Here is a 68,483-nt window from a genome sequence, read left to right on the forward strand (position 1 = left end):
ACCTTCTGGTTGGAAGATTACCATCTTCCTCTTACAGTCAATACTGGCTGAATATTTGGACAAGAAATCCATTCCCAATATGATATCAAAATCTGCTAAGCTCATTTCTATTAGGTCAGCACTTAACTCCCTATCGTCAGTCCTGATCGGCATAGTCCTAATCCACCTTCTAGAGATAACTAACTCTCCGCCAAGTAATAGGGTTCCAAACCCTGATTCATAACTATCATGCGGTCTATCCAATTTACTAAAGATTCTGGCTGCCACATAAGAATGTGTGGCCCCTGAGTCAAACAGTACAGAGAAGTAAAAATTATTGATCGAGAGCTGACCTGTCACCACTGAAGGGCTGGCCTCTGCTTCAGCCTGAGCTATGGCGAACACCCTTGCTGGAGTGGGTTTCGCTGGAGCCTTCGGTGCTTCGGTTCTAAGTTGAGGGCAATCCCTCTTGTAATGCCCTAGCATGCCACACTGAAAGCACCCTTGCCCTCTACACTCCCCCAGATGATGCCTTTTACAACTTGGGCACTCTGGGTAAGTGTATCGGGTTTCAGAACTACCCTGGCGACTACCTCGACCCTAGTTCCCCCAGAACCTTTTGTTTTGACCTGAGCCACCGGTTGCAGTGGATGCTTTCCTATTCTGATCCATGGTCGAACCACTACCTCCCCTGCTAAAACCTGATGCAGGAGGGGTAGGAGTCCCGCCAACCACTGGAGTCCCAACAGACTCTGCCATGCATCCAACTGCGCCCTCAGCTCGCAGTGCCTTATCCACCATTTCAGCATAGGTGGTTTTGTCGTCTGTAGTAATCATTAGATCATGTCTAATCTTTACATTTAATCCATCCAGATATTTCTCCTTTTTACTGAAATCGGTTGGCACTATACCCGAGGCCAACCTCGCCAAGCGATCAAACTGGGTTGTATACTCTGTAACGCTCATGTTTTCCTTCTGGGTCAAGTGAGTGAACTCCTTTCTCTTGGCACTTCTGACTGCCTCATTATAATACTTCGCATTGAAAAGTTCCTGGAACTTTTCCCAGGTCATTGTAGTAACGTCATGTATCGTGGACACCATGTCCCACCAAACTAAGGCATCTTCTTGGAATTGAAAAGTGGCACAAACCACTTTATCGTTCCCCGTGATGCCCATGAAATTCAAAATTCTAGTGATCACTGTTAGCCATTGCTCGGCTTTCATAACATTCGGACCTCCCAGAAAAACTGGAGGTGCCTGCTTACGGAACCTTTCATACAGAGGTTCCATCCAATTCATTGCAACCACTGGTTCGGCTTGGACAGCAGGGGCAGGTGCCACTGGAATTTCTAGAGCAGGCACTGCAGGAGCACCCTGTTGTCTTAACTGTCTAATCACTTATTCTTGTTCGTTGATTTTAGTTTGCATTTCTGCAAACCTGTTTTCCCTATTTTGAGCTTCCTGAGTGCCTTGGGTAGCCTGTGGTGGGTTAACATCACCTTGACCACGTGCCCTGCCCCTGGGACCTCTACCTCGGCCCCGAGCATTTGGGGGAAACTGAGCTCCCTGACCTTCATTTGATCCGACCAAGTTGCCCTGACTCCTGGTATTTCGCCTAGCGTCCATCTAGTGTGAACAGCCTGCGTAACCAAGAGCTAGCATGGTCAGATCATGATCAACGAGAACTTACTAATGCTGCTTATTTGGAAATTAAAAACATTCGCCTATTCTACTCAGGCTACTAACATGCTTCCTAACAGGCTTTTCTTAAATCATACTATTAAAATAAACTACTAAAGCAATAAAAGCTTACTGAACCGTGGAACGAGCTAACTGATGATGATGATTTTACATGTCGTGACGATCTTCGGAAGATAACCTGGCGGCTCTGATACCAAATTGTAACACCCTAACTAGCATAGGCGTGTTAACGTGATTTTAAACATACTGTGCAGCTCGTTGCTAATCAATGAGGTTAATGAGAATCGTGATTAATTAAAATTTGCTTATTTAATTAAATACTTATAGTATTACATACAAAATATTTCGGGATCCCGTTTAGAAAACAATTTACAAAAGTTTGCTAATCATTTACAAAATATTTGTCGCCCAGCGGCTAACAGCAATAGCCCTGATGTCCTGAGGATCGTACGCTCCAGGCCTAACCGCCCCGACATGTACAATCTTCATCTGCTCGTCCTCACGATTCCTCAACTTTAGCCTTGCCCTTACCTACACATAAACATAGCACTGTGAGTCGACAGACTCAGTAAGAAAAGCATAAATCATATAACATACATAAATGCCAAATTATGATCAGACGCCCATACCCCTGACCATAACCTTAATCCCCATGTCCCACACGGTACTGAGTCTAGAACGTTCGTACGACGGTACTATTGACCATAATATCAGCCTATACTCGGTACGCTAGTCATACTCTAGCCGTACCGATGTGATACTGTATCAGCCTATACTCGGTACGCTAGTCATACTCTAGCCGTACCGATGTGATACTGTCAAATAGTACGATACTATCGACCATAATATCAGCCTATACTCAGTACGCTAGTCATACTCTATTCGTACCGATGTGATACTGTCGGATAGTACGAAAGCCAACATACATATCTAATGTAATCTAACAGGCTTACTAACATGCACGCTAAACATGTAAATACATATGCATACTGTTATACTAATCTTACCTCGATTCCGAATTCAGGTGTGCCGGTCAACCTGAGTGGAACAATCTGCTTGGCGAATTACAGGCTCCTAAATCACATCAATCACAACACTGATAAGCGACACGCTAAATCACTTCCCGGGGACTTAAACTTGAAACTAAAAGTTTCCCTATTGATGAATAACATGGCAATACCCTAAATAACACAAAAATGGGAAAAACTAGGGTTCCCAAAATTGCCCCAACCGGAATTCCGATTTTGGAAAAAATTCCTGGAAGCCAACTGGAATTCCGGTTCCTACAGGCCTCTTTGAACCGGAATTCTAGTTCAATGCAGGAATTACTAAAAATTTCATATCTCGACCAAAACAACCCCAAACCAAGCCAAACTTTCCAAACCTATTCTATACACCCTAGAGAACATTTTCAAGGCAATAAAACATTCACCCAAACACAGAATCAAAACTTGCCATTAATGAGCCAAGCTTGAGTTCAAAACTCCAAAGCTTGCTCAAACAACATAAAAGCCTCTAATTCAAGCATAAATCAACATAATAACCCATAGTAAAACCTCTGAACGCAACAACAATCAACTACAGCAACTACAACAAGTAAAACCTCAAAGCATGCAAAATCTCATTTCCTTAAAACCCAAGAAACTAAAGAGAAGGATACAAGAACTTACCTAGAGCTTAAGATCTCCTAACCCCTGTTGAAACAAGCTTGAAATGCAGAAAAACAATCCAAACCCTAGCTGATTCGAGAGAGAGAGAGAGAGAGAGAGAGAGAGAGAGAGAGAGAGAGAGAGAGAGAGAGAGAGAGAGAGAATGAGAGAGAGAATGTGTAACTTTGACGATTTCTTATTTTCTTGAATAAAATGGAATAATGACTTAATTTTACCAAATAACTTAGCCAATAATCATAAAAATCAGCTTAACTTATCCCACAAATGACAAAACACAACTTGGTACAAAAGACCATTTTGCCCCTTAAACACTAAAAATTACTAACAATCACTAAGGGTATTTTGGGAAAACTCTAAAGTCCCGACCATTCCCGACATTCCCAATATCTAAATAAACTGCCCTGCTATACTAAAATACTAAAATGTGATTCTACTGAGCCATACACCGCGTTCCAATGTCTCCGGACACTGAACATGCAAAAATATGAAATTTCTATATATGACATATAAAATGCACTCTGAATTCAAATAAATCGTCATAAATAATTATTTTAATATTAATAAATAATTTTCATAATTAAACCTTAATTATCTGCTAATTTCTAAATTTAAGCTAAGCGGTCTTTACAACAAGGGTCTCATTTCGAAAATTAGCAATGGGCGGAACACATCCACTATCCATGATCCTTGGATTCTCGGTTACAATCATGTCAGTCCTATTAACCCCGTCTCGGATTGGGTGGCCTCGTTCATCAATGATAATATGACATGGGACTTTAGCTGTCTTAGCCACTATTTCCCTCCTCACATTATTCAGGAAATCCTTTCCATTCCCCTCCCCCTTCATCCTTCCGAAGACGACCTGATCTAGAAACTCAGAAAATTGGGAACCTGTTCGGTAAAAACAGGTTATCATCTTAGCTTTTCGTCTGCTTCCCCTCCTGACATTCCCTCTTCCTCTTCTCCCTCACCTTGGTGGATAAACCTGTGGCACTTTCATATTCCCCCCAAGGTGAAACATTTTGCTTTCCGAGCCACAAATTCAACCTTGCCCACCAATAGGAACTTGGCCTTTAGGAAGATTATTCAATACCCAATTTGTGCTCGTTGTGGTATCGATGATGAATCTGTCTCACATGCCCTGTTCTTCTACAAGAGTGTTCGAAGAATCTGGAAATGAACAATTTTCTACCCTTATATTTTTTCTTCTTCTTTTAATGTTTCTTTCCATGATATTTTTTATATAATTTATACTACTTTAACCAAGAAAGATGTAGAATTTTTCCTTTGTGTTGCGTGGTTTATTTGGCACAACAGGAACAAGGCACTCCGGAATCAAAGGCATGATCGATCCCTGGCCATCGTCCATCTGGCTCAAAGCTTTCTATCAGACTTTAAATTGTCATCCACGACCCATAAGCTCACCGTACTTAGTCGTCGATCCCCCTCAACTTCGTCCTGGTCTTCGCCGACTCCCGGTCTCCTAAAGTTGAACACTGACGCTGCAATCCTGAAGTCTCAACCAAAGATCGATTTTGGAGGAGTCATTTGCAATAGTGAAGGTCAAGTTGCGGCTGAAGGCAGCCTCTTCTCAAATTGGGGGTGGGGATGCTGCCACCATTGAAGCAAAATTGCTTCTCTTTTTGCTCCTTTGGTGTTTAGAAGAGAGTTTCCCTATTTACCATGTGGAAACTGATTGCAGAGCCATAACTGATGCATTGGAGAGCCCCAAGGAAGACCTCTCATTATTTGGTGGTCTCGTTAAGCAAATTAAATCTGCTTTAATGCCCGTATTACTCATATCAGTCAGACTGCAAATATTTTTGCTCATAAGTTGGCAAACTGGGCTTTGGAGTTAGATGAAGTAGCGGATTAAATTGGTGATGACTCATGTAATCTTAGTTTTCTCTTTTTTCCTTGAGGGCATCCCTTTCTTCAAAATATATATATATTAACGCAATTGGGTTTAGTACGTGCGTGGCAATTTTAACAACTAGAGATGTTTTTTGTTGATGTGTGAACACATATCTTCTACGCGCATACTTCTTGGAATGACCATCCACGTATGGGAGGTCTGGAATAAGCTTTGGACCAAGCAAAATTAAGCTCATTGGCTAAGATACTTGATTTGATGGAAACAGAATGGACCACCATGCATATTTATTAGTTGACCTGCCTAAAACCTAGCTGGACCACCTTCATCGGCATTGTTTGTAATACATACTTTCTAGTGTTCAAGCTGAACACTGCTTCTACGTACCACATTTATTAGTGAGCACTAAGGATGTAATATATACGTAATTAAGTACCCTATCTAGTCTTCATATGTGATTGGCATTGTGACAAGATTTAAAGTTTGTTTTTCTTTCTTTTTGAACTTTAAATCAATTAATGTTAATTAATCAACATTTATTTAAGGAATAATAAGACAAAAACGATATGAATATACTGGAAAAATTGGTAAGCATTATCATGACTGATGAGTTGGGAAAATCTAATGCATATCTTTTGGGACAGTGGTGGGAACCTTAGTCATTAATATGGTAACGTAAATTGTCACTTTTTTTTGTTTGTTTGTTTGTTTTTTTGGTGGGTAAGGTAAAATATTCACTTGTTTGTTAATAAGCGGCTACCACTACTTCTTCTACTACTTATGTTACGGACGAAATTGTTTGCAAAAAACTGTCGACATGTTGTTAGTTGATATTGAATTTATATTATTATACTAAGCTTAATTTAGATTGGTAACTCAGAAATTCATGATAATCAATATTTTGAATGAATATTTATTCTATATAAAATGTAGTTATGTAATAAAATTATTAGTTTAAAGATATTGTTTTTAAGATTATGTTAACTTTAACAAATATCCTATTAATTAATAAAATATTCTTTATTAATTTTATAATATTATTATTTTTAACTCAATATTCTATTAATTAATTATTTTAAATAATAATATTATAAAATTAATAAAAAAAAATATTTTGTTAATTAATAAAATATGCATAACCACATTTTTATATAAAGTAGATATATATATGTGTTAAGTGGGTATGCAACAACAGTTCGGATCATATCAGTTATATAACCAATGTAACATTTTCCTAAACCAGTATGAATGAAAATGTAACAATAGTGGTTTTGAGTTTTGACAGAAAATGAAAGAGAGACTATAGCGATTTAAAACATAACGATACGAAGAGTTTGCTTTGCTTTAGCTTTCACAGTGTCTCAATCATTCACACTGCGCTAATATGAACAGTTGTGAAGAGAAATGTACGTGTACCAACTTGAAGCACATGCATATTAATATTGATGAGACAGTCAAATGGATTATAAAACACACATTCAATTGGAAAAATAACAAAAGAGAGATAGAGAGAGAGAGAGAGAGATGAGTAATGTGTGATGTGAGTGTTAATACGTGTGAGCTAAAGAGAGACAGATAGCTCACATTTTTTGTACTCATATGGGAGGTTGAGCTAATATAAGTAAATAACAAACTATAAGCAATTTTAAATAGAAGAGATAGGTTTCTTTGATCAACTCAATGGAACCAAAGAAAGGAACCATGGAAAACAATGAGAAAGCTATCCACACAACAGGTGAGTCTGAGGTTCACTACAACTACAAGGGACTCCAAACCATGCCACTAATCATAGGTAATAAACACAGAACCTTCTTCTTCCTTGTTCTTTTTTCTTGTTTTTAACTTCATCTTCTTCTGGTTTTAATTAGTGTGAAACAATATTATTACATCAATTTAAAAACCATATATTATGTACAGGGAATGAAGCCTTTGAGAAGCTAGGGACAATTGGGACTTCACACAACCTCTTGGTGTATCTCACAACCGTATTCAACATGAAAAGTATCACTGCTACAACTCTTGTCCAAGTTTTCCATGGCACAACCAACTTAGCTTCTCTACCCGGAGCTTTTTTATGTGATACTTACTTTGGTCGTTACAAGACTATAGGCTTTGCTTCAGTCTCTTCCTTTCTGGTACTAACTAATAATATTAATACTACTACTATTCCTTATTAATTACACAAGTTTTACAAATTCAGTCAACATAAACTTTTATAATGGCAGGGAATGTTGGTTCTCACACTAACAGCAGCAGTAACTAATCTTCATCCTCCACAATGTCACTCAGAGGACAGTGAAACATGTTCTGGTCCAACAACATGGCAATTTTTGTTTTTACTAAGTGGGCTTGGATTAATGGTTGTAGGAGCTGGTGGTATTAGACCATGTAACTTGGCCTTTGGAGCTGACCAATTCAATCCCAATACAGAATCTGGGAAGAGAGGAGCTAACAGTTTCTTCAATTGGTACTACTTCACTTTCACCTTTGCCATGATGGTTTCCTTGACATTCATTGTGTATGTGCAATCTGATGTGAGCTGGGGTTGGGGTCTGGCCATTCCTTGTTTCCTCATGCTATTATCTTGCGTATTCTTCTTCGCTGGTTCTAAAATTTATGTCAAAGTGAAGCCTGATGGTAGTCCATTGACGAATGCTGTGAGAGTCATTGTAGCTGCAGTAAGAAAGAGGCACTTGAAGTTGACTGAGCAGCCATGGATGTCCCTTTTCAATCATGTTCCTAAATCTTCTGTCAACTCTAAACTTCATCATACTGATCAGTTCAGGTTAGAGAAACTTAAATAATTAATACAATTTCCTTTGGGAGGAATTTGATGAAAGTAAAAAGATCTAAACATGCCAAACTTAGAAAAGTCAACGTACTTAAGTACTTAGCATAAAGCCAATAATGATCTTTTGTACTGTGAGATGGTAAATGCTTGATGTGTTAACCAAAATGCAACATGTTGTTTTCCAGATGCTTAGACAAAGCTGCAATAATGGAGCCAGAAGATACAATCAATTCAGATGGATCAGCTGCTAATCCTTGGAGATTATGCAGTATGCAACAAATTGAGGAGGTCAAATGTTTGTTGAGAGTTATTCCCATATGGGCCTCATGCATTATTTACTATATTGCTACCAATCAACAACAAACTTATGTTGTCTTTCAAGCCCTTCAATCCAATAGACGTCTTGGCAACACTAACTTCAAAATCCCAGCTGCCTCTTACTCAGTTTTCACCATGATTGCCCTTGCAACCTTGATACCCATCTATGATCGGCTCATAGTCCCTACTTTAAGGCGAATCACTGGAAAAGAAGGTGGCATAACAATGCTCCAAAGAATTGGCTTTGGCTTGGTTCTTGCCATAATAACCATGATTATATCAGCCATAATTGAAGAAAAGAGAAGAACTTTAGCTCTCACTAACCCAATACAAATAGAACCAAGAAGAGGGGCAATTTCTTCCCTTTCTGCCTTTTGGTTGGTCCCTCAGTTGACTTTAATAGGATTCTCCGAAGCCTTTACTATCATCGGTCAAGTTGAATTCTACTACAAGCAGTTCCCAGAGAACATGAGAAGCATTGGTGGTTCTTTCTTGTTTATTGGATTTGCAGCGTCTAGTTACTTGAGTGGTTTTTTGCTGTCACTTGTTCACCATTTGACTTCTGGTTCTAAAATGGGAAATTGGTTACCTGAAGACCTTAACAAGGGAAGATTGGATTATTTTTACTACTTGGTTGCTGCAATGGGAGTCATAAATTTTGGTTGTTTCTTGGTGTGTGCAAACTGGTATAAGTACAAAGAAAACTCCACTACTGCCCTTGAAGTTGATATGAAAGATATGCAATCTGAAAAGGACTTTGTATGAAATACCATCTGAAATTTCTCTGTTATCTCAGGACACTTCAAACTTGTGAACAGGTTAACAACGTTACTACATTACATGGCATTTCCAAACATGTTAGTAACGTTTCTAACCTGATAATACAAGTTAAGATTCATAGCACAAGTACTCAAAATTTGGTGCCATTGTTTGGTTGTGGTCTAAGAATGTATAACGGAAACTGTATAGGTTATTACTATACAAACTCCTACTACTTTTAGTTTAGATTTCATTGTCAATCTAAAGAACAGTGTATATAACTGAACAAGAGTATGTCTCTTCTTATTTTTGAACTCTGTTGTGTTCTACTTTTGGGGCATTGTTTTATCTAAAATATAATTTGAGCAAGTTTCATGCTTGTGAGAAATATATGATCTTTAGCTAGTCTTCAATATAGAGAGATGTTATAAACCAGCCACTTATTATAATACATTCTAGGAACCAACCATGACCATAATATAGGTTAGACTTAGATGTGAACATTTGAATATGAAAAATACTTGTTATCACTATTGAATTCGTAGCATGATCCATGTCATTGATAAATATTCAAGAACAATAATAAGAGAGGCACTAAAATACCTTTATTATAATATTTTAAGCAGTAATTGTACGTAATTATTTGTAAAGCATGAAGCATATATGATCAGTATAAAATGCAGAATAAAACTGTAAATCGAACATACATGAAGATTGGACCGAAATACCTTCAACTGTTAATTTTTTTAAGCTTCGATCCCATAAACTTTGGATCTACAAATGAAAACCAAAACTAACATTAGTGTTGGTATTCAGACTTCCAAGCTCTCTCTAACTCTCTTAGAAAAAATTACTATTTTTCACAGAATAAGTAGTGAGCTTGGACATCAGTACCCTTCATTTATAGGTGAAATTTCCATTAGTATTTGTGCCACAATAATTGTTAAAATATTTTGAGAATTAATTTAAAAAATAAAATTGTGTAATAGAATATTAAGTAAAACAAAATTTAACCATAAATAGAATATTTTAAATTACTTATCAAATAACTAATTACATATTTTATAAATCACATCAAATTTGAAATTTGACTTAGTGAATATAAAATATTCTAATATTTTTCCACTTGGATAACATTTAAATTTACCATTTAAGTCCAACAACTATCCTTATTAAATAGTAAACATATGAAGCATGGCAATAGATCCTCATTATATGATGAGTATTATTTTTATATATTTCGATATATTTATTACATAACATGTACTTAATGTGGCACTATACTTAAGCAAATAAATCATATGCTTATTCTGGTTCTATGAAGATAATTTTCTCATATGAAATTAAGTTGCACATAAATATGATAAAATATCAAAATAATAGTTTCATTAAATAATTTTAGTTGTACAACAAAAACTGCAAAAGGGAAAACTTAATCCCATGTTTATTTTATGAATTTTAAATTTATGTTGCAGCTGCAATCATTCAATTTAGTGTTGTGTGCTTAATGACCACTCACGCTTATTTATGGCTAATACTTAATGTTAATGTGCTAGCTTTGACCAGAACTATTATAGTTCTTGAGCCATAAATACTAAAACTGAATTTATCACAATAGCCTGAATATAGTTATTAACTGTAAGACCTATTATGAAATTCTATAATACACCATATGATGTACCCTATCTTACTTCTATAATAGAAATAAATTAAGGTTATCCACTATACAACTTAATGGTAATTTTAAGGACGTAATCAAATGTTGATTAACATGAATCAATATAATCAGTAAAGTTGGAATACAAATGGTTAACAATATTTTCAGAATGTCATTTTATTATATATGCTTGACTAAAGTTGGCGGTATGATAGTTTGAATTAAATAGAACCTTTATTTTTTGGCCTTTGAGGCAAAAAATTTGGAACGTATATGCCTTTCAAGCTATTTTATTTTGTGATTATCCCTAATTTATTTTTTTTGAGTCTTAAACTGATTATTTTATTTACTCACTTTTTGAGCTATAAATTGACTCATTTATTATTTTCCTTTGTCCTAACTATACATTACATTTCAAATAAGTTTGGAAAAAAATGTAATTGGGTATTGTGTGTTGAGAAGCTCAAAAGCTTATTAGAATTAGAGAGAATATTTTAATGTGTTGCAATATTTATCTCCCTAATTTTAATGTGTTTCAAGCTAACATATTTTGTGATTATTCCTACTTTACCCATTTTGAGCCTTAAATATATTATTTTATTTACATGCTTTTTTAGCTAGAAATTGACACATTTATTATTCTCGTTTGTCCTAACTATACCATCAGTTTTCAAATAAGTTTGAAAGAAATTGTAATTGTTATTGTGTTTTATGATGCTTAAAAGCGTAAAAAGAATTAGAGAAAATATTTTAATGTGTTGAAATCTTTATCTCATATGTCAATTCATCTTTAATTTTTTTTGTTAAAAAAAATGAATAGTAAATAATTCATGGTATGGATTGAAAAGTACATAATTCTCTTTTGTATTGCAGAATAATTTTGAAATGAAAATTGAGGTTCTTGAAATGTAAGAAGTTTATGGTATATTTGAGCATAACATCTTCATCTACCTTTACCTAGGCCTAACATCATAACCTATTAAAGTCCTTTTAATTTTAAAGCATTTGTTGTTGATATTAGTGGAGAAATTTAAATAATGCAAGTATATTAAAAATTGGTTTGTGAAATTTTTTGGTATGAGTTGAGCATTGATGGTAGAGTTCAAATATTAGAGTCATTTGTGAGTCATTTTATCTATTTTCCTAATTGAACTTTAAGGTTGAACTTTGAGGCGGTTGAGCTAAAATTTTCGTTAAAAATTACAATTGAGATTTCATGAGAAATGTAATGTAGTATAGATGACAATGGTTGATTATTTTCTGTGTGTTTTTTGTTTGGTTTATTTTTTTCGTTAGTTTAACTCGATCTTTATTTGAGGAAGAGCAAATGTTAAGTTTGGAGGAATTTGTTAGGTTTATTTTTATGAATTTTTTAGAGTCCATTTTACTGTGTACTTTTAGTAATTTTATGCTTTATTGTTTGGATTTATACTTGGTATTTGCTTTTATTTGTTTTTTGGGTGGAACATTACGAGTCTTTCGTTTTTGGTTAATTTTGATCTTTCGAGTCCTTTTATGATGAAGTGGGTCAATTAATGAAGAAGAGAAGTTCGGGATTCAAAGTTATGATTAGTTACGGTTCTTGGTGCTTAAAAATTTAAATTTTCTCCAAACGTCGCGACCCAAAGTCAAGAGTTGAGGCTTTCTAGAAGAAAAAGGAAGAGAATGAAGAAATTAGGAAACTTAGGGAAAGTTGTAGCAATGACGCCAATGCCGCAACATTCACTGTTTAGTGGAAAAAAAGTCAATTTTAGGAAACAAAAGGAGAGCCACGACATTCTAGCCTATGTCGTGGCATTTGCGATTTCGGGAAAGTTTCCCGTTTGTAGTCTATAAAAGGTTGTGGAGCTAGATTTTCAGATCATTCAAACTTGAAGACAAATTTTGAGCATAGGAGAAGTGACTGGACAATAAGACACAATTGGAGGACTCTAATTTGTGTTCTTTCTCATCTATTTTTATCTTTTATGTTCTTAATTAAGTCTTTGTTGTTTAGAATGACTTTTATGAGCTAATTTACCTTTTAGGATTGTTATGTGAATAATTTGAATTTCTTTTATGGATTAGTGTGGTTATTTAATTTCCTCTTCTTCTCTTATTTCAATTCCATTCAATCTAATTTAATTTTACAATTATTAACTGATCACCTACAATTATTATTTATAAATTCAAATCAAAATTCTAAGAAGTGAGATTTGAATATGCTTTGATCGTTATTAATGCAAATTGATTTAGGACGAGAGTATATAGATTATTTGTACGATTTATGAGTTTCTATGCTTAATGCTTTCTTTGTGAACAAGCTTTGTCATAGAAATATAGGAAGTTTTCACATAGAATGAGTTTGTAAGTCTTAACTAGATTATGCACTAATAAATTCAACTTGTCAATTGCATAGAAAGAAGAGAAATCGGGTAATTGCATTATGAAGTAAATGAAAAGATGGTTAACTGGGTTGATGGAGGAGCTCAAGCTCAATCAAAAGGTTATTGCTATTCACTGTGATAATCAGAGTGGAATTCAATTAATCAAGAATTGTGTGCACCATGAATGTACTAAGCACATTGATATTAAGCTTATTTCATACGTGAGGTTGTGGAGAAAGAAGCTGTGAAGATTGTCAAAGTTCCAACTAAAGACAATCCTTCTGATATGATAACCAAGGTAGTGCCAAGCAGTAAATTTAAGCATTGCCTAAAGCTGATCGGAGTCAGCTGAGCCCAAAGGGGCTGAGGGGACAGCAACATTTAAATCAATGATTTATCAAGTGACTTTAACTTGAAAATAAGGTGGAAATTTTTTGGTAATGGTTACAAGTTTTGTCATCCAGGGATTGAAAGCTGTGAATCCAAAGAGAGCAAATACTGGAAGCTTAGTGTGGATCTAAAAAGCCTTGTACAAGAGGTCTTGTAGAATCTGAAAGTTACTTCCATATAAGCTTATACCGTGTATGGAATGTCTCTCCCAAATAGCTTGTTACTTATCCGGAGGCACACTCCCAAACAGCTTACTGTCAGTCTTGAACGTCCATCTAGGAAGGAAGCCATGTACATATCCAGAAAGCTTGTGTGTTTATAAAGCTTCTGGATTATTCGTACTAAAAGTGTATTTTTCAAGATGACATGGATTATTGTTGTTGGTGATCAGGCTGGATCATTTAAGACAGTGTAAATGAACCACGATTATTTAGGAGATATTTTTGACAATAATGCAAATCTATATATAGCTGTAAATTCTTTGTAACCTGTGTGAGAATTAGACAAAATTTGCTTAAGTTAAATCGTGATAGTGTAAGGTTGAGAGAGAGAGAGAGAGAGAGAGTCTAAACTAGAGAGAGAAACTGTTGGATTTTGTGCCCTAAATAAAACTCGATCAATTCAATATAATCAGATTTACTTATTAATAAAGATCAGAAATAACATTTTATGTTGCATGGTTCACATGATTTATTTCATGATTATATGTATATAATGTATGAATTCCTTTTAAGTCCAGAACATATGAGTTTGTTAAAGATTATAGTGTTGTCAGCACAGTGGAATATAATCTTAATTATATGTTCAAAAGTTTATTCCCTGATTTGTCAAAACACTGGATTTAGACTGACATGGTATAATCAGCGATAGGTATTCTTACACCTTGGAAAAGTGTTATGTCCTTTCCAGGACATTGGCAAAGTTTACCAATATCGGATGTATGGAGTATACATCAGAAGGGACCGATATTGAACTTTGATTAGATATATTAAAATTTACCGTAATATCTATTCAATTCAATATCACATGTTGATCCTAGATCAAATGACCTTAATCCTGATATGGGTAGGTTCGATCTCAAGAGTACTATACATGTTCTTTGATTTGTTAGTAAGCCTACTTTTGGGTCAGGGTGATACGTACATTTTGGGAACATGATAGTATAATTGAGTGGGAGCGCTAAAATAAATATGGAATCTATAACTTCTATAGGAACTTAGAAGTAAAACGATGATATCCTTTGAGCTTGGCTAAATAGAAATAAATGGTGGAGATCTCATTTCACTTTGCTAAAATATCATTTATACGGAGCTAAGTGTTTTAAGGATAAAATACATTGAAGGTGTAGCGGTAACAGTAGTGCCTTTTCAATGTAGATCATCTATTAGAGGGTCATTGATCACATTAGGGTTCTAACAATGGATAACTAATGACATGTCTATATCATGGAACATATAGAGCGTTCTATATGACTGAGAGTGCAATTCCAAGTTCTAAGTGTGGATTTAATGAGGAATTAATAAGTTAGGGAATTTACTTGGTAAATTCGGTTCAACTTATTGGAAGCTCGGTTATATAGACCCATGGTCCCCATGCTAGTTGAGACCATACTGCTTGTAAGACTCAATTAATTGATTTTAATTAATCAATTATAATTTTAAAAGTTAGACTATGTCTACTTTATGAATTTTCACTAAGCAAGGGCGAAATTGTAAAGAAAGGAGATTCTAGGTTTATTTATTGATTAAGAGACTTTATATGTCTAAATTAATAAATATATTAAATGGCAATATTATTTAATAATTATTTTCAAGTTATTAAATAATTAGAATTAGCATTTAAAAGGTTAAATTGAAAAATTGGTATTTTTGAGAAAATAAAAATGGAAAATAACAAAATAGGAAAGTTGCAAAGTGAGGCCCTATTCCCTTTGTATGGTCGGCCACTATGCACAAGAAATACCATTTATAGTTTCCATTATTTTAATGCCATACAATTCTAACCTAAACCTAGAGGGTTTTCTATAAATAGAAAGTGTTGGCTTCAGGAAACTTACACACAACTTTGAACATTGGTTTCTTTCAGAAAAGCCTCACGCCTCTCTCTCTATTTTCTTCTCTCTAAATTTTGAAACACTTGAGTGAATGAGTAGTGCCCACACACATCAAGTGGTATCTCAATCATAGTATGTAAGACTATGGAACATCTGCATCAAAGAAGGAGAAAAGAAGATCCAGATTCAGATCTTAATTATGCTCTGCTACTAAAAGGAATCAAGGGCTAGAGATCTGAATGGAAGGAGTCATATTATTCCGCTGCACCCACTGTAAGGTTTTCTAAACTTTATATGTGTTTATTTTCATTGTTTTAGAATTCATATTAGGTTGTTAATCAAACATACTTGTTAGTAAATCTAGATCCTGGTAAAATAATTTCCAACAGAAACTTCTTCTCGTAATCTCTGAGAAGTTTGTGAAGATTCTTGTAACCTTGTAAACCCTGACATCAATAAAGATATAGTTATTGTTGTCCAACTGAGATGTAGAGCATCGCACATGGCTCGAATTCATTAAACTTGGTGTTATTCTTTTCTGTTACTACTTAATTCATTATCTTGAATCTTGAGATCTCTTGGTATATTTATTTCTTGATTGTGTTGCGTGTTCTTTGGTATCGTAAACTAAATCGTGAGTCACTAATTGTTTCTATTTCCCACAATAGTGGCTCTAGATGAATTCAATTTTTTTTGTTATTCATGATTTGATATGAATATATCCACCATTGAAAATCTAGAAAATAATATTAATGCAACGAGAAAGACATTAGCTAGTGTATTGATACATTCTTTTCGGGTTATACTTGATTTGGATTGATCAGGAACTCCAGATCTATTTCAGACAGATCTTCATTTTATGGATCTAAAAATTAATAGTTGGAGGATTAGTTTTTTACAATTTTAATCGCAATTCATGGTTGAATTTTAGTTTCGAACCAATTTTTCTACCTGATTTTTTTTATAAATTTGAAATTGTATGTGTTTAGATTTCTTACAGTCTTCTTCTCAAGTGAAGTCGCAAGAATTTATGGTGATTCTCCGTCTAGCTCTAATTCTTTTTAGTTTGCCTGCTAGTTTGGTTGCTGGAAGCTGTCGTTGTTGAAGAAGGTGGTTCATGCATTTGAATGGAGCAAGAGGTATTTTTATAAACTTTTATTGCTTGATTGTATAAATATTTATATGACATACCCAATGTATTTGTGTAATATTTTTATCATTTTAATATATACTGTTGTATTTGTATGCCTTTGCAATGAGTCTAAGATGACACTTACTATAAATTGTCAAAGATCAGTTAGTTAACTAACTGAGTTAGTGAATTCGGTTGTGTCTTGGTGTAGCGTACTTAACGGTATGTTATCTATAAATGCATCTATCTTTCCTTTATTCAACATAAGCTCATAATGTACTAAACATTACAAGTTCAATAAAGTTTCAGTTTGTTATTTTTATTCTCAATCAATTGTTCTTAGCTTTTATGTATGAGTTCTTTGGTTTTAAGCTTGGAGTTGAATATGTTCAATTAGCATTGATCTCCAAAAGTGGTATCGGAGCTTGGAGTCCGAGAATCAAAGATAGAGGTTTCAAGATTTAAGGAGATTAATCCAAGAAGATTGGGAATACAAAGTTTGATCTTGAAAAGTTTATAGGGAATAATGATTTTGGGTTATGGTGAGTCAAGATGTGTGCTCTACTAGTTCAGTAGGGTCTGCAAGATGTATTTCTGGGAGAATCAAAGCTTCCTAATACTCTGTGTGAGAAAGAAAGAATTGAGATACTCGAAAAGGTACGCAGTGCCATAATTTTTAGCTTGGGGGATCGAGTGCTTAGGGAGGTTTCAAAGGAGACTACAGCTGCTGGAATTTGGCTCAAGTTAGAGAATTTATACATGGTAAAATCTCTTGCTAACTGATTGTTCTTAAAGCAAAAATTGTATGCTTTTAAGATGATTCCAGGCAAAACAGTTGAAGATCATTTAGATGATTTCAACAAAATAATTCTTGATCTAGAGAATATAGGGATCAAGATAGAGGATGAGGACCAGGAAATAATTGTACTGAACTCCTTACCAACAGAGAGCTATGAGCACTTTGTAGATACCATGATGTATTCTAGGGAGTCCTTGACATTAGAAGAAGTTCAAAGTGCATTAATGTCCAAGGAGATGAAAAGGAAATAGAACAACCAGATGAGAATACTGGGGATGGATTGTTGGTTTGAGGAAAGTTTCCAAAGAAAGAAAGCAAGGATCAGAACAATTCAAGTAAGGGAAAAGGAGGTACTAAGTTTAAAAGAAAATGTTTCTTGTGTAACAACTCCTCACATTTAAGAAGAGACTGTCCAATTCTTAAAAGTTATCATCAAAAGAAGGAGGGAAATACAGATGTGGTCTCAGATTGTGATGATAGTGATGGTTATGAAAGTGCAAGTGTTCTTGCAATTTCTAAATCAAAATCTGAGGATGTTTGGATTATTTACTCAAGATGTTCTTTTCATATTTGTCCAAATAAGAGTCATTTTTTTGAATACAAGGAAGTCAATCATGGATCTGTAAGACTTGAAGATAACAGATCATAAAAAATTATTGGAATTGGGACAGTAAAGCTGCAGCTAGATGGAGGAAGTAACACTGAGTTAAAGCAGGTTCGACATGTACCAGAAATCAAGAGAAATCTGATCTCAATGGCCATGCTTGACAGAAATGGATGCTCTGTTAAAGTTGAAAATGGCATGTTAAAGGTTCTTTGTGGAGCAGGACTTGTCATGAAGGCAATCATTGTGAATGGAATCTATGAACTACAAGGGAAGACTGTTAAGGAATAAGCAAATGCATTTACCTCAGGTGATGATAAAACAACAATGACCAAGCATAGAAGGCTAGGACATATCAATTATGGTGGCCCCAAAGTTTTGAGAAAGAATGGTGCTTTTGGCAAAGACAAAATCAATGCCATGGGACTATGTGAGCAGTGTGTGCTTGGGAAGGCAACCAAATTAAAGTTTGGAGTAGGCAAGCACAAGACTAACAACAAAGTGGATTACATTCACTCAGATTTGTAGGGTCCCTCAAGAACTCAAACTAGAGGTGGTGCAAGGTATTTCTTAACCTTCATAGATGGTCATTCAAGATATGTTTGAATTCATATAATGAAGAATAAGAATGATGCATTTGCAAAGTTTAAAGAGGTTGGAGTAATGTTGGAAACTCAAATTGAGACGAAAATTAAAAAATTGAGAACTGATAATGGACTAGAGTTTTGTGCAGATGTATTTAGTGACTGTTGCACGAAATAGGTATTGGGAGGCACAAAACAGTCCCTAGAAACCCCCAACAAAATGGCCTTGCAGAAAGAATGAATAGGACCATTCTGGAGAGGGTGAGATGTATGCTTATCTATTCTGGTTTGCCTAAAGGTTTTTGAAGAGAGGTAGCAAACACAACATGCTATTTGATTAATAGATGTCCTTCATCTGCAATCAATTTCAAAACTCTTTTGGAAGTATGGTCAGGACACTTATCTAGCTATAGCCATTTGAGAATATTTGGATGTCTTTCCTGTGCTCACATAAGGCAAGACAAACTTGAACCAAGAGCTAGGAAGTGCATTTTCCTTGGATATCTTGAAGGAGTCAAATGTTACAAATTGATGAGCATAGAAGAGAGTAACCACTAGAAGATGTTCATCAGCGGGGATGTTGTGTTTGATGAAGAAGTTGTGTACAAGGATCTCTTCAAAACACAAGAGATCAGAATACAAAAGCAACCAGATCAGAGAGTTCAGTTTGAGGTGGAGCCAGCAGAACAAGATCAAATTAGAGAACACATTGAGGAATAAGAAGAAGAACCTGAGGTACAGGAAGATGAAACTATTTCTGAACCAGATGAGCAAGAGCATGACACTCAAGAGTATTAGTTGGTTAGAGACAAAAAAAGAAGGGCCATCAGACCTCTAGACAGATTTGGATATGCTGATGTGGTCTTTTATGCTCTCAGCATTTCAAGCTTGGACAGTGAGAAACCAGTTTCCTATGAAGAAGCAATGGCTTCAGCTGATAGAAAGAGATGGTTCAATGCCATGGGACAAGAGTTGTGTCTCTGAAAGAAAATAGGACTTGGATCGTAGTCAAGAAACAAGTTAGACAAAGGGTGATTGGATGCAGATAGGTTTACAAGCATGAAGAAGGCATACCAGGTGTGGAGGATGCAAGATTTAAGGCTAGACTTGTAGCTAGAGGTTTTGCTTCAAGGGAGGGATTAGATTATAAAGATATCTTTTCTGCAGTGGTCAAACACACCTCAATAAGATTGTTATTATGTTTAGTTCCTTCAAAAGATCTTGAGTTGGAGCAATTAGATACCAAAATAGTTTTCTTACATGGTGACCTTGAAGAACAAATCTTCATGAAGCAGCCAAAAGGATTTGAAGAAAAAGGCAAAGAGGATCATGTATGTCTACTAAAGAGATCTCTTTATAGTTTGAAACAATCACCCAGGCAGTGGTACAAAAGGTTTGATGATTTTGTACTTAGAAATGGTTTCATGAGGAGCTCTTATGACAACTGTGTTTATGTGAAGAAAACATATTTTGTTAGTGTCTACTTGCTCTTGTATGTTGATGATATGCTTATAGCAAGCAAGTGCATTAGTGAGATAGACAATGTGAAGAAAACTTTGAGCAAGGAATTTGAGATGAAGGACCTTGGCTCAGCTAAGAGAATTTTAGGCATAGATATATGTAGGGACTGAAAATATAGGGTGCTGAAGTTATCTCAAGGAAGCTACACCACTAAAATTCTTAAGAAGTTTGGGTTTTATGAGGTAAAACCAGTCTTCACACCTTCATCTCAACAAATAAAATTCTCTAGCTCACAAACTTTATCAACTCAAGAAGAGATTAGTTTGATGGAGAAAATTCCTTACACTAGCATAGTTAGAAGTATCATGTATCATATGGTCTGTACCAGACCAGATCTATGCTATAGTGTGAGTAGAGTGAGCAAATTCATGGAAAACCTTTTCTAGAACATTAGAATGCTACAAAATTTATGCTTAGGTATCTCAAAGGTACTATAGATGTTGATCTCATCTATGGCAAAAGTAAAGAAAACACCAATGTGGTTGGATTTGTAGACTCAGATTATGCTTGTGATATAGACACAAGGAGGTCTGAAACAGGGTATGTATTTCAGCCAAATCAATGCACAATCAGCTGGAAATCAAATCTCCAAGCAGTTGTTGCATTGTCTACAACAGAGGCTGAATATATAGCATGTACATAAGCAGTCAAAGAGGCTTTATGGCTCAAAGGAATCACCAGGGAAATGGGAATAGATCAAAGGAGTGTAGAGGTTCATTGTGACAGCTAGAGTGCTTTACACTTAAGCAAAAATTAGGTATTCCATGAAAGGACCAAATATATCGATGTGAGGTTACACTTCATAAGGGTTATTCTTGCAAGTGACAGTGACGTTGATGATCAAGGTCTCTACAAAAGACAATGATGCAGACATGTTGACAAAATCTCTTCCTACAATAAAATTTGATCACTGCCTCTGCCTACTGAATATTGACAAAAGAGTGCCAAGTCTTGTAATTGCAAAGGCAATGTGGAGAATTGTATTTGTATGCCTCTGCAATTAGTGTAGGACGACACTTACTATAAACTGTCAAAGATCAGTTAGTCAACAGTTAGTTAACTAACTGAGTTAGTTAATTCGGGTTTGTCCTAGAGTAGTGTACTTAGGAGTATGTTATCTATAAATACTTCTTTTTTTTTTTATTTAAGCGTTTATATATTACAACCATGTTTTACTTGGGACTCGAACCCAAGACCTCTAACACACACACACCCACCTATGGCCACTTGAGCTAGCCTCAAGTGGTTATCTATAAATACTTCTATCTTTCCTTTATTAAACTTAAGCTCATAATGTACTAAACATTACAAGCTCAATAAAATTTCAGTTTTGTTATTTTTATTCTCGAGCAATTGTTGTTAGCTTTTGTGTATGAGTTCTTTAGTTTCAAGCTTGGAGTTGAATAGGATCAACTAGCATTGATCTCCAACATATACATAAAAAAGTCTTATTTATTTTAGTTTGACATATGTTACAAATTAATTCATATAAACGTAACGGATATAGCCAAATTAATGTCAACTTAAAGGAAGAAAAAAAGTTAGTAACTTTCTAATTAATTGTTTTAGTAACTTTTTCTAGTTGTTTTTACTCATTTCATTTTCAGATTTTTATAATTTATTAGAAAACCATATTAGTACAAAGAAAGAAATGAAACGTAACCTACATTATTATTCATCTTAAATTCATTTTTCTTAGTTTTATTAATTTTGTATACAGGTGTTTTGGCATTATATCTATTTATTTATGATAATAACTAATGAACGTAACCTAAAGTATTATTATATGTATTCCTTTTTTTTTATTATATTTTTTGTTTCAGTTTTCTATTCATTTTCAAAACAAAACTCTTTTATACTATTAACTAATATCAATAAACGAATCCACATCCGTCCGTTCCATTTTCCTTTTGAGCTCACTCTTTTGTACTATAAATAATAGTTGGACAAGTAAAAAATTTTGCCAATAAAAGTTTGAAGAGGCAGGCAAAGAATTTTGTAAGGACTGAAGTGGAGGCGGAGACTTCTCAAGTTGATGTACATAGAAAGATCCCAATAATGCATGTAAGAGAACTAATGATATATAATATTATCTTTCTTATTTTTATTTAGTGTTTTGATTGGTATTACCATAATCCATAAGAAAACTTAATTTACTAAAATTCATTGTTTCAATTCCTCCTTAAAGTTTATATCACTTTGTAAGTAATTTTTCTTTATACTAATTCTTTTTAATCTTGTAGTATGTTGGTGTAATTAATTTCTTAGAACAATGATGTGAAAATAACATAAAGAATGCAATTAGTATAGTATGTTGGTGTAATACTTATGGCCTTCAAAATATATTTTTTTTTTCTATAAGTTTTTGAATTCATGGAGGGAATATAAAATGCTTGGAGGAGATAATAGTTATGAGCTATGAGAAATGTGAGTACAAAAATTTATGGAGAGAATTAAATCAAACAATAACCATAACTCAATAATAAGATGATTCCTTAGCAAAAAAAAAAAAAAAAAAACACTCAATAATAGTTTGAGAGAATATTTAATATAGGTAATAATTTAAAGGTAGATTTATTCTTAATAGTTCAAGAAAAAAATACATATTTATTTTTAATAATAATTTATGTTGTATTATAATCATAAAATTAACTATAAATTAAATTGTAATAGTAATTACTTTAAATAATAATAATAATTATTGTAGCCTCAAGTATATAAATAAAAAAATCAAACAAAATATATGAAATTTACTTTAAAATTAATGTAGAATAATTTAAATATATACAAATTCTCATTGTTATTCCTAGTAACTTATAAAGTTAAAACTATTTTGCCAATTAATTAATATTTCAAAGAGTAAATGCAGCAGCAAGCACAAGCATATGACATTAGTCAAATAAAGCAGAGATAGTTTTTATAGGGAACGTTATCAACCCTTTTTAGTGAGCATTAAATGAAGTTGTCTCCATAATATGTAGAGGTAGTGCCTTTTAATAATATTTTATTAAGAAATAAGAATCGTTGCCTCCATAATGTGGAGAGCTGATGCCTTTTTATTTTAAGTGATAGTGATGTGAAAAAATCTGATGAAGGCACTAAGTACCCAACATTAAGTCACGAGAAATCTCTTTTAATTATTATTTGAGTTTGGTCTTTCTTTTAATGTTTTATCAACTTTTGGGCTCATTTTCTCTGTCAGTGGACTTGGGAGGAAATATATCTAATCAATAACTTAGTGGAGTTTTATATTTCACGTGCCTGAAATAAAAATGATCCTAGGTATTCCAATCAAAGGATCCCAAATGAAGGGTGTGAAAAGTCAAGGGTGCAAGAAGAAGAGCAATAAATCTTGGCACCAAAGGCTTTAGTTCTATAAATGCTTTGAGTTTTGACAGAGTAGATATAAAAACAAGCTTCATAAATATAAAAAAGAATACTGAATATGGGAGAAGTGATGGAGAAGAATGAGAAATCTGATACAAGTGAAGAAGACTGCAAAATTAACTACAGAGGATGGAAAATCATGCCTCTTGTGATAGGTAAATGTAATGATGTATTACATATTATTACTTAATTTTTGTAATGGATTTTGAGAAACCCATCTGCATAATAATATTTCAGGGAATGAAACTTTTGAGAAGCTAGGAGCTGTTGGTACCACTTCCAACCTTTTGGTATATCTCACTACTGTATTCAATATGAAGAGAATTACAGCTGCTAACACCATTACCATCTACAATGGCACCACCAACTTGGCCACCATGGCAGGAGCTTTCCTCTCTGACACCTATTTCGGTCGCTTCAATACATTGTGCTTTGGCACCATAGCTTCTGTTATGGTATAAAAAAACTATACTAGTTCAACCAAACCAAAGCCATAAGACAATTATGTTTAGATTTTGGTATAGTTCATCTTGCATCTTAGTTCATGGATAGTGATACTTTTTTTTTCTTTCTTCTATTAAGGGATTACTTTTAATAGACTTAACAGCAGCCATTAAGAAGCTACATCCTACTCATTGTGGAGCAATAACAGGAAAGAGTGACTTATGCAAAGGGCCAACATCTGAACAAATGGCCTTTTTATTGGCTGGTTTTGGGCTAGTAGTAGTAGGAGCTGGCAGCATAAGACCATGTAACTTGGCCTTTGGAGCAGACCAATTCAACCCAAAAACAGAATCTGGAAAGAAGGGCATTAACAGCTTCTTCAACTGGTATTTCTTCACCTTCACTTTTGCAAAGATGGTATCCTTGACATTCATTGTGTATGTTCAGTCAAACATAAGCTGGGCTTTGGGTTTAAGTATTCCACCAATTCTTATGCTCATATCCACTCTATTCTTCCTTGTGGGTTACAAATATTATGTCAAAGTAAAAGCTAGTGGAAGTCCAATAACAAGCCTAACACAGGTCATTGTGGTTGCTTTTAAAAAAAGAAGACTGGAGCTACCAGACCAGCCATGGAAATCACTCTACACATATATACCTCCCAAATCCATCAATTCCAATCTTCCTTACACGGACCAATTCAGGTGACCCCTTTTTCTTTCTTTTATTTATTTAAGAGGACAACCCTTTTCCCTAGTAAACTGAAAAATACACATATTTCTCAATTTCTTTCCTTCTTTTTTTTATTTTTTTTTTAAGAAAAAAAAATCATAATAAACATAAACCATCATTTTTTAAGCCACAAAATCTCTTATTATCATGTGCTACGTGAGATATGAACGAATTTATTATCTATTAGTAGTTTTGCACACTAAGATATTGTAGCATCTAGGTTTGGATTTGGTCTGATATTATTCTAAAGAGTAATTTGTATCTATTTATTTATAATATTTTTAATAAATTTTTAATAACAATCCTATCAATCTGACAAATACAAGTTATTATTTTTATTTATTTTTTAATATTGACACCTCGAAGAAGAAATATAATACCCACCAAACTATGTGAATGACCACAATACAACCTATTATTAAAATGTTGGACCACTTATTTTTCCAACAAAATATATTTTATATAAACAAATCCATATTCAAAGTACAAATTTGATCATTTCCCCAAAAAAAAATCTGGTCTCAAAAAACTTGTCTAGTACACAATCTTCAATAACATGGATATTGGTGTGTCACCAGATTTCTAAACAAAGCAGCAATATTGACTCCAGAAGACCAAGTGAACCCAGATGGATCACCATCTCATCCATGGAGACTTTGCAGCCTACAACAAGTGGAAGAAGTGAAGTGTCTAATGAGAGTTTTACCAATATGGGTTACATCTATGGTTTACCATGTTGCCATTGTCCAACAGCAAACTTATGTTGTTTTCCAAGCTCTTCAATCCAACAGACACATAGGAAATGTCAAGTTTGAGATTCCAGCTGCATCCTACACTGTCTTCACCATGCTCAGCATGACATTGTGGATACCTTTGTACGATAGAATCATTGTCCCTAACTTCCAAAGGGTTAGAAGAAAAGAAGGTGGGGTAACTCTACTTGAAAGGATAGGCATAGGCATCTTTCTGTCGATCCTCACCTCTCTCGTATCTGGCGTGGTTGAAAATCGACGAAGAACCATAGCTCTGACTAAGCCAGCTATTGGATTCAATACAAGAAGAGGTGCCATTTCATCTATGTCGGCCTCTTTGTTAATCCCCCAACTCTTGTTAGCTGGTTTGGCTGAGGCATTTGCTGCTATCGGCCAAGTCGAATTCTACTACAAGCAGTTCCCTGAGAACATGAGAAGCATTGCCGGGTCTCTCTTCTTTTGTGGCTTGGCAGGCTCAAATTACTTGAGCAGCTTCTTGATAACCATAGTTCACCGTACTACTGAGGGTTCAGCTAAAGGGAATTGGTTGGCTGAAGATCTTAACAAGGGCAGATTGGATTACTTTTATTACATGGTAGCTGGTTTAGGAACTATAACTTTGGGCTACTTTTTAGTGTGTGCTAAGTGGTACAAGTACAAAGGTTCCGGAGGAATCGCAATTGAAGTGGATATGACTCAGAAACCTGTAGTTTAATGGTTAAGGCCATGAATCAATGATGTTATAGATAGATTCATTGTATGTGATTTGTTAACACTTTCCGAGTCTTTTTGAAGATGGTGTGTGGAAGCTATGGTGAATTGGCTACAGAATATCAAGAATAAGGTTCATCTCAAGCAGTGTTGCAGCTCTCATTTGCTAGCTGGTTGTAATTGTGTTGACTTAGCCTTTTTTTCTCATTTTCTTAAGGACTCAAATAAAACAACATGCCATTGTATCATTATAGATAGATTTATTGTACGTGATTTGCCAACATTTTCCGAGTCATATTATAGATAGAATAAGGTTCATTTGCAGCTCATTTGCTAGCTTGTTGTACTTGTATTGACTTAGCCTTTTCTTCTCATTTTCTTAAGACTCAAATAAAAAATGCCATGGTAGTATTTACATGCCATCCTTTGTTTTCAACTAAAAGTTCATTTGAAATCACAACTAACTTTATAGGAAAATACAGTATAAGGACTTCTCCAGCATGGGAGTGTAGGAAAATTGTATGCAAAAGGCTCTTAAAAGGACAAAAAAGAAAGAAAAGCGAAAAAAGAAATATAGAATGATTTAAGATTAAGAACTAATGAAAGGTGATCACAGAACAGAAGGTAGAGTAGCATAAAAATTTAATTGGCTGTTTAGAGGACAACAAACAACAATGCGCTGATTACGTACTCTCAGCACTAGTAGAACTGGCCAACAAAACATCTCCCTCAGACTGTATATGCTTGTTGAATTGTGTCGATATCGAGTCCCTTTAATCTCACAACTGACTCTACATGGCCTTTCAGTGTATGGAGTTCTCTCAACCTGTGTAGACAGGCAAACAAGGCATAAAAAATAGTCAGACGTAAATTCCTTTTGTAGGGGCTAACAATTAGAGAATTGTTAAGCCAAACAGCTTTGAGCATGAAGATTGCATCTCACCTTGCAATTTCAGCTCTCCTTTTGGCTTCTTCAGCCATTTGATTGAGTTCTGAAACATGTGTTCTCTCAGTAAATTTTGAATCTGGTGGTTGCAAACCGTGCAATGTTCTTTGTGCATGTGCCCACTGAAGCTCGCGCTGTTCCTTTCCAAAGTCCTTTTGCCTAGTGAAAGCAATCTATAAAACAAAAGAATCCATTTTATAAGTAAGAGGAAGAATCTCATCAGATAAAGTTGAACAGAAAAAAAACTCAGTAAGATAAGGAGATTCATACCCTTTGCTCGATTACTAGATCCCAAGCTCGTCCACTCAAAACATAACGAGTGAAGAATTTAATCAAATCAAGTGGGATGTAGAAGATGATATTGTAAAGCCAGACAACACCAGCCCAGCCCCAGCCAATCCCTTCAATTGCAGCAAAGCTCCAACTTGCATAGACAGCAATTAAAGTGGCAATCTGCTCAAACGAAAGCTCAAGAGTTAAAATTTTACTTGTATCAATTGAGATAAGAGAAGAGAAAGAACAACCTTAAACCATTGAAGAAAAATGAAAAAAAGATCTGGACTCACCAGCTGAGCAACCAGGAAAGCTGCAACTAGCAGAAAGCCAGGACGCTCTACATAGGACCAGCTTCGAGATCGAGTAACAAAAATGAGAGCCTGACTAACAGTGCTCACTTGCAGGTATATTGCAGAGGCAAGCTTCCTAAAATCATCATGTGCAGTCTTCTGAAGTGTTTCAACCCCAAATGTGCGCTAAAAAATTAACATAGAGGAATCATAAGTAAAATCAACAAATAAAGGATAATAATTACAAAAATAATTATCACAAGCAAGACAAAAAACATGCATTATTTATAAATAATTTAGACATGTGATGCACTTCCATCTCATGAGATGATTAAGTCAGGTCATCTTACAGGGAAGAAGTCTGTCTTGTATGCTGCCCAAAAAAATATCACAGTCATCATTGCCATGTAACTACCAAGAACAACGCCAGTTGTGAAAATCTCTGACAGTTTCCAGCTATCTGGCAGTGGAGATGGTTTCACCCTATCCTTTGATATTGTCATGATAGTACCTGAAATGTAATAGAATGTAAGAAACACTGACAAAGGAACTCAGAACCCCTAAACTTATACCTTAACTTAACCATCATATATATATAAATATATATATATATATAATAGTTTTTAAACAACCCACCACGCCTAACCCAGGACCAACAAAACTATAACAATTTGTATGTGCCCAGGAGCCAAGAAAAGTTAGATGACCTATTCTTTAAGTCATCAAATATATATTTATATGGAACACGTACTATTCTTGGAATGAAGAAGTTGAATGGGCTTTAATGAACAAATAAGAAAACCAGCACAAAATAGCCATTGAACGAACACAAGTCATCTAGAAAATGACAAGTTTCCCCATCAGAGCCAACGACAACAAACAAGCTGCACTATTTTTAGTTATTTTTCACAGTTGATGTACCCCTAGAAAAAAAAAAAAATATATATATATATATATATATATATCATATCAGGTGGATAGAGCAACGAACCATCATTGAGAATGGCAATGATAAGCACCATGAAAGGTGGGAAGTCAAACTTCCATATGAGAGCCAGTAACATGAAACCCAGCTGCACCATTACAAACAAGAATATCAAGGTACAGAAAAGTAAAACACCTCTTGGGAACTCAAGTTAACCAAATCTTGTCAACAATACTGTAGAAATATTGGGATAAAAAAATTTTAAGCATAAGCGAGATAGTGAACAAAGAACAACTAACTTACCACAATACGGATTGTAATGGAAACCGCATATATCTGCAAAGTGAAAAGATCAAGGAGTTAATGAAAAGGCAATTACTGAAAACAAGGGCCAAAAGACTAACACAGAAATTTTCTAAGCAAACATAAAATACATAATCAAAACCAAATCATACTGTGTAATTTTTCATCCTCTGGAAGATTGCTCGACTTGTTAAAACAGCACTAATTATAACACTAAGACCAGGTTCAGTAAGAACAATGTCCGAAGCACTGCGAGCTGCATCAGTAGCATCAGCTACAGCTATTCCAATGTCTGCCTTCTTCAGGGCAGGAGCATCATTAACTCCATCCCCAGTCATTCCACATATATGTTTCCTAGCTTGCAGACGCTTTACAATCTCATATTTGTGCTCTGGACCAATAGAACATCAAGGGAGTCATTGAGTGGAATGGAAGAACATGAAACAACAATTTGGTCCAAACAAGATTAATTTTAAAAAAGATCATGTCAAACATGCAATTAAACATATATTGAAGAAGCATACCGGGGAAAACACCGGCAAAGCCATCAGCTTTTTCTATAAGTTCATCAACTGGTAAAGCAGCAATCGACTCATCCTTGTGCTGTCCAAGTAAAGCAGAGGAAGGATACATATTGGTTCCCATTCCCAAGCGACGACCAGTTTCCTTTCCTATAGCAAGTTGGTCACCTGATGAAAAGCACAAGAATCAGCATCTTACTGCTCAAAAATATTGTTCAGGGCTGTGTTTCATTTAAATTTTGAAGTGAAGCAGGTATGTCCATATCAGATACTGATCAATTTTATTATGAAAGAAAACGACAAAAAATCAATTTTATTATGAAAGAAAACGACAAAAAATCAATTTTGTTAAGAGAACATAATCTAAGTACGCTTTTAGTGGCCTTAATATTAGCCATAGGTTTTCATATGACTCAATTTGCATTCTGACCGCTTAGACCATTAACATAAAGTGTACCTGTAATCATCTTGACATTTACTCCCAGGTTTAATGCTCTCCTAATGGTTTCTGCACTATCGTGCCTAGGTGGATCAAAAAGGGGCAGGAGGCCAATAAACTGCCATGGGCCTCCTGAGCTTTCCTTTGTTCCTTCTGGGACTTCCTGCATATAATGATGGACATATTTCATAAACATTATATAAAGAAGTGTTTTCTCAACTGATTATATACATACCCAGAATAACTAGCATCCTACTAGTTTCCCGGAATTTTAATGAGAAATGGGAGCCAACATACCTGGTATGCAACAGCAAGAGATCGTAGACCTCTCTCAGCAAACTTATCAATGACAGCATGTACTCTACGCTCAATTTCAGACTTGTTGTGAGCAAGATGTAAAATCTGGAAGGAGGGAGAATGCAGAGAGAGCTTAGTATATGACATCAAAAGAACAAGGGACAAAAAGAGAAAGGAAGGTAAAATTACCTGTTCTGGTGCACCTTTGCTGACTCGATGCCATTTACCATCGCGGTCAATGTAAGTCAATGCAGTTCTCTTATCCGTAGGATTAAAAGGAAGGAAGTGAACTTCTTGAATATTTGCACGTGCCTTATACAAAAGAAAAGAAAAAATTATTCATGATAATAAAAAATCAATTAAATCAGGCGTCGATACTGCAAAGTTGTGATAAAAAAAACACTTATATCACCGACTACTTACTTCCTTTGGATCAGCGAGCATTCCAACTATTGCAGTATCGATAGCATCTTGGTTCTCTATTCTAGATGCTCTAGCTGCCATAAGAACAACAGTATCGGGATCGACTCCTTTGGCAAAAACCTGTAAGTTGAAGCAGAAATAATTTTTATAATATACTACTAACAAAAGCACTTCCACAACAAGTAAGAAGAAGCATCTGTTAACCGACCTCGATAAGATTTTTATCAACAGTAAGCTTGTTCAACGTCAGAGTCCCTGTTTTATCACTGCAAAGCACGTCCATGCCAGCCATCTCTTCAATTGCTGTCATCCTCTTTGTGATAGCTCCCTGCATTAATCATTAACAAACATTTGAGATATATCTTAAATCCTCAGACATAGCTCTGCAGCAACATCCACAAGGAAAAGTAACCAACCTGTTGAGCTAGCCTATGAGACCCAATAGCCATTGTCACTGAAAGTACAGTAGGCATGGCAATTGGGATTCCACCAATGAGAAGCACAAGCAGATTATCAATTCCAGGACGATAGGCACGATCTTGAATTGGGTACATGACGATAATCTCTATTACCATCCCCACAGCAATTGAACAAATACAGAAATTTCCAATAGCAGTCAAGACCTACAGCATAAATACAGAGAACTAATTGAGAAGAAAGAGAAAGAACAAAAAATATCTGTGACTAAAGCCATCATTCTCAAGTCCACCCTGGCCAATATATGATATGCTAATCATTCATTACCTTTTGGAAGTGACCCACTTGATTAGTGGTATCAACAAGATGAGCAGCCTTCCCAAAGAAAGTGTGTACACCAGTGGCAATGACCACTGCTTCAATCTCTCCTTGTTTACAGGTAGAGCCAGAGTAAACACCGTCTCCCGGGCCTTTGGTCACAGGAAGTGACTCCCCAGTAAGAGAAGACTGCAAATACAAACATAATGAATAGTGAGTTGAAAAGTAGATTCTTCTGCAGTTAAGAAAAAAGATTCATAGTCAGCAAACAGACCTGGTCAATTTTCAAAGGATCCCCTTCAAGAAGACGGGCATCTGCTGGAACAATATCCCCGAGCTTAATACTGACTATGTCTCCAGGAACCAGACAAGAAGCATCTTGCTCGTTCCACCTTCCATCTCTAAGCACCTTTACAGAGACGAAGAAACAAACAAACAAACAAAGATTTAGAAAAGAATAATTATATGATAAGTTGATCACTAAACACTCTCCTCCAGAACATAAAAATTACAACTTCAAGATTTTACAAAAATAAATAAATACAACTAAAGCATACCTTAGCTTTGGGAGCTAGACGAGCCATAAGAGCTGCTGCAGCATTACCAGCATTGTTCTCCTCAATAAAACTAATTGTTGAGTTGATGACAAGAAGGGTAATAATACCCACAAAGTCTTGCCAATCAGGAGGCTTGCCCTAAAGAAAGAATTATGAAGATAAAACTCAATAAATTCATGAAAAAAAGAAAAAGTTCTTAGAATTTAGCAATAGAAAACCCCACCCCCTAACCCCCCCTAAAAAAGCTGAGAGCTTACTCCTCCATTTGCAAGTGCAATGGCCATGATAGCAGCAGCTTCCATAACCCATGAGAGAGGGTTCCACATAAAACCCAAAAACTTCAAGAATTTGCTCTCCTGAAATAGACCCAGAAAATGTTATCTTCAGAAAACAGAGGAGTTCAACTAAAAAATTACCAGACAACAAAGTAAGCGAGCCAAAACATAAATGAAAGCTTCACCCTCTTCTCTTCAAGTTTGTTATGACCGAAAATGGTTAGCCTTTCCTCAGCAGCCTCAGTGGTGAGACCATCTTTGCTACATCTCAGATTCTCAAAGACCTCCTCAATGGGTATATTTTCCTGCATTCAAAAAGTTCATAAAACGAAAAATAGTTAAAAAAAACAAAAAACAAAAAAAACAACTAGAAAGAACTAGCTTTAACCAGAAAAGGATTAAACTTTCTCAGATCTATGTTACCAAATCAACAGTTTCCTTCAGAACAGCCTCCAATACTTCAGGTTTTTCCCCCATCTTCCCTTCTTTCTCAGCAACACTCTCTCACACTCTTTTTTTAAACTTAAACACTCTGACAAAACGTTCAAAGATCACAAGCCCATGAAACTAACCACCAAGGTACAACCTTGGAAGCCTGCTAAAACCGATACACACAGAAAAAAATAGAAGAAAAAAAAAAAGAATTAATATAAGTATAAAGAAGCAAAACCCAGTTCAAAAACTTAATTTTGGCCTCAAAATTCTGGTTGGAGAAACTAAAATGAGGCAGGACAAAGCCTACACCTAATCCACAAGACAAGAGCCAAGAAGACAAACCGCTAAAGAGAGCTCCTACTAATAGAGAGAGTAGTGGTTTAACTCCAGTAACAGTCGCCAACCTTTTCTAAATACAAAATCAAAATTTCCAAAAAGCCCCTGTGACAATTTTTCTCATTTGTAAAAAATCAGTTCAAGCCCGTTACACAACAATATTACCACTTTGTATATATATACACTGCTACATTGCTTAAGGCAACATACCGCAGCTTAAATAATCAGTTCAAGCCCGTTACACAACAATTTTACTTTTTTATTATATATGCTCCTATGCTTAAGGAACCCATTACAGCTTAAATAGTTATTGATATAATTAAATAAAATATTTATAAATTATATATTTTAATTTAATAATTATTTTAAAAAAAAAACTATAACTATTTATAAAGTATCATTTTGTAATAATCATCATTTGTGCTTATGTTCATAAGCAAATAATATTGTAATTCTCCCACAATTCATTTTATACTGTATAATTACGCATTAAGTCTAGTATTTATGAAAGAGTATTAAATCCTATATATTTTGTTTTAATAGTTATTATAAAAAAAATAGATAACTCTTCATAAAATGTCATTTCATAATGGTATTAAATATTATTGGTACCAAATATTAATGTTCCTAATGATTAATTATTAATAAATTTGTGTTTCAACTTTCAATATGCAAAGAGATGGTAATGTTATAATTCTCTACTTTTTATTTTATTTATTTATTTATTTGCAGAATTCTCTACTTTATTTCTTAGCTATCAGCTACTACTTTTTTTATTTTTTGTCTTTATGCTAAAAATTACCTTATGCAAAAATGTCATTATCCTATATACTTTTTTTCCTTACCTATTTATTCCTTTACCTTTCCTTTTCGTGAAAAATAGTTTTTTCTCTATCACAGAGATACCAATCTTAGCAAATGAATGATAAACCGCACATGCACACATACACCTGTTTTTTTTTTTTTTTTTTGGCTTTTTCTTTTTTGGTGCAATTTCACTTATTTTATACTAGCCTGAAAAAACTATTCACTTTGTTTGATTTAAAAAATTATTTATCTTAAATGGTTGTTCAAGTAATGAAAGGCCATGCAATCAAAATTTTGTTTAGTGGAACTGTTGATATTGACATTGTCACTCTTTTTGTCTAATTCTCAGATTTTTTTTAAAAAAAGAAATTCTCAGACATATATCTACGTGGACAATGAATTAAGAAATATAAAAGTAATTTCTTAAAAAAAAAATATTTAGAAAGAAGAAATATATATTTGCATTTAGACCCTTTGAGATTTCAATTTGTCATATAGGGTTGCTACTTCTATATTGTATTTTTGGGTTTATACTTTGGATGCTTCTTGGCTTCCTCCCTTTGTGGTCTAGGGTAGGTTTTAATTTTGTCAAAAAAGAAAAAAAATACAAACCTAAATACTTACTACCTTATCTATTTGCCCATTTTTTAGGGTGTTTAAATTAACACCAAACAATCACCTACTTTTGAGAAATTTGGTACTTTTTTACTTAAACCTCAAGTGTGTGATTAGGGGTTAGGAAGGGTTACAACATTTTTGACCATATTATGGAAGAGCAAAAAATATTATATTATACTTATTAATTTTTATACTAAGATGGGTACCCATGAATTTTAGATGTCACCAAAAACAGGTAATGGTTAAAGAGGTGGCATATAGTCATTATTAAACTTTTGTAATGAAAGAAGTTGGTCCTTTTCTCATATATTTTAAAAAGGCCATCTCCAATTTTTAGAGCAATGATATAATTCTTAATGCAATATAAATGGGATAAACAATTAAAAGAAGATGAATTATTAATGGAATTAATGACAAAAACATTTTACCACAATCTTATTATGTTACTTCTTTTTTCTTTTTCTTTTCTTTTTTCTTCTTTTTGATGTTACACTGATTTTAGAAGTGGAGCTTTGGAAAAAGGAAAGGTGGGGGCATTTTAATAACTTAACCTTTTAGCCTTTGCTTAGAGAACCACTACCACCTAACCTAAAGAAATAAAAAAATAATAATAAATATTATGATTTTATAAAATATTTTTTTAGGTAAGTGATTTTATAAATATTTACCGAGTCATGATCAAAGACATTAAATACACGAGAATATTATAAATAAGGACATCAATATATATTTATGTATATACTAGGTGAATGTACGTGCCGAGCCACGTATTGTTAGTTTTATTTAAGATTTTGAATGTATTTTATTTTTAAAGACTATAAATTTTTTGTTTGAAAAAATTAAATATTTATATTTGAAATATTATTTAATAATGTATTAAAAATAATATTAGTGTAATTCTAAAATTGTAAATAAATTTATTATTGGAGTAGTAGATTATTCTATTTAGTTTTTTTTTTTTTAACATAGCATTGAAATGTAAGTTTATATCTATAAATATTCTGTAAAGTGTTAATATTATATGAACATCTCCATTTATAAAGCTAAAAAGTGGGTCAATGACATAAGTGGTATATCTGCAATCACACAAAGATAGAAGTGGTATTTTTGGGTTTAATTATTAGGTTTATTTGTTAACGGGAGATCAAACCTAATCGTTAAATTTAACAGAATATTCTTTTATTTTTTAGTATAAGATTTATTTAAGATTTTGGTCTTTTTAAGATTTTGAATGTATTTTATTTTTAAAGATTACAAATTTTTTGTTTGAAAAAATTAAATATTTATATTTGAAATATTATTTAATAATGTATTAAAAATAATATTAGTGTAATTCTAAAATTGTAAATAAATTTATTATTGGAGTAGTAGACTATTCTATTTAGTTTTTTTTTTTAACATAGCATTGTAATGTAAGTTTATATCTATAAATATTCTGTAAAGTGTTAATATTATATGAACATCTCCATTTATAAAGCTAAAAAGTGGGTCAATGACAGAAGTGGTATATCTGCAATCACACAAAGATATAAGTGGTATTTTTGGGTTTAATTATTGAGTTTATTTGTTAACGGGAGATCAAACCTAATCGTTAAATTTAACAGAATATTCTTTTATTTTTAGTATATTTTGTTATACCAAGAATTGCCGTTAGATAGGTACTTTTAATATATAAAGATATTAGTTGGTAGTTACAATCAAATACACTAATTAATCAATTTAGATATTTCATTGAAAAAAAAAAAAGAAAATTGTTGAAAATATTCACATTGTTCTTCTCATGTTTTAAAGAATGTAATCAGTTAGAAGTCGGTTCAAACTTTGTTAGAGTTCGTTATTGTCAGTTAGTTACAGTTGGTGTCTTGTTCATCTATTTTCAGCTGTTATTAGTTTCATTTTCTGTTAGAGATTGCTTTTGATTTTTGCTGTATATAATGATTGTGTTCAGCTCATTCAATGTAACTCTCTCTTTTCATTCTTTGTCCTCTGTTTTACCTCTCTTTGCTTCTTTTTGTTTCTCTTCTTCACTGTTTTGTTCTCTTTCATCATGTCAAGGAAGTTTAACATGGTATCAGAGCATTTTTTGCCGTTAATAGCGAATGTTGTCACCAGAATCTCGAGCTCCGACAATGGAGTTGCCTTAAAAGCCAAAAACAGAGACACGAATGACTCTTCACCAATAGTGTTCAGCAACACTCTTTTTGTAAGACTCAATGATCATAACTATCTTCTATGGAAGCAACAAGTGCTTGCTGCAATTCGTGGAAATTAACTTCTGCAATTCATTCAAGATACTACTCCACCACCTAAATTTCTTTCTAATCAAGATCAAGCTTCAAAAAATCTAAACCCTGCCTTTGTCGAGTGGGATGGCCAAGACCAGCTTCTTGTTTCGTGGCTCCTATCCTCCATGTTAGATTCTAACTCGCATGGTTGGTTGTGAGACCTCAAGATAGATCTGGAAAACACTCGAAAAATACTTCACCTTGAAGGTTTCTACTAAAATCCTAGAGTTCAGAACCAAGCTTCAGAACCTCAAGAAAGGTCATCTTTCTTTGAATGAATACCATCTCAGAGTGAAACAGACTGTTGATCTATTAGCATCTGTTGATGAAGTTTTAACTGATCATGATCAAATAGCTGCCATTTTTTAAGGGCTCCCGAGTGAATATGACACATTTGTCATCTCCACCAACACTCGTCTTGAAGGTTACTGTTGCAGAAATTGAATCTCTGTTTCTTGCATCTGAGTCACGAATCGAGAAATTAGATCTTGATCTCTCAACTCATGTCTCGATGAATGAAGTTGATCTCTCACCTGAGGCTCACTATACAAACAACAAAAATTGTAAGCAACCAATGCAGGGAAACTCCAATCAAAATTTCTATGCCAACCCTGGCAATGGCTATGGTAATTTTGGTTCGAGAACCAGCTTCAGTGGAACCAATTTAAATGGTGGATCAAGTAGTGTCTTCAACAGAGGACAGTCACAAAATCACATTCCTACTTATGGCACTGGTCGTGGCTCAAACAATTTTCGAGGAGGATCCAACTTCAGTTCATCTCGAGGTGGAAAGTTTATTAGCTCTTCAAACAAGCCTCAGTGCCAAATCTGCTTTTGTGTTGGCCATATAGCTCAGGACTGCTACTACAGGTTTGATAAAACCTTCTCCCCTCAACCATCTGGATCATCATTCACTTCCCCTTCTCTCCCCAATGTTCAGACCCATCTCACTGCCTCAGATCGTGCCTATGATCCAAACTGGTACCCAAACTCTAGTGCAACTAACCACTGCACACTAGAAGTTCAAAATATGCTAAACAACAGTGAATATGAGGGACATGATTGCATGTATATTGGTGATGGAACAGGTTTGCCTATTAAGCATATTGGTCATACTTTCATTTCTTCAAACACATTACCTTCTAAACCATTATTGCTTTAAAATTTACTTCATGTTCCTGAGCTAACCAAAAACTTAGTTAGTGTGTCAAAATTTGCTAGATAACTGTATATTCTTTGAATTTCATCCTGACCATTGTTTTGTCAAGGACCAGGTGAATCGAGCTACTTTGCTCATGGGGAGATACAAGAATGGCATGTATTCATTTGACTCCAATGACCTTCAACTATTGTCTTCACCACTCCAAACAACCCAGTCATCTCATTCATCTTCATCACAACATCAGATGTCAGGCAACATTGTGTCTTCTCAACCTTTTATTCATATAGATCCAAATAAAACCCCATGTATAAGCTGTAACACTACAAATCTATCAGATTTTGATATTTGGCACAATATACTAGGCCACCCATCTAAAAAAATTATAAAAAAAGTTCTTAACACCTCCAATATTTCCATTAATAAAACATCTCATTCTGTTTGTGCTGCTTGTTGTCTTGGTGAAATTCATAAATTACCTTTTCCAAAAGCATCTCAAACTATTTACACAGCACCACTTTAAATTAGTTGTTTCAGATTTACGGGGCCCTGCACACATTCTATTCTTCAATGGATACAAATACCATGTGCATTTCGTTGATGTCTATTCTAGATTTACTTGAATCTATATGTTAAAGAACAAATTTGATACTGTAAAAGTCTTTTTAAACTTTAAGACTGAGGCTCAATTATAGTTAGAAGTCAAGTTAAAATGTCTTCAAATAGATTGAGGAGGGGAATATAGATCATTCACACCACATCTAGAACAAATGGGCCTTATTCATAGGAATTCATGTCCTACAACCCATGAACAAAATGGTCTTGCAGAAAGAAAACACAGACACATAGTTGAATATGGTCTTGCTCTTCTTTCTCAAGCCAATTTTCCCTTGAAATTTTGGGATGAGGCTTTCAGAACCACTTTCTATTTGCACAACAGATTACCTACACCTGTGCTAGGTAACAAATCCCCCTTAGAAGTCCTGTTTCAAGCCAAACCTGACTACACTTACTTTAGGACATTTGGGTGTACTTGTTATCCAAACATAAGACCTTATAATAAATATAAACTACAATTTAGGTCTGCACCTTCACATTCCTTGGTTATAGTTTAAATCACAAAGGCTATAAATGTCTTGATGCCACATGGAGACTTTACATGTCCAGTGATGTCATCTTTGATGAACATTCCTTCCCTTACTCATGACCAAAACAAACTCAAACCCCATGACCAGTGGGTTAAGGCTCTCTGCCTTTGGAAGTAATCCAGTGGAAGACATTCAACTTTATAGGTCTATTGTGGAGCCCTGCAGTATCTTACAATTACAAGACTTGAAATTGCTTTTAGTGTAAACAAGGTGTGTCAATTCATGCACAATTCCCTTCAAGTTCACTGGTTAGCTGTCAAAAGGATCCTGAGATATGTTAGTGGTTCAATGAATCATGGTTTGCACCTTAGAAGGTCTAATTTTCTTGAGCTTTAAGCCTACTGTGATGCAGACTGGGCCACTGATCTTGATGACTGAAGATCTACTTTAGGATTTGCTGTGTTCCTAGGCCCAAACTTGATCACTTGGCAATAAAAAAAACCACATACTATATCAAGGTCCAACACAGAAGCTGAATACAGAAGTCCTGTAAGTGCTATTACTGAAATAACTTGGCTATAGTCATTGTTCTCTGAGTTACAACTTCACTTGCCTCATAAACCAGTTATTTGGTGTGACAACTTGAGCACCATTCTGCTCACACAGAACCATGTGCTTTATGCTAGAACAAAGCACATCGAGTTGGACCTTTACTTTATTCGAGAAAAAGTTTAACAAGGTCTGGTTTCTGTTAAGAATGTTCTAGTAGTGGATTAATTAGCAGATGGCCTTACTAAAGCAATCTCTAGCAACAGGTTTGCCAACTTCAGAACCAATCTTACAATTGAAGATGCTTCAATCATAAGATTGAGGGAGGATGTTAAAGCATGTAATTAGTTAGAAGTTGGTTAGAATTCTATTAGAGTTCGTTATTGTCAGTTAGTTACAGTTGGTGTCTTGTTCATCTATTTCTAGCTGTAATTAGTTTCATTTTTTGTTAGAGATTGCTTCTTGTCTTTGTTGTATATAATGGTTGTGTTCAGCTCATTCAATGTAACTCTCTTTCTTCATTCTTTTGTCCTTTATTTTACCTCTCTTTGCTTCTCTTTGTTTCTCTTCTTCTCTTTCTTCTTCTCTTTCATCATGTCAAGGAAGTTTAACACAAAGACAATGAAAAGAAAGAAACAAAGCATTCCCATGTTAAAAAAAAATCTAGTACTATTATGATATGACGTTTTATAATTGGTTGGCAGTTTTCTATAATTTTTATTAAATTAAAATAGAGATATTTGCGACATAAATACTTTATATTTTCGGTTTCATACACTTAAATACTGTATATTTTTTTTGATAGATTAAATATTTTAAATTACATTTCTGTCACTACTATTTTGTTAAATCATATTCAAATAAGGGATAATTGCGATATAAATACCTAATGTTTTAGATTTCACACTTATATAATAAGTATTTTTTTCTAGCGGATTAAATACCTAAAGTTACATTTACGTTACTTTCATTGCTAACGGTCCGTTAAATCATATTGAAATCAGACTATGTTGACATGTGTCAACATAGTAGTGATTTACTCTTATTTTCAATAAAATTAATTATTAAATTATTTTAAAAATAAAAAATAACTAAATAATAATAAAATTAGAAAATGATACTCACATTCTAAATAAGAGAAGAAGAAGAATCAAGTATTTTTATTATTTTATTATTTATTAATTAAATAAATATTATTTAGTTACTTTTTCAAATTTTAAAATTATTTAATAAGGTTTTTGATTGAAAAATACTTAACAATTTTTTTTTATTATTATGTTTATGTACAATTGTACAAATTTTAAAATTACTTAATAAGTTTTCTTATTAAAAATATGAGTGGACTAATATATTAACAGGTGAACTTAGTCTGTGTTAATAAGATTTAACATACTGGTAGTGATAAAATTAATATAAATATAACTTTAGGTATTTAATTTGTTAAAAAAAAATATGTGGTATATAAGTGTATGAAATCTAAATATTAAATATTTATGCGTTTGAATATAATTTAACAAAATAAAAGTATTAGATCTTCTTGACATTGTTGAATCAGAGAAAATAATCCAAAAACAGTAAAGAGAAAGAAGAAGAAAGATAGAGAGAAAGAAGCTGAAAGAGAATGAAGTGATTCATTAATTAACAAAGTCACGAAGCAAGACTTATATACAATCTTACACTCAAGCAAGAACTAACTGAAAATTGTTACAAGTTAGTTAGAAACTAACAGTTGGACAATTAACAAACCAACTAACTCATAACAAACATTAACTAACTCAAGCAACTAATTCACTCTAACAGGCCCCCTTAAACTTACAATTGGTACTATTGTCAATTGTAAGTGTGTTTCTAAACAGAGCAAATCGAGAGCTGGAGATAGCCTTAGTTAAACCATCAGCCACTTGATCAATGGCAGGCACATGCTTGACTTCCAACTACTTTTGCTGAACCTTTTCTCAAACAAAATAAAGATCCAACTCTATATATTTAGTTCTAGCATGTAAATTCGAATTGAGTGTAAGCATAATCATGTTGAAGTTGTCGCACAAAACCACTAGAAGTTTAGAAAGTTTGATGTGCAACTCTGAAAATAGGGAATGTAGCCAAGCAATCTCAGCAACAGTGATTGCTAGGCTTCTGTATTCTGCTTCAGTGCTGGACCTGGATACAATGTGTTATTTCTTGCATTGCTAAGATTGCCTCCTAGGTAAAGTACAAAACCAAAAGTTGATCTTTTGTCATTAGGGTTAGATGCCTAATCAGCATCACAGAACCCAGTGAGCTCAAACCTGGTAGGTCTAGTGAGATGCAATCCATAGTCTTAAGTGCCTCCAATATACCTTAAGATTTATTTGGCTACAATCCAATGAGCTTGTAATGGATTCTGCATAAATTTGCATACCTTGTTGACATTGTATGCTATCTCTAGTCTAGTGATAGTGATGTACTGGAGGGCACCAACCACAGACCTGTAAAGCTGAGGATATTCAACAGGGTCACTACCATATACAGAGAGTTTGAGGCCACTTGTCGTAGATGTAGAGGAGGACTTGGCACCCTGCATTTTGGCCTTGCATAACATATCCTTGGCATACATAGTCTGACACAGATGCATACTCAATTCCAAAGAAGTAGTTGAGTTTGCCAAGATCCTTGAGAGAGAATTGCTGATTGAGAACAGTAATTATGTGGGAAATGTGCTCTTGGTTGCTGCCTGTAATTATGATATCATTTACATACACTAGAATTAGTGTTGTGGATGAACTGGTGTGCTGAATGAATAATGAGTGATCAACTTTTGATGAAGTGAAACCAAGAGACTAGAGGCATTGTTGCAGTTTCTCAAACCAGGCTCTAGGAGCCTATTTCGACCATATAAAGCTTTGTGAAGCTTTCATACCAAATGTGGTGCAAATTTGTCTTCAAAACCAAGAGGTTGGATCATATAGACTTCCTCTTGTAAATCTCCATTGAGAATTGTATTATCCACATCTAATTGTCTTAGTGTCCAATCTTGAGCAAGGGCCAATGTAAGGACAACTCTAATGGTAACTGGTTTTATCACAGGACTGAAAGTCTCTGTGAAGTTAAAACTAGGTTGTTTGTGGAATTCTTTTGCTACCAATCGAGCTTTGAACTTGTTAACTGAGCCATTTGAGTTTTCTTTGATCTTGTACACCCACTTGCACTCTAGTGGTGTCCTCCTTTCAGGTAATGGAACCAAGGTATAAGTGTCATTCCTTTTTAAGGCAACTATTTCTATACCTATAGCATTGTTCCAGTGTTTCTATTGTAAAGCTTCTTTCAATGTAAGAGGTTCCCTACTCACCATGTAAGTTTTTAGCTTGAAAATACTAGATTTGGATCTGGTATTCATGTGATGAGTGTTACTAGAGCTGGGAATAGGTACACCAGGTACTCTGTTGGTTGTAGCTGGCTGAGAGTCAATAATGACCTCTGATGAGGGAGCATACATAGGAATCTCATCTTGAACCACATTCTTAGTAGGGACACTGAGAATAGGTGTTTGCTGACTAGTGCCAATGTTTTGCTCAGTGACAACATTAGGAGGTAATGTGAAGTGGGAGGTAGGGATTCAGGCTTGAGTGGGGATGTTTAAGGAGTGGCAATGAGAGATGCAGGCCTGGTTGGAAGGTTGTTTGTGAGGTCAGGGGGAGGGGTAGAATAGCTAAAACTAGGTTGGGAGGAAGAAGCATAATCTGTGGTGACTGTACTAGATTGTAGAAAATTGGTTGGACAGTAAGATTTGTTGTGAGCACCAGGGATATGACCAGATGTAAAGCAAGTATCTGGTGTGGAGATAGGGATGGTAGAGACAATAGGTTGAGTATGGGGAAAGGTATGTTCATCATACACATATCCCTTGAGATGTATAATCTGCCAGAGGCATCAAGGCATTTATAACCTTTGTGGTTAAGACTATAGCCAACAAATGTGCAAGAAGTAGACCTAACCTCAAGTTTGTGCTTATTGTAGGGTCTGATATTGGGAAAATAGGTGCAACTAAAGATTTTGAGAGTAAGGTAATCTGGTTTTATGTTGAACAGATACTCTATAGGGGATTTGTTGTCAAGGACAGGGGTAGGTAACCTGTTGTGAAGGTAAACAATAGTTCTAAAGGCCTTATCCCAAAATTTAAGAGGCATGGATGCATGAGCAAGGGCACCAGTAATTGATCGTGAACTTCCCAAGTGGAGTATGCAGGATTGACATTTTGAGCTTCACAATCGGCATTAGTCAAGAATTGAGGTGGAGCTGAGTTTTCTTGGATGTAATTAGTCATCAGTCAATTCCCTTGTATGGTAGCAAGAACTTGCTGTCTCCATAGTAAGTAATTGTGATCATTCAATTTGATAAGCAGAGTATGATTGAAGAATACAGGACCTTGATCATCACCACCACGATTTCTTGGATTCAGCTAGTTTGCATTCCATGGATTCGAGGATGAGATGTTATCGATTTGAGCTTGAGCATTAGATCCATTGCCAGGTTGAGCTTGGAAGCCATTACCAGAATTGGTGACGACATTGGCCATTAATGGCGGAAAGGAGCTCTGATACCATATTAGATCTTCTTGACATTGTTGAATCAGAGAAAATAAACCAGAAACAGTAAAGAGAAAGAAGAAGAAAGATAAAAAGAAAGAAGCTAAAAGAGAATGAAGTGATTCATTAACTAACAAAGTCACGAAGCAAGACTTATATACAATCTTACACTCAAGCAAGAACTAACTGAAAACTGTTACAAGTTAATTAAAAACTAACATCTAAACAATTAACTAACCAACTAACTCATAACAAATATTAACTAACTCAAGCAACTAATTCACTCTAATAAGTAGTAACGGAAATAACAGAAATGTAATTTAAAATATTTAATTCATCAAAAAAAAATATAATATTTAAGTGTATAAAACAAAAATATAAAATATTTATACCGTAATAAATATCACTAACTCAATATTTTTATATATACTTTTACCTTTGAATCAATTTATTTTCTATATATATAATTCTTAAATTAAAATATAAATATAAAGTTGGGCATGAAAAAAGAAAGTCATGAAAGTCAGTGATGATTATGGTTTCCGAGATCATCCAATTCCAAACCTCCTTTGCGTCACCGTTGTCTTTTTAAATTATTATTTAATTTTTTGTTCTTTGATATGGAATTGTGTTGTGTCTTCTTCTTTCCTGGTATTTTGCTTTTACTATTTTTTTACTATATAATATATTTATCACATTCAAAGCTTACGAAATAATATATGGCCTTTGCAATATTGCATAGGAATACAAGTTGATTACGGAGTCTCATTCATTATTATGTGGTTTAACATCAAAAACTACTACAAATATACTTGCGTATATATAACTTAGATAGATATTTACAATTACATAACCGCATATATAGGGATATGATTTTGTCCCGTACTTTCATATTCCGTGGTATATTAAATGGGTATCAAGGTACATTAGATTAGTGTCAATGTACGTTAATATTTTTTAACCCTAATTACCCCTAAATCAATTTTAGTCCTCAGACCAAATAATTCACTCGCTGCTGTAAATCATGGAATACATTCCGTGAAAGTATAATTACAAGGCAAAATCATATCCCTATATATATATTGTTGAAACGGAAACCAATAATAATCATTATCAAACTAAATATTTTAACCAATATTCTCTAAATATGATCTCTTTTACGTGAGGAAAAGCCAAACTAGCACAGTTGAACTTAAACCAAATTTACTTAGATTAACATACGTATTAGTTGATTTTTAACTTGGGATTTTTGTACAAAATTGTACGTGCAAGGGTGATTTTCCCATTGAACTACAGATTTGCTTTCAAATGTTTTGAATTGAAAATAGATAGATTTCTATAGTTATATTTCTATATATTCTAATTAAATCTTCAATGTTTTGAATTTGTATCACTTGAGTCTTCATAATTTTCTCTTATTATCAAAAGTCACGCCACCCTCCCACGTATAATTAAAGATACTTTCAGGTTCTTTTTTTATGAAGTTTTTTCAGGTCTTTTTGTTGTGTCTTCATACTATATATCTCTTAATTTCCTCCCTTATTTTGACAATTAATAACATGTGTTTACCAAAATGAGTTGAATATTGTTTTTCTATCTGATATATTGTTTTGGTCATGATTTTATTTTTCAATAATCTCCCTGTTATTCAATCACTTTATCAATATATATAATATATTTATATTCATCATTTAAAATTAGGAGTAACTACTACAAATAAACTTATTTCTTTTTGATATGTGTAATTAATTTATTTTCTCAATTTAATTATAAAGTGTATCTACATATTTATTTTGACACCTCTTAAACTAAATAATTAAAGACTCATGCAAAGGGCGAAAATGTGGTTAACACTACTATATATAAAATTTAAATACCCTTGATAAGTTTTTATTATGATTATTGATCCTATATAATTATATACATATACTATTAAAAGCGTCATGGAGTCCAAATCATAATATACATATATGTAATGACTAGGTGTGTGATATTGTCTTGATAAATCAAAATAAAAGAGACTAATTTAAGGAACTTTCCCCTCATAAGAAGAATCCAAAGCCTAATTATAAAGTTATGATATAGAAGCTCTGTCAAAAACTTATTATAAACATCTTTGGGTTATAGACCCATGATGAAGTGCATACCTTTATTCCTTTTCTAAATGCACCAATTATTGATATATTCTCTAAATATGGTTCACATGCATGTGACATGTACATTTCACTCTCTTTATATTAGATTATTAATACTTATTCTATCTCTTTTTCTTTTTTCCATCTCTAGAATTGCTATTTACAATCAAACAAAGCAATAATGGAGAGTGCTCATAGAAATTTAATTGGTACATAGATAAAGAAAACATTATAATATTTGTTTTAATTTCAACCCTTTCATTTTTCTTTTCAATACTTGTCTTCACGTTTTGTTTTGACGCCTATCATGTGAGCTAGCTTTTCGTGGGTCGCTTGCCTATCAACAACTAGAGGTCTTCGCTGTCTTTAGATATGGTCACTTTTAATATTAATTTATATATATATAATGTATGCATACATATAAATTTATAAGGGTCAAATGTGGTGCAACTGACTGCATACCAAACACATATGAATCGTTCTATATTTAGAGCTATTGATGACCACTATTGGCGACCAGCTTAGAAATTTGGAAACATGCATATATATGTACCCTAAAATTAAAATACACAATAAACATCATAATACTTATACGATCACTTCAAATGACGTATTAATATATCATCATTACATAGTGTGCCTAAAATTTCTTTTTACACTTTTACAAACTATGTTGTATTTTTTTATAGATTTTTTTTAAAATTTTTTTATGAAAATTTATGAAAGTAACATGAAAATAACGTTTAAACAGTATAATATATATTAAGCTCAAATATTTCGGCTTATTTTTCTTTGCTTAATAAAGAAGACCAAGCCAAATGGTAGAAAGCTGGGTCTGGTCCAACCCGAAGTAGCGGAGATTATTGGTATAAAGAAAGCTTTGAGTTGGATCAAACACCATGATTGGCAAAATGTTGTCATTGTGACAGATAGTTTATTATGTGTCAAAACTATTCAAAGTAACATTCCTATGACGTCTCAATTTGGGTTATTGGTGCTTGATGTTCGTAATTTATTGTTGTCTTTGAATTATGTGGATTTATGTTTTGTGAAACAATCTGCAAACAAAGCAGCTCACTGTCTTGCCAGGAGCTCTTGTTTCTCGTCTGGTCATGCACTTCAGTTAGAAGACTGTTCTTCTAAAAAACGTTCTATTGTTCTGAATGATTGTTATCTTTGATAAAAAGTTGCTATTTTTCTGCCCTTTCTCAAGGCATTTCTTTAGACAAAGACCCCATTTTTTCCTCTTTTCGGATGGTAAATATTTCTCAGAACATGGAGTGTGAATGAGAGTTTCTTCTCATCCAGCTCCTCGCGAAGTATTCAAAAAAATAAAATAAAAATAAAGAAGACCAAGCCCATGAAGGTCCACTAAAGGAATTGTCCAATCCAACTGCATTCGAAGAACAGAGTCTTAGCCTATACATAGTTTCCCCGATCAGATGAAAGTATGATCTTAATTTTGTTGACTTCATCAATTCGCTAAAGTAAGAATATAAGAGGTTGATGTCATCGATCCGCGTGATCAATCAGTTGGGGTATAAGCAAAAAGTCCAGGGTCAATTTCAAATGATCGTTGAGTCGATTACATTTAGCTGAGTAAGATTATTCTCGCCTTCCATCTGCTTAGCTTATAAAAGTGTAAAATTGAGTAAGAAATAGGGTCAGATTCTCTCTCGAAATTCAAACTATAGTTTTCCTATATTTTTTCTATCTTTCTCTCTCTCTCTCTCTCTCTCTCTCTCTCTCTCTCTCTATATATATATATATATATATGTAAAAATCCTTTTTAACTTAAGTATGGAAGAAATTTCTGTAGAAAAACCCCTCGTGCTCCTAATAATCTAAATTGAGGACCGCCGGAGAGGAGATGATAAGAGAACAAGAAGGAGATTCATAAGAATTCAAGTTGAGGCAGAGGATATTCACTTACTAAAAATAGCAAGTATTCTCTAGTTAAATTTTTGACCACAACAACAATATAAATATAAAACTTATATGATGAATAACATGCAAATAACATAGTATAATATTGTTATGAAAATAACGTAGAAACAATCGTTCGTATTTTTGTAAGAAAAAAGGTTTAAATTCATAAAAATATTAAAAAAAACTATAAATACGTCTTTTGGTTTTTTTTTTTTTTTTAATTTTTGAATGTTTATAAAAAAAAAAAACCTATTATATATATGGTTAAAGTTATACATTTGGATTGGACTTTTCAGCACAACATAAAAATTGACACAAGATGGTCAGGAGGCACAAGCACGATACAAAAAAGTATGGGCTCAAGTTCAGCATGACACGAAAAATTATAGGATTTGGACACGATATAAAAGATATGAATTTAAGCGCGACACGACACAACAAGTAAGAATGCATGACATGAAAGCACAAACATATAAAACATGACTTAAATCTAAAAATATATTTTTTGTACTTTAATTATTTATTTATATAGTTAAAACATATATGCATAAATTTATTTAAAATATATATATATATATATAATTGTATGTTATTTACTATTATTAAAAAAATTATTAATACTAATATATTTATGCTTAAAAAATACTAACTTATTTATTTCTTATTTAAGCTTAAAAATTAAATGAAAATAATATATACTTGTATAAAAATTACTCGTATTTTGGCCGTATTCAGACTCATGTTTAGGCACATTAGAACACAATACGAATTCAAGCACAACACAACTAATTGGGATCACAGATTGAGCTTGACCTTACTTGTAAATATGGGTACGACATGGTAAAACCCATAATTTTATACTTTCCAAGACGAATCTTTATATTTAAAAATGAGTTTTCTAAAGAATGGACTAAGCGGAATTGGGCTGCCCATGTATATTTTCATAGACTAAGGGCTCGTTTGGTATGTCATATAAGTGTCGTATTGTATTAAATAACTAATAATACTATGTTTGGTATGTCTGGCAGATTATAATGCCAATTTGTAATTTGAATGCTTTATTTCAATGAAGTTGATATTTCATGTTCAAAAAAAACAAACTAATAATACTATATTTAGATGAAGCAATGTATTGTATTATTTATTACGATCAAATTTTTTTATTACAATGTAAGTTGTATTATTTAATACATATCAAATGGTCTGTATTAACTTGTATTATAATATTTAGAAAATATTCAAGGTCAACCCCAATCTCCGACCCGAACCCGGACCTGGAACATGCACCTAAGCCCAGATCCTAGACCCGAAACTTGGACTCGGACTTGGATCCAGGACCCAGACCCAGACCCAAGACCCAGGACCTGAACCCGGACCTGGACCTGGACCCAGGACTCAGATCCAGACTCGGGACCCTGACCCGAACGCAGACCTGGGACTCTAGACTCAAGACTCGGGACTTGGGACCCAGACCTGGACCTGGACCCAAAACTGAACCCAAAACTCGAACCTAGACTCGGGACCATGATCCAAACCCGAACTCGGACCCAAACTCGAACCCAAACCTGAACTCGAACCTGGTCCTAGACCCAGGACCCCTCGCCCCCCAAATGGGACCCGAGACCCGAGACTCGGGACTTGGGACCCAAACCCGGACCTGGACCCAGACCTGAACCCAAAACTCGAACTCAGACCCGGGACCAGGATCCAAACCCGGACTCGGACCTAAACTAAAACCCGAACCCGAACTCGGACCTGGTCCTAGACCCGGACCCGGGACCCGACCCGTAGTCGGTGTTGGGGTCGAGTGTATTAAAACAATCTATTAAAACAAGTCAATACTAAACACAATATTTTATTAAATAATACTAATACAATACAATACAATCTAACACAATACAATATAATACAAAGGCAATGCAATGTACTAAATGAGTCCGTAATTAATTAATGTTGTACGTTTTGTCAAGCTAAATAGTGTTTAGCAACGCTGAAGTCTAAAAATTATCTACATTAGTGTAGTTTTTCTTATATATTTTTGAGAGTGATTTGAATTTGAAACTTTCTCTTTATTAAAAAAATTGTAAAACTATTAAATTATGCGTCTGATTTAGGAGTATTCGCTGTGCAGGTGGTGCAGTTTTTGACCATTTTTTTAAATCAACCCGCACATGCAGTTTTTCTAATTTCCCAAACCGCTCCTGTACCGTGAAACTAAAGAACCGCGGAAACTACACTGCAAAAAATGGTGCTGTGCGGTGCGGTTTTTACGGGTTACACTACCATCAATAATTAAACTATCACAAATACAACAAAGCTTAAGCAACACTAGTTAAAAATACCATAAGACTTGAAAATAAATATGAAAATAATTAAGTTTCAATAATACAATAATTAGTGGGCTTTGGGTTGGATATTTACATATTGGACCTAAATAAATATAAAAATTGGTATTTTTATAATGTGCGGTGCGGTGCGGTTTGAACCGCATATTAACAATTCAAAACCGCAAAACTGCATCGCATCGCGCGGTTTAGGAAAAATTTAAACCACGACCGCACCGCAAAGAATTTCAAATCATATTTTTTTTTGCAGTGCAATACGGTACGGACAGTTTGAACGGTTTGATGAACACTCCTAATCTGACCCATTTACTTTTGTAATTTTGAGTTTCAGATATTATCTCTGGGAAACTATTTAACCTTAAATTAAACAATTATATTTAATTAAAGAAACATTCATTAAATTAAGGTCATTTTTAATTATAAAGTTTTCATTAATATAATATCAACCAGGGGAACATAAAACACTTTTATAGGTTTTGAAGTAGCAAATCAAGAGAATATATTAATTATATGCACACATACATATATTTATATATTAATATTCCAAGCACAATTTATGAGGTGATAAATCAACATAATCTGACATTGACCAATTAAGCATATATTTTTCCTCTAATTAAACAGGTTGACAGATATATAGGTAGCTAAGTTAACTAGAATAATGAACTTACTTCTAGTCAAAAATATAGGGGAGAAACACAGACAATGGACTAAAGAGTAATAAAGTTATTCAATTTCAAAGCGGTGGTGGGCAAACTATTAAATACTAATAAAATCAATATTATATACGTTTTAAATTTTTAATTAGTTTTGTTGACGTGTGTAAGTGATAAATTCTTTTGAAAGATTCAAAGAATTTTTACTGTTTTTTTCACTTTTTTTTTTTTTTTAAAAAAAAAAATTATATGTATAATCTGAAAAATGAAGGTACAATTACAAGGATGATACAGATATACATGTTCTTTTTTGGCCAACCAAATTGGATAGATTTAAATTTTATGTTGATGGGAGGGTTTGGCAAGGTACCATCGTTGGAAGAAATTGAGAAGATATTGTTCGATTTCTTCAAGATTCCCTAAGATGAATTTATAAGCATGTGATTATACAAATTAAACAACCTTTGTTTTTTCAATCACCAAATTAAATTATACTATTATATTATACCAAGGAAGGATCTATCTGAACGAAACAGCTGCATGTGTCTATGAATTTGGTGTGTCCACGTAGTTGAATAGATCTTTTTCGAATATTATTATTTAATGGCCAACGCATTGGTAGTAGTAATGTTTTTAGTAAAAAGCACACCTAAAGATAGAATATTAGTTAGTTCATTAAATATAGGTTGATAGATTATGAATAAGACACTAGTGCTACTTACTATTTCAGTATCAAATTTTATATAATTTAATATAATAATTTTTAAAAAGTATTATTAATTAATTGTAAAGTAACGCGTCTTAAAAATACTAAGTGTTATTGGTGCCCAATAGTAATTCTATATAAATAAAAAAATATTACTCTTAAACACCAGTAGTACCTAGCATATTCTAGAAGTGGCACTCTGCGATTAATAAATAAATTCCTTAAAAATTATTATATTAAATTATATGGAACTTAATACTTAATTGCATCATGACAACGAGGAGGGTGCTAGTCACCATTAGTCACTACAAAAAATTTTACTTTTAGTCACAACAAAATTTGTGACTAAATGTAAAAAAGTTGTGACTAATTATAAATTATTATCCTTATATTGTGACTAAAAAGTCCGTGGCTAAAAGTATTAGGTCACAAAAATTACAATTTGTTGTGACTAAATGTGTTGTTAGTCACAATACTTGTTGTGACTAAAACTAAATTAGTGACAACTTGCAGCTAAATACTATGTTTTAGTCACAAGTAACTTTTTGTTGTGACTAAAAATCACATTTAGTCACAAAAAATTTATGTTGTGACTAAAAAGTTGTCACTAAAAGTAGTTGTTTTTTGTAGTGAGTGTCTTTTAGCATTACTCATAAATAAAAGATGAGCATTGCTATTAGGCATTAGACACTACTATTAGAGAGCATCTATAATAAAGTGTTATAAATGTAGTGTATATGTATCTTTTAGCCCGTGTTCACAAAATTGAACTCCAATGATAGTGTATAATATGGTATAAATTTGGCACTTACTAAAAGTTGTGCCAAATTTACCACAAAATACAGCATGAGCTAAATTTTACACCACAGTAAATATTACTTTTTTATTGACACTTGCTGACGAAGTTTTTCATCAACAGATCGTAAAAGCAAGATGAAGACAAGTGAATATCGATAAAAATAAATCGGTTTATGGAAAGAAATTTGACGATGATGAACAACAAATTTTTATAGTGGTTCACTCCTTTTAATGGCAATAGGCTAGTTAACTTGTAGTTTTATTGATCTAAATGTTCAACAAGATTTCTCCAAGTTTATATTTTTGAAGAGTTCAATTCTCTAGTGAGATTTTAGAATGAGAGAGTGTGAGTCCCTTTACAACTGGTGTTATGACCTTTTTATAGGTTTATATCATACAACGTAGGGATTTCTATCCGGACACATCTTTTTCTTAGTTTGGGTTAAATCAAGTTTGAAGTACATAAATAATAAAAAATAAATGTCTTCACAAATTATCATCTTTTCGAGATATCTCTAGAGTAGCTTTTGGTGGCACATGTCCTAGCGCGAGAATGTATTTTTCTTAGAATACGAGTGCCTAAAGTCCTGATTGTAATATCCTAAAATGAGAAATTATTTAGCAATCCTAATTAACTTAATTAAATATTAATGTGGGCTTATATTACTATATAATCAATTATGCGAAATTATATGATAATATTTGAGTTTAAGTCCCTATTTATGTTATATGGGCATTTTTGTAATTTTAACCCAATAAGGGAAAAATTGTAAATTTTTTAATATTATGTGCTAATAGACTACATTATAATGAAAAGTTAATGCGGTATAGTCACAATTGGATATTCTGACTCGGATTAGGTTCACGATCCCAATTATGAGTAAAATATGTTAATACTGAAAAGTGATCAACTAAAAGCGGGGTCGACAGATCTGATGCTTACCACGTGTATGCACAAATAGGAATAAGAAATAATAGACAACAAGATTTGTTATAGAGGTTCGGACCCCTTGTGATAACGGGTAATGATCTACTCTCCTTTTAGTTGTATTGATACCGAGGGAATCACTATCCAGATTGCTATAGGTGGGATCTGCTATAGTGCCCTTTGGATTACAATGTATGGATTGATGCCTAGTAGACTCAAGTGTTGGACAGCCAAGAGTGATGTACAACTATGCTTGGGCGTGTTAGAGAGTGAGGAACAAAGAGAGAGAGTGTCTGACACTTAGAGAATACGAGCTTTCTAGCTTAGAGGAGGCTTAGGCAACTTAGGTTTTTAGCTATAGGTTAAGGCCTTTATATAAAAGGCATAAACCCTAGGTTTACAACTTAAATCCCTTGAAAATAGGATAATTAGCTAGATATTTACATAAGATCAAAATGCCCCTAGATTCCAGATACTTCTGAGCCTGTCTGTTGGGCTTTTGGCCCCCAATTTGCAGCCCACTTATGATGCCCACGTGTAGGTGTGTCCTGAGGGACCCACTGAGCAATCTTTGGCTGGCCATGGCCTTGTGCTAGGCGCCCATGAAGTTGCTTCCTGGCCTGGCCAGCCATGAGGCCGGCCAGAGGTGGCTGGCCAGCTCCCGAGAGCGAGCTAGATTGTCACCCGATCCCCGTTTGAGTGTCAGGATCTTCGTTGGTTCGGATGTTGACTTGACCTTCCTTTTAGTGAGTTGTACTGCCACGTGGCATAGGTTCTGTCCATGTAAGCATGCCACATCACGAGGACCAAAATTGGGATAACATTTGCCCCCAAGTCCCTGTGCAGACGTGTGTATGGATATAGACTTTACGAGCAAGATAGACATTGTTGGGACTGCAGTTACTTTTGAGTAGAGTGCATGTTGAAGCATTTTGTCTTGATTATTTGGTCTTGTTGTAATAGAGAAATAACTTATTTATGTGCCTTTATGAGGAGTTGGTGAAGTAAGTGAGAAAGAGGGGGGACCACATGTACATAAGTAAGTTTTGGGGGGAAACCCTTTTTTTCACTTTCATTTTTCACTTTTACTTTCTCTCATTAGAATTTGGCTCTTGAAAAAGCTCCTCCTTCTCTCTAAGTGGCTAAAACTCTAGGCTTCAATATCCTTGGGATTTTTGCGTTATTTCAACGATCCAAGCTTCCCGTCTTCGTCTTCGTCTTCGTCTTCATTGAAATCTAGTTTTGGGTAAGCTTTCTATTTCCTCTCTTTCACCTAATTTGAATAATTTTGCCATGAATGCATGAACATTATTTCTTGTTTTGAACATGCTTTGATTCTTACGTTAGATTGTAATTCATTCGGTATTTTGATCTGCATGATAGCCTTAGGATGAACAATGTGTGATTTATAGATGAAAAAGAACTAAATCTGACCTTTGTTGTGATTCTTGGTTCTTTGAGTCACGAAGAACACAAAGAACACGAAGAACATGTTTGAGTTCTTGAAAAATCACATGTTTTGATCCATGCACATGCTGGCCAGCCAAGGAGGCTTTGTTTGAAGCTTGGCCGGCCATGGGTGGCTTTCATGGGATTTGGCCGGCCATGGGGACTGTGTCCCTAGGTTGGCCGGCCTATGCTTGGAACTAGGATTCTTGGCCGGCCTCTAAGCTGGGTCTTGGGGTCTGACCAGCCTATAGGACCTAGAACCTTGGCTGGCCAAGGCCAAGGCTCCAAGCGGGCAGCTAGTTTTTTCCCTCTTTGGACCACGGTTAGAGTTTTATGGTGGCCTTGGAGGCACATACAACTGTAGCCTTATGCGTGGTTTCTGCATAAGGCTAGAGAATGAGTCCATCATAGTCAATTGTGCAACTTAGGACTTACTGTGTGTCTTGGTAATTGCACCTAAGACGATACTTGGTCGTTGGTCAACCTTCTACCCTTCATTTTTTTTGGAAGATGCCATTGAGTGTCGTTAACTTGATATATTTTTAGCTTTTTTAGGCTGCTCACCTCCCCTCATTTCTTCCATGCAGGTAGGGATCGGTGTCGAATGGGGGAGGTGGCAGCTGTGTAGGTCTTCTGCTCTCCTCGTACTAATGGCAAGGACAAAGCAAACTTTGCATAGGGCTCCCCCATACGATCCACATGTGGCCATGGTGGCCACAAAGGGTCGAATCATAGTGGAGGAAGAGGCTGCCCTGCCTCCTGTCGAGGCTGAATATGAGGTAGACTCGGAGACTGGGAGCTTCGATGTGGAATTCAAGCTCGAGGAGGCTGCTCTAGTGAGGGGGAGGAGATATAGGACATGTTTTATACTCCCTAACTGTCCCTTGGGCGATTATGATGCCCGAGGCAATTTTCTGAATGGTCTTGGCGCGCCTTTAGTAATAAGACTAGATCATGTCCTAGAACAATCTCTCGTGCTAGATATATTGGATTCGAAGCCACCTAAGACAAGGTGGGTTTTTCCAGCTTCCTCTCTTTCAAAACACCATATCTCCTTCAATTTTTATCAAAATTGAGTTCCGTAAAAAACCAAAATTACTTAATTTTTCACAAGAAATCCAAATAAATTATTTTCATTGAAAAATTTTGTAATTCACATTCAATCATCAAATCACACAAAAACCAACATGAACACATCCAAGTCAACAAATTCATCTGTAACACCCTAACTAGCATAGGCGTATTACGTGATTTTTAAACATACTGTGCAGCTCGTTGCTAATCAACGAGGTTTATGGAAAACGTGATTAATTAAAATTTTTGCTTTTTAATTAAACTTATAAAATATTTATACAAAATACTCGGGATCCCGATTACAAAACCATCTACAAAATTTACTGTCTATACAAAATACTTGTCGCCTAGCGACTAATTACAAAAATAGCCTCGCTGTCCCAATGATCGTACGCTCCAGGCCTAACCGCCCCGACATGTACAATCTTCACCGGCTCGTTCACGGTCCATCAGCCCTAGCCTTGCCCTTACCTACACATAAACATAGCACTGTGAGTCGACAGACTCAGTAAGAAAAGCATAATAATACTCATACATAAATTCCGGTCATGATCAGACGCCCATACCCCTGACCATAACCCTAACTGCCGTGTCCAACACGATACTGAGTCCTGGACGTTCATAGGGACGGTACTATTGACAAGTAACAGCCTATACTCGGTCGAACTGGTCATACTCCAGCTGCTGGTCATACTCCAGCCTGTACTGATGTGTTACAGTATCAGCCTATACTCGGTCGAACTGGTCATACTCCAGCTGCTAGTCATACTCTAGCCTGTACCGATGTGATACGTCCAATAGTACGGAACCACCAACCTAAGTATCAGCCTATACTCGGTCATACTGGTCATACTCCAGCTGCTGGTCATACTCCAGCCTATACTGATGTGATACAGTGTCAGCCTATACTCGGTCATACTGGTCATACTCCAGCTGTTGGTCATACTCCAGCCTATACCGATGTGACACAGTCAGATGGTTCGAAGCCAACATACATATCTAATGTAATCTAACAGGCTTCCTAACATGCACGCTAAACATGTAATCTACATATGCATACTGTTATACTATTCTTACCTCAATTCCGAATTCAGGTGTGCCGGTCAACCTGACTGGAACTATCTGCGCGGCGGATTACAGGCTCCTAAACCATAAAAATCACAACACTATAAGTGATACGCTAAATCACTTCCCGGGGACTTAAACTAGGAACTAAAAGTTTCCTTATCGATAAAAAGCATGGCAATACCCCAAATAACATAAAAACGAGGAAAACTAGGGTTTCTGAAAATCACCCAACCGGCAGACCGGTTGTCCAACCGGAATTCCGGTTCTGGGAATTTTCAAAACCCATCCGGAATTCCGGATCCACAACCGGAATTCCGGTTCCTCGCAAGAATTTTTCAAAAATTCACACAATGCTCAAATCCAATCCAAATAATGCCAAAACATCCAGACCTGTTCTAAATGACCCAAATAACATTTCTAAAGCAACTACACAGCCCCAGAACACCCATAAATCAAAAATGCCATTAAAGCCCAAGCTTTGAGTTCCAAAACTCAAACTTGGTTAAATCCAACTAACATGCATCCAAATCAGATCAAACCTACTTAAACATGCATATAAAAGCTTCTGAAAACACAAGAAATCGACCTCAACAAACACAGCAACAAAACTCACCATTTCACTTTTGAAAACCCAACTTTGAGCTAAAAACTTTCAATCTTGAAATCAAAGAAATTAACATGCATTACACTAGCTCTAATCTACTTAAAACAACAAGATTAATCCTCTGTAAATCACCATAAACCACAGCAGCAAGAACAACAAAAACAAGCATGCAACAACACTTCATTATCATCAAAATTTCAAGAAAACTTAAAGGAGAGCTAGAGAGAACATACTGTTATAGTGAGATTTCTCTCACTTAGAAACTCGAGACCAGACTCCTCTTTAAAGGACACGTGTATTCAGATTTCCAATGAAGGCTGAATGTCCGTGAGAGATTTCTCGAAGTTTAGACCTCGCGCAGGCTAAAAATAGCGAGATACTGTAGGTGCGACTTAAGTCACACCGCATAACCATAATTCTCATCATGCAGGGTAGATCCAATTCACATATGTCAGAACATGTGCGAGTGTCCCCCTCTATACCTCCGCGACGAGTATAGAGACCAATGCCCTATGATGCAGTTTCGGTCCCAGCGACCCAATAGCCCTAACAGACCAATATAAGTTCGCATGTCCAGATGTTACCAGCTTCAACATGCGATGTCTACAAAGGGCGATTACCTAAGGACGCAGACGTTCCAAACGTATGTGCGACCCTACGAGCTCAACAGACGGAACATGAACGGTCAACTCGCAGATGCGAAAGACGCATACGTTGATGAATTTAGTAACTGTCGTACATTTATTAATGTTAACGTTGTTTGAGTTTAGTCATTGCAATTCAATGTGTAAAATTATGGATTAACAATAAATGTGATCCTCATGTAACCGATTGGACACCTACTTTGTATATAAAGGGGTGATCCACCATGAAAATGGACCTACGAATCTTTTGCTACAGTGGACTAAGCAGAACGAAATCTGACTGAACCACTATAATTCATCGTCTTACTTATTTTTTCCAGCCTTATTGTTTACTCTCGCATTCCCATCTGAGTACTCGCCATTTTAGGTTGAATACTCGCACTTGTCATCTCTCAAATAATTCCCTGTCTTATCGATTAAATCATATTTTTTGGTGTTGCGAAATTTGCTCGACAACATTTGGCGCCGTCTGTTCGAATTCGACTGTAAGATTCTATTCACTTCAAAGAACACCACTCATCATGGCTGGAAATCACGCTAATGGAGCTAACAACGAATCCATCAATATTGGAATGATGAGCGTACCATTGCCTGGAGCCGGAGTGCCACCTGTAGACGTCATCAACGGCGGGGTAGGGAGGAGCAACATCAGACCACTCAACCTATTTCCAGAAACAACTGGTCCTCAAGTCGGAGGCACGTCCACACCACCAGCAACCATGCACTTTCCCCCTGTCACCCCGGCGGTCGTGTCCGAAGGAGTGGTCCAGCTCACGATCGATCAATACGCCGCAATCCGGGGATCGAGTGCCGAGCACTACAAGCCGAGGTAGATGGACGGCCGAGCTCGACGCCCTCCTCGGGTCCCCGCCATTCGTAACGAAAACCCCCAGTGTAACGGCTTCGACGTCAAACTAACCGTGCACGCAGGAACGAAGAACCGATCCCGAAATCTTGGACTTGAATCAGCCCGACGTCAAGCAGACCAATCCGCAAGGTTGCCTAACCGCAGCGCGCAAATCGACGAGGATCCCGAGCGCCGCAACCCTCGCGGTCGTCCACCTCGAGATAACGACGCAGTCGCCTCTTCATCCTCGCATGGCCGCACTCCGAGCAGTATACGAGGTCCGGCTCTGTGCGTACACAAGAAGGAGGACACTATCGTGTACACCGAGGTGATCTGCGTGATCATCTCAACGCAGTCTTTAGGGCGCGCTCCCGCGGCCCGCATAACACGGAGACGCTCCATGATCCCCATACGGCGATCGGGGTGTCAATACGCTTAACAACCCGCCTATCGCGCCGATCGCGACTACCGGGATCAATATCCCCTCGAACCTTGCCGCGGGCTGCGAGCCCCGCCGTTGTAGCAACTCCATCCCCCGCGACAGAGGAATCGATCAAAGTATGCTTCGCAAGCCTTGAAGATGCTCGAGCAGCGCCGTAAGCCCATATACAAGCCGCACGGCACCTCGCCTTTTACCGCGAAGTGCGACAGCCCAACTTCCAAAGGGGTTTCGTTTATCCGAATCCCTCAAATATAAAGGTACTTCTAACCCGTTAGATTACCTAGAAAAGTTTAACACTATAATGGAAGTGGACCAGGTACCGCAACTTGCGAAGTGTCGCATACTCGCGGCCACACTCGAGGAGAATGCCCATGATTGGTTCACCCAATTACCAGAGGCATCGATATCGACGTGGGAGAACTTCGTCGACTTATTCCTCACACATTTCCAGGCCACGATGACATATAGGCCACCCTATACGACTTTGGCCAATATCAAACAAGAGCCTGGTGAGTCTTTGCAAAATTATTTCAAGCGTTTTAACGCCGAAGTGACGAAGGTTGAGAAGGCCCCCGAGTCTTCGCTTGTTTGCATGCTAATAACAGGTATCTTGCCAAGAACCGACTTCTGGAAAGAGCTACAGGCCCAAAGGCCAGAATCCTTGGTAGAATTCTTCGCCATGGCCGAACCTCATAAGAGAATCGAGAATTCCTTGGCGGAATTGGAGAAGGGCAAGAACAAACGGCGATCGCCCATACCGCGGTCGCGGTCCCGCAGTCCGCGAGGAAAGAATTCCAGGGGCCGAAGCCCCAGAAGACGCAGTCCACGCAAACCGCGGAGCCCGAAGTTGGCTAAGTCACCCCCAAAAAATGAGTCCTCGCCAAAAAGAAAAGGGGGACCTCGCTTCGTCAATTATACCGAACTTGCCGTACCTCGAGACCATATCTATGCGATTGAGGAGAGGAATGGCGTCTTCAAGAAGCCGCCCCCCATCAGGGGAAATTGCGACCGAAGAGATCCGAAAAAGTTCTGTAAGTACCACAAAGACATCGGTCACACTACCCTTGAGTGTTGGGTCTTGCAGGACGAGATTGAGGAATTGATCAGAAGGGGAAAGTTCGACAAATATAAGAGAAACGAGGAAAGACATCCCCAAGCGGATGGCAAAGAAGATAGTCAGAACGCGAGTGGCTCGAGAACGCCTCGCAACATTTTAACCATAATCGGAGGACCGCATATCGCAGGCGACTCTCGTAAGTCACAAGAAAGGTATGCTAGAGAAGCTAAGGAGAGGCCGTTAACCAATGTAAACAATCTTGGTGAACGGCCGGAGAAGCTCTTCAAGAAAGAATGCGAGGACATTGTCTTTATGGAGAGCGATGCGAGATGGGTCCACCACCCGCATTCTGACGCACTCGTGATAGTCGCCAATATAGGTGGAGACAACGTCCATCGCATATTGGTCGACAATGGAAGCTCGGTGAATTTACTAAACTTCCAAGCCTTCAAGCAAATGGGGTTACAAGAAAAGGATTTGCGGCCAATGACATCGAGCATCTATGGCTTCTCGGGAGATGTCATAGCTATCAAAGGAATGATCAAACTCCCAATCACTTTGGGAACTGCCCCAATAACTGCCAAGTCGATGGCCGACTTCGCAGTAATCGACCAATACTCAGCGTATAACGCCGTGATTGGGCGGCCAATTCTGAAGGAGATGAAGATCGTAACTTCGATCTATCATCTAACAATGAAGTTCCCCACTCCCTCTGGAGTAGGATCAGTGAGGGGAGTCCAATCTGACTCTCGAGAATGTTACAATGCAGCTGTTAAGCTCGCAGAAAAAAGGACAGTTAATGTTATTTACCTTTTGAATGCACCACCACCTCGCCAGGAGATCCTCAGGATCGAGGAGGTACCGCACGTGGACAACCTAGACTTGGACCCAAGAATCCTTGATCACACCGCCGCAGCCCAAGCCGCGGAAGACACAATCGAGGTACCTATAGATCCTATGGACAATAATAAGGTTTTAAAGATTGGTTCTAGATTAAATATACAGTTGCGAGAACGCTTGACGACTTTTCTAAAACAAAATCTTGACATTTTTGCCTGGAAACATTCAGATATGGTCGGGATATCTCCACAGGTCATGTGTCATCGCTTGAACATTGACCCAGAAGTGCGAGGTGTCCGACAAAAGCGCCGCAAAATGGACCCCGCGAGGTACCAAGCGCTGAAAGAGGAAGTTGACCGCCTCCTTGCCTGCGGCTTTATACGGGAGTCATTTTACCCCGACTGGTTAGCTAACCCAGTACTCGTACCAAAGCCCAATGGCTCATGGCGTACATGCGTTGACTTTACAGATTTGAACAAAGCCTGTCCCAAAGACAGCTTTCCTCTTCCTAGCATTGACCAGCTTGTCGATGCCACTGCAGGTCACGCACTTTTAAGCTTCATGGATGCATACTCGGGATACAATCAAATCCCGATGTACGAACCGGACCAAGAACATACCTCGTTCATTACTGATCGAGGATTATACTGTTACAAGGTAATGCCTTTTGGTTTAATAAACGCAGGTGCGACTTATCAAAGGCTAGTGAATATGATGTTCGCAGATCTTATTGGAAAGACAATGGAGGTATATGTTGACGATATGCTCGTAAAATCGCAACATGCGGAGGATCATATTACGCACTTACAGGCCATGTTCGGCATATTGCGACGATATAAGATGCGTCTAAACCCCTTAAAATGCGTCTTCGGAGTGGGTTCCGGAAAATTCCTTGGTTTTATGGTAAATCAGCGAGGAATAGAAGCCAATCCTGCGAAGATTAGAGCGTTGGTAGAAATGCCGTCACCGACTAAGCCAAAGGAGGTTCAGAGCCTCACAGGCAAAGTCGCGGCTTTAAACCGCTTCATATCCAGATCCTCTGACAAGTGTAAAGAGTTCTTTCAGATTTTGAAAGGTAACAAGAGGTTTCAATGGGATGAGAAATGCGAGCAGGCCTTTCAAGCGTTAAAAACGCATCTGGGGCAACCTCCGATTCTATCAAAACCATTGCCCGGAGAGGTTTTGTCTATTTATTTAGCCGTCTCCGAGTACGCGATCAGTTCAGTACTAGTCCGCGAGGACCAAGGACGTCAACAACTGGTGTACTACGTCAGTAAGCGATTATTAGACGCCGAGACGCGTTATCCTCAAATGGAGAAACTGGCTTTCGCCTTGATAATATCCTCAAGAAAATTGCGACCTTATTTCCAGGCTCACAGCATTGAAGTTTTGACAAACTTCCCCTTAAGACAGGTTTTGGCTAAGCCAGAGACGTCGGGGAGATTGTTAAAGTGGGCGATGGAGTTGAGTCAGTTCGACATCAAGTATAAACCAAGAACTGCGATCAAGGGGCAAGCCCTGGCAGATTTTATACTTGAGTTCCCAAGCACAGAGGTGGCGGTTGTAGAGGGAGGAACTGACATCGCCATGATGGGCAAAGAGGTATGGACATTGTATGTCGATGGAGCCTCAAATAATGAAGGTTCTGGCAGCGGGATCTTGTTAATCAGTCCCAATAATTTCAAGGTACACGCTGCTCTACGTTTTGAATTCCCTGCATCTAACAATGAAGCCGAGTATGAGGCTTTAATCGCATGTCTGAAATTGGCCCTCGAGATGAAAGTCGAATATCTACAAGCATTTAGCGACTCTCAAATCGTGGTATGTCAAGTGAGTGGAGAATACCTAGCGAGAGGCGGAAGATTGGTTAAATACTTAGCCATCGTTCGAGAAATAATGCAGAAGTTCAAACATGTAGTTGTGTCTCGAGTACCGCGTACTCAAAATGCCCACGCAGACGCATTGGCCCGACTGGCCTCCACCAGAGAAGCCGAATTACTCGATGTAATTCCGGTAGATGTATTGTCTCATCCAACTATAGATCGAGAAACAATCATGGAGATCGATGACGTTCAGGAGATTACCTGGATGACTCCTATCATCACATACCTTGACAAGGGGCTCCTACCTGACGATAAAATAGAAGCAAGAAAATTGCGACAACGAGCAGCCCGTTATGTGATATATGACCAGAGTTTGTATCGCCGAAGTTTTAGTCAACCACTTCTCAGATGTATCGGTGGAGAAGGTTGCGGTTACATACTGCGTGAAGTGCATGAAGGAATTTGTGGAAATCATACTGGAGGTAATTCCCTTGCCTTAAAAATTATGCGACAAGGATATTACTGGCCAACATTGCGGCAAGATGCCCTCGCATTTGCAAAAAAGTGTGATAGATGCCAGCGAATAGCCACTTACGCACACCAACCCCCGAGTAACCTCCATTCTATCACGAGTCCCTGGCCCTTTGCAATATGGGGGATTGATTTAATCGGTGAGTTACCCAAAGGAAAAGGCGGAGTCAAATATGCTGTAGTCGCGGTCGACTATTTCACGAAGTGGGCTGAAGCGAAAGCACTCGCAACCATCACTGCGACAAAGTTACGCGAGTTCGTCTACACTTCCATCATTTGTCGTTTTGGCATTCCGCACAAACTCATTTCAGATAATGGAAAACGGTTGACCGTAAAGAAATGCGACGGCTATGCGATGATTTAGGGATTAAAAAAGCCTTTTCCGCAGCCGCTTACACGAGTAATGGACAGACTGAAGCAGTCAATAAAATAATTAAGCACACCATAAAGGGAAAGTTAGAAGATCGCAAAGGGGCATGGCCAGACGAATTATCGCAAGTCCTATGGTCTTATAACACAACCCCTCGATCTACAACCGGCGAAACACCCTTCTCGCTTTCTTACGGGTGCGAGGCCATGTTGCCAGTAGAAGTGGGGGCAGGTTCCTTACGCAGAGATGCTTTCGATATCTCGCAGAACAACGAGAATCAGTTGTTTTGCCTTGATCTTTTGGAAGAAAAGTGTGATAAAGCGCAACTACAAAACGCAGCTTATCAACAACGAACAGCAAGGTACTTTAACTCGAAAGTAAAGATAAAAACTCTGCGAGTAGGAGACTTGGTCCTTAGAAGGGTAATGCCAAACACCAAAGTCCCATCTCATGGAGTCTTTGGGGACAATTGGGAAGGACCATACATAATCGCAGATCAAATTGGTGATGCCACTTATCGACTCGCAACACTCTATGGAACCGCGATTCCACGAGCATGGAATAGCGAGAGCTTGAAATTTTATTATGAGTAATATTCGCGTTATTCGGTTATGTTAATTCGAACACTTATACTTAGATATTTTTTGTTCAAAAATCCTAAGTATAGGGGCATGTGTACCCGCATGTAATACTGATTGCATGAATAAAATTACTTACTAAGCTTTTCGAGTGATTTAAATTTAAATTACCAACTTAGTAAATATTTCTACTTTATTACACCAAGCTGTAATTAAAGTCGCATATTACTATATATAAAATTGCGATTACACCAAGCTGTAATCAAGGTTAAAAATATATAAAAATCGCAAGTACCCGTGTACTGCATAAATATTAAAGTATAAAGCTATCCCCGCGAGGATAGAAATTTGTCCAAAAGGTAAGATAAATTTCTTTAAGTACAGAAGTGCGAGTACCCGTGTACCGCATATATATAAAAAAAAAAGAGAGTGAAATTAAACAACAACATAAGATAGAAATAATCAAGCGTCTGGAGCAACGGGAGTAGTCTCATCAGGAGCAGCCTCGTCCGCGATCTTGCTGACGACCTCATTCTCGACCTCTTCAGCCTGTACTCCCTCGATTTCGTCCGGAAGGTTGCCTCCCCCACCTTGAGTCTGGGTAGGAGACATGGCGCGAAAGGCTTCAGCCATCTCAGCAGCTTCAGCTCCAAGCAGCGAGAAGTCGAAGTCATGGACTTTGGAAAGAGTGGTATAAATGTAATCAGACACAGCCTGATCGTACTGTTTCTTCCCATTCTCTTTCTCAGCCTCCAAGTCGCGAGCCATCTCAACGATCGTTGTCTGCGACTTCTTGAGCTCGAGCTCCGCCTGTTCTTTTGCCCTGCTGAGTTCCTTGAGCTCCTTCTCCTTGGCCTTGTTAAGCTCCTCCATCCTCGCCACATCCTGCTTCAGCTTCTTTATATTTTCTTGAAAATGGGCGTTCTGCCTCTTCAGCGAATCAGCTTCCTTCGAAGGAGTAGCCGCGGCTTTCATGAACAAAGCCATGGATTGCACGGCCGCCCGTAGATCGAGCAACGAGATCCTCGTAAGGGATCTCAGTCAGAAATTTTTCCTGCATGGCCAGGAAGTCGCGAGCACGAACTGGAGAGTCGATGACGACTTTCTTCCCCTTATCCTGAGTAGTCTTGGCCAACTTCTTGGAAGAATCTGCGACAAGTGAAGCCATCACATCGTTCTTCCTCTTTTGGGCGACGACCGGCGAAGTCGCCGGTGTTCCACCCTTTTGCTTGATTTTCAGGACGGGGGCAGACTTCAAAAAAGTCATGTCTACAAGCAAAAAGGACAGATAAGTAAAAAATCACAATCCTACCCGTCAGTTTATAGCAAAAAGACGAGTTACCTGAAATTTGCCGAGGAGTTTGCTTAGAAAGACGTTTGTCAATCCGCTCTTGCTGCTTCTCAGATGGTTCTTTATATACTGGCTCCCGTTGAAGACTCGCGTTCTCAGGGATCAGCTGGTGTTCTCGCAATTTCGCAGTTGTGCACAGTAATCGCCAGTCGCGATCTTGTACCGGAAGACTCCCGAGAATTTCAGCTGTCTCCTTTCTAGTCGCGTCAAGAGTGGGTCGAGCTGGTCTATCTGCGATAACAACAAAAAGCGAGTTAGCAAAAGATCTCAGAGAACAAAGTACAAATTATATCTAAGTCAACAAATACGCGACATACTGGGTCTGCGATTAAAGTCAGTTCTAATCCCAGGAACCTTAAAAACGTAAAACCACTTCGACTTCCAGTCACCCATGTTCGATACCATCCCCTCGACACCGTTTATTTCAGAAGTCGCCCATTTACTAAAGCAATAGAAGCCGTTATGAAGACCCACGCTCTTTATGTCATAGAAGTAACTAAACTCCTCTACTGACGGTGCCCTATGAGCATACTCCATGTACATCGCATAGAAAGCTAGTACAGTGCGATAACTGTTGGGTGTTAGCTGAAAGGGCGATACGTCATATCGCCTGAGAATGGCTGCGACGAAAGGATGAAATGGGACCGATACACCACATCGAAGAATGGGTATTGAGACGACCACGTCCTCTGTAGGGATAATCGCAGGGTTGGTGAACGGAAGATGCGCTCTCTGAGATGGTTTGGGACGTTGAAACGCAAGTCGCAACAAATTCAACCTCACGAAGGTGGTGAAGTCAGATTTGGCGACCCTCGAGACTAAGTCTTCGCATGAGAAGGGTTCGTTCAATTGGGAGTCGTCAACCGAATCCGTCCCGCTCCCTTCCGCTTCCTCTTCTTCCCCACCTGACTCACGAACCGGAGTGGTCCATTCCTCCTCCACCTCCTCGACCTCGATGTCGGGAGCGTGTCTCGTATGTATGAGGTAGTCGCGTGCTGACACTGTGGATTCGCTATCTCGGATATCGATTGTCCCAGGTTCAGCGAGCTCCTGTACCATCCTCTCGATGTCTACAGAAGACATCGGACCTAACTCTATCTCCGCAGCCTCCATTTCGGAGATGTCCGTAGGGAGAAAACTGTCTCTCTCTTGGTCCGACTCCCCGTCAAAGGCGCGACCTCCTGAGCCGAGCTGCTGGCTATCCGATAGATCGCTCATCTGAAAGATAGAAGATCTTTTCAGCGTGATGGATGTGTGAAAAAATAAAGGTAAGTGATCTCACCCGCAGTAGATTATAAAAGTCGCATTCGACAGAAGGGTCAAGCTCTGTGCGAAAACTGACCCTCCTATCAACATGCGAGAAGAAATATAACTATCTTTGGGCGAGTAATTCACGCATCCTCGGTTGTGCGGTATACCTCCAGAAACGGCTGGGCGTATCCCAGTGACTCAAGAAGTATGCCATTTCGAGCATAACCCTGAAGTTACTGGGAGACTCCCACCGTTTCGAGACTACCTATCAACCAAAGAGTACGGTCATTCGAGTATTAACGCACGTCAACAAATGGCTGGGTGTATCTCAGTATCTCAAGGGACATATAATCGCATATATAGCCATTAGAATACTGTGACACACCCACCATTTGGAATGGCACTTAATACTCTCACCACTCAGCCCGCGACATGTAAAGATCCTAAAAGATCTAGCTAATAGTTAAGCGGAAATAAGTCTTGGAAACATGCGATTATTCAAATTGTTCATCCAAACACCCGCGAACATTCAAATTGTTCATCCGAATGTCCGCGAGCATTCGAGACGTGAATCAGTGCCTATGAATTGTATGCGGTTATGTCAATTTACAGGCCCTACACTATGAATATTACCCAGTTTCATTGACCCAAAACACATAAATACCCACTAGCATACACTCCCAAAAAGTCTTCGAAAAAATCCAAACCCAGAAAGTAAAGTGCAATTTCTCTAAAAAAAAAAAAACGAAAAATGCAGAAAACTAACCTTTAGTTTCGATTCCCGCGAACTGCTCTCGATCACGCCTGAAATTGGAAATGTTGTAAAAGCTGGCAGAAGTCTGGGGATGAACTTTTTTCTGAAGTGTATGAACTAGAGGGAAGTTAAGAGAAAAGAGGGAAAATGGGGAAATTTGATTCGTATCAAAGCGTTTAAATACCCATATCCCTTATTAATTGGGATCATGACACGTGGCAGTCAGAATGCCTAAGGTCGCCCAATCTAAC

The 68,483-nt window shown here is 36.3% G+C and overlaps 4 protein-coding genes across 6 annotated transcripts; 2 read left to right on the top strand and 2 right to left on the bottom strand.

Annotated features, from left to right (window-relative positions):
- Nucleotides 1-6,693: 6,693 nt before the first annotated feature.
- Nucleotides 6,694-9,405, top strand: LOC115709842 (protein NRT1/ PTR FAMILY 2.9). The gene is made up of 4 exons (XM_030638078.2): nt 6,694-7,015; nt 7,141-7,358; nt 7,449-8,008; nt 8,200-9,405. Exons 1-4 carry the CDS (start codon nt 6,904-6,906, stop codon nt 9,095-9,097), a joined length of 1,788 nt encoding a protein of 595 aa, XP_030493938.2. The 5' UTR covers nt 6,694-6,903; the 3' UTR covers nt 9,098-9,405.
- Nucleotides 9,406-23,317: 13,912 nt separating this feature from the next.
- Nucleotides 23,318-26,645, top strand: LOC115709843 (protein NRT1/ PTR FAMILY 2.11). Its single transcript, XM_030638079.2, has 4 exons — nt 23,318-23,739; nt 23,822-24,039; nt 24,167-24,732; nt 25,339-26,645. The coding sequence occupies exons 1-4, from the start codon at nt 23,643-23,645 to the stop codon at nt 26,225-26,227; spliced, it is 1,770 nt and encodes a 589-aa protein (XP_030493939.2). The 5' UTR covers nt 23,318-23,642; the 3' UTR covers nt 26,228-26,645.
- A 3-nt stretch (nt 26,646-26,648) lies between these two features.
- LOC115709839 (ATPase 11, plasma membrane-type) lies at nt 26,649-33,252 on the bottom strand. Of its 3 annotated transcripts, none has more exons than XM_061112117.1 (22): nt 32,988-33,251; nt 32,634-32,805; nt 32,396-32,515; nt 32,193-32,291; nt 31,936-32,073; nt 31,653-31,787; nt 31,388-31,567; nt 31,060-31,266; nt 30,852-30,971; nt 30,644-30,763; nt 30,410-30,532; nt 30,221-30,325; nt 29,942-30,086; nt 29,488-29,652; nt 29,116-29,354; nt 28,964-28,996; nt 28,727-28,808; nt 28,086-28,246; nt 27,736-27,921; nt 27,440-27,622; nt 27,167-27,342; nt 26,649-27,049 (listed from the first exon to the last, which is right to left on the bottom strand). In XM_061112117.1, the coding sequence occupies exons 2-22, from the start codon at nt 32,685-32,687 to the stop codon at nt 26,953-26,955; spliced, it is 2,868 nt and encodes a 955-aa protein (XP_060968100.1). In that variant the 5' UTR covers nt 32,688-32,805; nt 32,988-33,251; the 3' UTR covers nt 26,649-26,952. The 3 variants fall into 3 exon arrangements, with proteins under 3 accessions (XP_060968100.1, XP_060968101.1, XP_030493936.1); XM_061112118.1 differs by having other exon boundaries at nt 32,955-33,167; XM_030638076.2 differs by having other exon boundaries at nt 32,634-33,252.
- Nucleotides 33,253-41,615: 8,363 nt separating this feature from the next.
- Nucleotides 41,616-42,962, bottom strand: LOC133036167 (uncharacterized). The gene is made up of 4 exons (XM_061112667.1): nt 42,842-42,962; nt 42,387-42,751; nt 41,889-42,086; nt 41,616-41,741 (listed from the first exon to the last, which is right to left on the bottom strand). Exons 1-4 carry the CDS (start codon nt 42,960-42,962, stop codon nt 41,616-41,618), a joined length of 810 nt encoding a protein of 269 aa, XP_060968650.1.
- Between the last annotated feature and the right edge of the window lie 25,521 nt (nt 42,963-68,483).

The sequence above is a fragment of the Cannabis sativa genome, chromosome 3 (genome assembly GCF_029168945.1).
Source record: "Cannabis sativa cultivar Pink pepper isolate KNU-18-1 chromosome 3, ASM2916894v1, whole genome shotgun sequence".
NCBI classification, from domain to species: domain Eukaryota; kingdom Viridiplantae; phylum Streptophyta; class Magnoliopsida; order Rosales; family Cannabaceae; genus Cannabis; species Cannabis sativa.

Coding starts and splice junctions, on each gene's coding strand:
- LOC115709842 (XM_030638078.2), top strand. CDS start 6,904: ATGGAACCAAAGAAAGGAACCATGGAAAACAATGAGAAAGCTATCCAC. Junction 7,359..7,448: donor CTTCAGTCTCTTCCTTTCTG/GTACTAACTAAT, acceptor TTATAATGGCAG/GGAATGTTGGTTCTCACACT. Junction 8,009..8,199: donor CATCATACTGATCAGTTCAG/GTTAGAGAAACT, acceptor GTTGTTTTCCAG/ATGCTTAGACAAAGCTGCAA.
- LOC115709843 (XM_030638079.2), top strand. CDS start 23,643: ATGGGAGAAGTGATGGAGAAGAATGAGAAATCTGATACAAGTGAAGAA. Junction 23,740..23,821: donor AATCATGCCTCTTGTGATAG/GTAAATGTAATG, acceptor ATAATATTTCAG/GGAATGAAACTTTTGAGAAG. Junction 24,040..24,166: donor GCACCATAGCTTCTGTTATG/GTATAAAAAAAC, acceptor TCTTCTATTAAG/GGATTACTTTTAATAGACTT.
- LOC115709839 (XM_030638076.2), bottom strand. CDS start 32,687: ATGGGGGAAAAACCTGAAGTATTGGAGGCTGTTCTGAAGGAAACTGTT. Junction 31,267..31,387: donor AAGTGGGTCACTTCCAAAAG/GTAATGAATGAT, acceptor TTTATGCTGTAG/GTCTTGACTGCTATTGGAAA. Junction 29,355..29,487: donor CTTTGCCGGTGTTTTCCCCG/GTATGCTTCTTC, acceptor CTATTGGTCCAG/AGCACAAATATGAGATTGTA.
- LOC133036167 (XM_061112667.1), bottom strand. CDS start 42,962: ATGTATGCTCCCTCATCAGAGGTCATTATTGACTCTCAGCCAGCTACA. Junction 42,752..42,841: donor GAATACCAGATCCAAATCTA/GTATTTTCAAGC, acceptor ACAATGCTATAG/GTATAGAAATAGTTGCCTTA. Junction 42,087..42,386: donor ACAAATTTGCACCACATTTG/GTATGAAAGCTT, acceptor CATCTGTGTCAG/ACTATGTATGCCAAGGATAT.